The sequence below is a fragment of the Acanthopagrus latus genome, chromosome 13 (genome assembly GCF_904848185.1).
Source record: "Acanthopagrus latus isolate v.2019 chromosome 13, fAcaLat1.1, whole genome shotgun sequence".
Lineage (NCBI taxonomy): Eukaryota > Metazoa > Chordata > Actinopteri > Spariformes > Sparidae > Acanthopagrus > Acanthopagrus latus.
This window is the reverse complement of record NC_051051.1, coordinates 974,040-1,046,128: the sequence shown is the minus strand read 5'-3', so window position 1 is coordinate 1,046,128 and position 72,089 is coordinate 974,040. Positions and strand designations below refer to the sequence as shown.

The following is a 72,089-nucleotide window of genomic DNA, read 5'->3' as shown; positions in this document are numbered from 1 at the left end:
CATCAAAGTGTTTCTCTGCAGCTCTGTTGGCAAACCCCACGTTTTGAAATTTGGCTGAGTCAGCAATGCTTGATACTTAATTTGTTGAAGAGAGTTGTACTTGTGCTTCCAGCTTATTCTCAGCTCCCCTCAGCTTGGTTTGGCTGAGTAATGCCCAGATTTCTTCCTTCAGTCCTGCCTGCCTGCGTGGACGGCTCAGGACTCGGCCGAGAGGCTAAATGTTCGCTGGGTGACCTGCCAGGAGAACGGAGGTGTTTTAAGGACACTGCCATTATTTCCAGTCGCTGGATTCAGAGTCACACTTAGACCTTGTTATGAGTTTATAATTCATGTCTCAGTTTAGATCTCTTGTGTCATTATTTGTAAGCTTTTTTGGGGTGATCCATCACTGCCGCAGCAGGTTTGATCCTCTGCCACTTGGGGAATAGCTGTGAGTGAGAGATATGAACTGGGAGGTGATGATGTGCTGAGAATACAGAAGGGAAACGTTCCCAGCAACAGAGCAGTTGCTACGTCCTGCCCTCATTAACGCTGCCCTCGTCTCTCACCGCCTCAGGTCGCCTGCCTGGCTGTCGTATCACCTCTATGCTAATGCAGATTGAAGCTGTGGAGCCGGTCATGATTCACTACGCACCGAGGGTGAAATCAAATCCATAAAGTAAAGTTCATGCCCATACATTAGAAGGGCATCGGGATTTACTGCCCTGCACAAATATCTCTGTGTGTGGGTCAGACCTTTTAACGTGAGGCTAAAGGGCACTTTGTCAGAATATACTGCCAGCTTCATGTTTACTATGGCATTAGCATATACAGTAAGTACACACACACACACACACACATTAAGGCTTAACCCTAACCTTTAAACTCAGCACTTTCTGTTTTACTCTCCTCGCTCTGTGTGAGACGAGAGAGTGTTGGGAGATAAAAACACACATTTTATATCATAGCCCAGTTCAGCCGTGCTCCGGGTGTACATTTAATTCCGGCCAGCGAAGGAGCTGTGCATTAATTAGTGCAGAATCACTTTACTTTGATGTATTTCCCAGTATTAAAGGGATATTAGCAGCAGTTCTTCAGTGCTCTGCTCCTCCTCAGCAGACGTGTCAGGCTCACTGAGGGCCGAGAGTTTAACAATATTTTTCTTTGATTTAATATTTTATTTTATCACTAGAATTTTGACAATATGTAGTTATGATGATTTCATATTATGAGTCTCTTTTGGTCACAGATCATGTTAACGTCATCAGTCTGCAGCAGGACCACGAGGTCGCTGCTGGAGGAGACTGCAGTTTTACGTGTTGATGAAGTGGTGAAGTGATCGAGCAGCTTTTCAGTTTTGAAATATGTGAAAATAAAAGGAGCTCAGTCAGGAAGAATATCTTTACATTGTGCATTCAGTCATCATGTCAGTTATAACGACATCATGGTAAATGATGTGCAACACTGATGTTTTCTGTAATAATTTCAATTTCCAGGAAACTAAATAGTTATTAACAGTTTACCAGTGAAGCCACGTCTTCGTCTGTCCACAGGTCTCTTTACTTCCCACTTCCTGTTTCCTCTCTCTTTACATACTACACAAACTTTTATGAAAACAGCAACATGAACATATTTTTAACAGCCAACTTAGTGTTTTAAAATGATTAACCTATAAGAAGAATCGTCTGACCTCCATCATCTCTGTGCAGCTGAAATTAAATCTCCTGATTCCAGCGGTCGAGTGCAGAGCTGTTAAAGTCACTCTTGCCGTTTCATTACATCTGGATTTCCAAGTAAACTTTAAAAGCTGAAAATGTAAAATAAGTGGTTTCCCTCCCTGCTCCCTTATCTCGAGCGCCATGGCAACGATGTGACGTGTCACCACAGCTCCGTCTCATTACGGCGGCTCTCACAGGCCCAGTCAGGAATGAATTAGCTCAGCCGGGTGCTATTTTCAGACGAGACTGAGAAAAGCAAAGACGGGATGTTCGGCCCTCACTCCAGGCTCACGTTTGAGGTGAATCAAAATTATTAAGTGAGTCATGTATGCATCCTTCACCAGCGCAGTGATTGCTAATTAAATAATTTGCACCGTTCATACTTTGCTTGAAGATTAACAAATTAAAATCCTTTTCTCCCTGTTTCTGTGATTCAATTAAAGTCGGCCTACTTTCTAGAGAGCCTATCGCTGAAGTTTTTTTTTTTTTTTTGCCAACCAGCAACCATGGATGAAATTACTCGAGAGACGGCTTGCAGCTAATTTCACTGTAGAAGTTTGGGCCAATTTTATTCAGAAATATCAGGAAAAAGAAACTTGAAGCTGTGAGTGTCCTCCTCACTTCTGTCCTCACTCTGAAGCATCTGTAGCAGCAGTGAAGCAACAAGAGAAGCACAGTGTTGATGTTAACCAGCACGCAAAGATTTCATTCAGCCGATACTCTTACGGGACATTTTGGGTAACAGACACTGAATGTGGCCAGACTGCACAGAATACGTCTGAGCCCCTTTTCCTCTGTGATCTGTTGACACGGTGAACACAGTGTGTCTTCTTTTCCCCTCACGCATGTTTCATTTAGGCTTTTGTTTGATAATGAACAGCTTGATTACAGACACCCTGCATCGCTTTGTGTGAAACAACAGCACTCTCCGGCAGCTCGCACTCGCTCAGAATTATTTATGACATGACAAACGTATGATAGAGTTGGTTGTCTCTTAGCTAGTAACAGTCTTCATCAGGATGCATTGTGGGATGTCAAGGACAGCTGAGAAGCTGGAACCATGAGTATGAATGAGTGGCTGATAAATGAACGAGATGAACAGTTTGTCAGAATGGCAGCATGATTATCTTTCTGTTGATTAAAAAATGGGAAATTATCAGTTTACTGGTTTCAGCTGTGAAGATCTAATCTCACGGACTCGTGTTGGAGGCTAAAGTGGTTTAAGTGTCTCGTTACCTCGTGTCTCTTTCTGCTGCAGCACAGATTTCTCTTTATTCGGATGCTTGGTCGTTTTTATCTCGACTTTCTTCTTTGCTCTTTAAAACAGCCTCCTCATTTACATTCCTAAGTTGTTTTGTTGGAGGGAGAAATGTTGCTTCTACTAACAGGAACAGCAGATCTCTCCCATCCCGGCGAGGTCACGTCTCCTCTCTGTGATGGACTGATGCCCTTTGTTGGTTTCTTTCCTCGAAGCTACCAGAATGTAGAGCGGCTGATCAAAAGCAGAAAGGAGAATCAGCTGCTTTGTAAAAGCTGCAACACAAAACATTTAAAGCTTTTTCAGAGTTCTCTTGAGTGTTCTGTCAGAGCTCATTTCTCCAAAACTGTGTGTTGGTTTTGTTGACTTACTTTTCTTCTAAAAAGTAACCTTTTCTTTATCCCCCTCATTCAAACGCTCTTTAATCTCACTAGATGGATTGCAGGTGAATGCAGTTAAGCACAGTTTGACTAAACACCCATCTCAGTTTTTATCGATTGGTAAAAAAGGAGCTGTTTGGAACAAAAGCCCGCAATGAGAGTTTATTTTTATTCAGTCTGGGGAGGAACTGATACCTGCCATATGTGTTGCTGCAAAAATATTTAGGCTTTGTCCGCACGTTCCACAACTATCTTTTCTTCCTACGACTTACTCGGCATCGTTTCAAGAATATTTGCATCCAAACGGATCCACTGAAAACGTCTCAAAACGCTGTAATTCATCCTCCAGCCTATAGGTGGCGCTTGAAATTCACCAAGAACAAAGTAGAAGAGACGGAGCATGCGCGTTAAATTGTCCTCTGTAAACAAACAGACAGTAGACGGAGAATCCGAACACAAGAATAAGAAGATAAAAATGGCGAGTGCAAGGAAACCAGAAGCGTTAGTGTGGACCGATGATGAGCTCGGACTGCTGCAGGAAACACGAACACAAGCATGTAGTCCGCCATTGTTGTTGTTATACACTAAAGAGTGTTTGCGTGTGGACGGAAAGTTGGCCTGGCTGTCATCTCGTCTCATCTCCTGCTGACTGCTGACAGGCTGTCTGCACTCTTGCATGTCACACAGCTCATGATGACCATTTCATGAAATTGTGAGCAGTCCAATAGGAAACTGTGTTGCTGGATGTAAACTACCAAACTGTGTTAATGAGAAAAATGATTTTAGATACATCCTACTGGGATGTAAAGAAAACTTTGAGCGGCCAAACTGCTGCTGGTTAATTCACACCAGGGCTGGAAGTCAGACTCACTGTATGCTGGAGTTCATGGCTACTTCTGCCCTGGAGACTATATGGGATGAAAACCATCTATTCCTCTTGAGTGTCAATGTTTTGCTTTGTGAATTCATGAGCAGTTCATCGTGGCTGAATATCTAAAGTGACAAGAACCCAGCCAAACTCTGCCAGCGGCTCTTTTCACAGTCCCCGACTCCATCAAGTTGATAGCCTTAAAGTTATTTTAGTTTTTTTTTCAGATTTGATTTATTCCAAACAAGTAATGCGTCAAAGTTGCCCTTCTGGTAGATTGTCATTGGATTGAAAGGAAAAGCATGAATATGAAAACAAGGACACACTCCAGAGGAGCTCCGGGATAAATGGAGGAAGATCGCTTCGGGTCTGACGGGTGAAAATAACAAAAAGACTCTTTCTGACTTCTGTGTGTCCTTTAGAATGACTGTGTTGGCTGTAACAGCAGCTCCTTGACATTATCGGCTCGGCTTCATCAGAGCATGGTGTATTTTATTAAGGCTCTTAACTATACTTCAGGATCATTGACCAAGATCGTAAATCTCAAAGATAAAGTCATTGTGGTGGGTTTTGGTGCGATTATGGAGCCACAGTCTCTGAAGGGTGAACAGCAGTTCTGAATGAGGATCACTGACTTATAAGTCGCTCAGTGGCTGAATACAGATTCCAGACTCCGGGTCCATTTTGCAGTACTTTGCCAGGTTGATCATGATTTGTGGGGTCAAGCCTTCCAACCTTGTGAAATATAATCTAAATCAAAAATTTGAAACACAGAACATTGAGTGCGATGGTTATGTTGAGTCTTTTTAGTTTAGGCGGGATGTATCGTGGTGCCGGCGCCCGGGAAGTCTCCACTGTGACAACAACAACAACACGTCCTCATCAGGTGCAGCCGGCGGCCTCGGTGGAGCTGCAGTGTGATGCTGTGATAACGCTGGGCAGCTCCCAGGTGCCACTGTGAGAATTAGTGTAACCATTCCTTCACACGCAGCGACTCCCACAGGTTTCTGCTGCAAATACGAATCTGACCTCAGCAGCCTTTCCTCGTTAGAAGGGTAAAAGAAACTCCCAGAACTCGGATCCTTGAGAGACCAATCGTCTGACTCAAGAAATAAATAAAAAAAGGGCATGCCCGCTGCATTTGTATATCTAATGATGTGAATGCTTTGCAGACGTTTTCACGAGCACTGCCTGAACTGACTGCTGATCACACCACAAAAACGGCATCATGGGTAATCTACGCAGACAGACAATCGTGACCTGATTTTACGTTCATTGTTTAGCGGCAACTTCTGGTGAGAGTAGAATTTATGACCTGATGCAAATCAGGAAAGTTAATGAGGTTAATTCATTTGTCATTCTACAAGTTTGAATACATGTTTTATTAGGAGGATGTTCAGGAGTCTCACAGCCTGAGGACAGTAGCTGCTCCGTAATCTGGTGGGACGGCAGCAGGTTCTGACGGCAGCAGGTTCTGACGGCAGCAGGTTCTGACGGCAGCAGGTTCTGATGCCAGCAGGTTCTGATGGTAGCAGGTTCTGATGCCATCAGGTTTTGATGGCAGCAGGTTCTGATGGCAGCAGGTTCTGATGGCAGCAGGTTCTGATGCCATCAGGTTTTGATGGCAGCAGGTTCTGATGGCAGCAGGTTCTGATGGCAGCAGGTTCTGACGGCAGCAGGTTCTGATGCCATCAGGTTTTGACGGCAGCAGGTTCTGATGGCAGCAGGTTCTGACGGCAGCAGGTTCTGATGGTAGCATGTTCTGACGGCAGCAGGTTCTGATGCCAGCAGGTTCTGACGGCAGCAGGTTCTGACGGCAGCAGGTTCTGACGGCAGCAGGTTCTGATGCCAGCAGGTTCTGACGGCAGCTAATCCACCATTTCACAATGTAAACTACCTGGAACACCTGCTACTCTCTCCTGGCCTTGTTCCTCTTGGACTGATGAGGTGTTGTGAGTAGAGTTACCTTCCTCTACGAGGAGAGCGTTCACTCTGTAACACTTTCACACTTTATAGACGGTCTCGTCAAATATCTGCTGAGCTGATATCCTGTCAGCCGCACTGGACTTAATGTTTAGAGTTAATTACCAAATGCTACCATGTTAGCACTCCGCTAAGAACATCCCTGCGCCGAAGTACAGCCTGTAGACTCATAGTCTTGATTCATGATACAGAAAGTTAATTGCATTGGACCTTGAACATTGGATCATTCCAGCTACTCCTGGAGGGCAAAGACTTTTTAAATTCAAATGTTCAGATAAGTTCTGCAGAAAGTCTCAGTGTAGAAAGTTACTGAGTGTGTTTACAACGCAGAGCTGCACCACACGGATGGTAATTGGGTAGTTGGGGCTACGCTGCAGCCGGCATGATATTCATTACTCCCCATTTCTTTTCCTGTGTGACAGTTGTACTGTGTGTGTGTGTGTGTGTGTGTCTCATTAGGCAGTGTTCAGTGGTGCTGTTCAGGCAGGGGTCACTTCCTAATCCTCTAAGGGGTCATGCAGATGTACAAAGAGAACAGATGACACAGCACACAGGTCCATGTTGTCTGCAGAGGGAAGGTAATTAGGGTTACTATCAGTGTTTAACATTCAGACACTGTAACACCGTCCGCACTGAACAGTGATTCACATGGAGGGAGAAGGAGGAAGTCAGCTGAGAGAGAAGAGACGATCGTGAGTCCAGAGGAATGAAATTATTTCCAGCAGCTTTTCAGAGAAAAAGTCAACTTCTCCACTGATGACTTGTTAATGGCTAAATATATACACACATAAATATACATATTTACGTACTAGGTTCTCTGAGGTTTTATGGTTCTAGCCTTATTTGGTCTGTATGACCATTAGCTTATGACGTTAGCGTAATTAGCTGACGTTAAAAAAATCCCTTTATTATTATTCAGGCAACATAAGCAATCAATTGATTAATCAAATTTTTTTTAAAAAAAGAATGATGAATTAATTGCTAACGAATGGTTTTGGCAGGTTGACAGATGCTTCAGTTGTCAGCTGTAGACGGCTGTATTGATTGAAGAAGAGTACGATAATGTTACATCATCTTTTAGTTGCTTGTATCCGTATGTAAGATCAAAACATAATGAGTAGGGATTCCCTTAATAGTTTGACTTTGTGTGGAAGTTGATTCTGAGTCTGCAGCTCGTACTACTGACACTTTAAGATCAGGTCAGGACGAGCTCCTATCCCAAAACTCAAAAATCAACTTTCGTTCAAAGTGGACCTTTAAAGCCAGAATATAAAGACTGAACAGTTTGGAGGTCACTACCCCAGAAAGGTTTCAAAAAGAAGTTATTTCTATTTACATCTCATACCTGGATCACTTAAATTCTACCTATGGGAGTCTGGAGGCCTGTTGTCTCCTCCCCAGTCTGAATGAGCCAGGCTCCAGTATCACAGGGTTCAGTCACTGTAGGACTGGTAGTGAAAGCTAACTGAAGCTAGTTAAGTGGTTTGTTGAAGCGTCTTAAAGTTGTTATCACAGTTGCCTCACAGCACGACGGCCCGGAGAGAAGAGAAGGCTCGTCTCAGTTTCCTCTCAGTGTTCATGGGTAATTTAACGCCATCAATCCGCCATCATCCAGATTTATGGGTCTCTGCTCGTTGGTGTGTTGGTGTCTTTGACAGACTGATGATCTCATTTATTTATTTATCCAACAATCCTTTTTCTCTTTCCTTGTTTGTCACGACCGACCGCTAGTATGCCGTTGTTTTACAAATAACAGAGACTAATGTGTCCCAGACTCTCAATCTGCAAGTCCAATCAGGGAACTGAGCGCTTAAACTGCCTCCTCAGAAAACACAACACTGCCAAACCCATTGAATTGTAAAATTCAAATGTTCTTGCGATTTACAAGCGAGCACAAGTAGAATTGTAAATTAGTAATTCATTGGACTTGATCTGGGTTATTTAATACCCACTGCCAGCAGCAAGATTCATTTGGCATGACTAATTGGTAGTCTTACTCACTGTTACATGATGCACATAGCATTGCATCTTTATGATCGCGAGTCATTTGACATTCTCATCTTTTCTCACAATATCAGTCACAGTTATTAGGATTACAGCAGACAGAACACATTCTGTGGAAACTTCTGCCAGTGAAGCTGAAGGTTCAGGAAACAACAGCTTCTGTCTTTGAAACACAATCAAACTTTTACTGCACTTTTTTGGAACGCGTCTTGTTGCTGCGCACATTTCTTCTCTCTTAACTTTAACTATAATATCAGTTCGTCTTCGTGGTTACAGTGGTGTGCACGCAGACTGCTGCACACACATGATCACTGCCTGCTGAAGATGGTACGGTTTGGATTTAATCAGTCCCAATATCTGTACTGATACTTTAAAGGATGACACGTCTGTGTTTGTCAGCACGATTACACTGAAACTACTGGACAGATTTCCACAGAACTTGGATGTTGGATGGGTTTCAGCTGAGAATAGAGCCAAGAAACTTTTGTTACAGATCCTTTCTTCAACGCTGCACAATGCAGCTTTTGACATTTTCTTTAATTTCTCAGGGAATAATAATGCACAATCACTGAGATAATGAGTCGCATGTTTAGCTTGGTCAGTCTGGCAGGAAGTTGAAAATGCCAGATACGGTGCATTAGGATTCACTTACATCACATAAATGCCAGCTGCAGGACCGTCTGTCAGGGAGGTTTTCACTATTCTGAGACCATCCATCGCTAAAAATGGAAATACTGTTGTTGGAATTTGAACGTTGATTGTTCTCTGAGGAAATACAGACTGAATGAATCAAATCTCTTCATGCTTCATGGACAGAAGACCCAAGCAGGACCACACACCATCAGGTAAACATCACAGCTGCAGCTGCCGACCCCATTACAGGGTTGATTCAGTGAGTCATGTATTCCTCAGAACAATGATCCCTTAATGTTGACTCTCAGGTGAGGTCAAGTCGGTCGACTCCCATCTGACGATAAATCACAGAGACATCAGCAATTCAACACGATTGCTGATGTGTCAGTTCAGGGTCTGCGTCCTCTGAAGGACCCGGCCTTTGTTAACCTTGTCACCAGATGTTTTACCCTTACGTCATGATTTCTGCTGCTCAGGCCCGCGAACGTGATGTTGCCATTTTCTCTCTCTTTCCTCGTTTTTCGGGTTAGGTTAGGGTACCCAGGGTCCGCTCTCTGACCGTCTCCTCTACAAAATGTCAATGCAAAGTTTTCAGGAGTATTTTTAAGTTACAAGTTTGAGATGTTGTTTATTCATTTCTATTCTTAAATGTGACAAAATGAAAGGAAGAAAAGAAGAAGTGGGACACTGTGAGTGAGTTGTCGAGTTACTTCTTGATAAGTTGTGTTCCCCTCTGCTGCAGTGGACGACAGCATCTCCTGTTAAAATCGCATCACTCGGAGTGTTTGGCAGTGCTGATGGCTCCAGCCGGGAGTGTGGGAGCGTGCTAACTCTGCATGCAGCTCAGAAACCACCCTGAATACTGAATACCAATGACTTGTAGGTGACCGGGGTTCAGCGTAAAGTATACAGCAGTGCCTCGCTCAGAGGGCTGGATGGTAATTTCCATGCAGTAGTAACAGAAATGCTGATGTTTGTGATGCACTGCAGCACCGCAAAACCACCACAGAGCTACACTGAAACATCTGTCAGGGACTCCTGACGTGTTTTTATTCAAATCTAACAGCACAACTAAAGATTAGAACTGTTCATCAGACAGCAGGACACTCTGCAGGTTGTGATATTCAAAGTTATGGCCGCGATTTATTACCTGCAACACCGACGTCTCCTCTCCTGTCGGCAGCCGTCCTGCTCCAGCCTGGATGATCTGAACAGTCCAAATGGATGCAGCCAACATTTGAGGAAACAGTGACAAGTGCTCTTACAAAGTGATTGGTGCGCAGGGAATTCGTCACTGTTGATTAAGCTCAGAGCGTGAAAAATTAAACCGTGCCAGCGGTTACACAAGTCCACATCCATCAGAGGTAATTTAACTGTTTTCGATGGTTCTCCACCGCCGCCAGGAGCCGTATCTGCTTTCTGACTAAACAAACAACATGACAAATGACTGTCGCTGCAAAATCAACAGCCATTAATGCCGGAAAATTGGACGTATTTTGGAGAGCAATTTTTTTTTTTATGTCAAAATAAAGAGAATTCCTCCAGACAGCACTTGAAGCTGCTGGCGAGACGCGAGTCCTTTAATCGAGGCTCCTCGTCCGTGACAAGAATAAAAGATGAGGAAGATTTCCAGGTATTAGAGTCAAATTCTTTTTATATCACAGACTTTCCACCACTGATGTGTTTACTCACACGTCGGCAGAGACTTGGAGTTGATTTAAGGATTCCCAACAACATATCTGCAGCAAAATAACAAAGAAATCAATCTTAGTTAAATAGACATCTACACATTTGAGATATTTCCATTTTCTGTTACTTTATACTCCATTACATTTATCTGATAACTTTAGTTACACGTTACTCTGCAGATTACATGCTGCATCAGAGCCAAAGCAGCACATTTTTTAGTTGATTTATTTTATCAGTATTAAGAATTCTTATAATGAGACGAATTAACAATATTGGATAACTGGTTGACTCATAGTAAACAGTATATAAATACATGTAAATGTCTGTATAATTTGGTTTTACTTTTAAGTCTTGTACATTTGATATCAGATACTCATGTATGATTTTTTGGTACAGCTGATTTAAGGCAGAGCCACTGAAGCCACTGCTGATGAAGGAAGAGAAGACGAGGACGTTCAAGTAAATCAACCATAAATCTGCACACTGTCATCATCTCACCAAAAACTTTAAGAAATATACAAAAACAGAAAACAGAGCCATACGTTCAGATTCACAAAGTTTTGTCTGCATCATTAATAAATTAGGATTTAAACAGTTTTTAATGTTTAGAGATACAAATATTATTAATGAGGTTTGGGTGGAAATTCTCCATCTTCACTAGTTTTCCCAGATGTCTTCATCCTTTAGGGGGCAGTGTTGGTTCATACCTCGTGTTGGAGACTTTGTTGAAAGTGCTTACAACTACTTTATGGAGGAGGGGATGACTGAGCCGACGGAGATGAAGCAGGGAAGTGTGGGAGTTTAGGGAGAGAAGAAATGTTGGGAGAGAAGAAGGAAAGTGAGAGAAGGAGGACGAGTGCGGATGCAAACAGAAAAGGTGGGCGGAGAACAGGAGGAGCGCTCAGTGTTGAGCGGCTGCACGATTATCAGCATTATGGCCTGTCGGTGACGAGCACACGAGATGCAGTAATGAGAGTGATATCATGAAGTGTTTGGTCGGCAGGACTCCTCTCAGGACTCCTTGCCTCTCCGCCGATGTAAAATAAGCATCACGACACAAAACGAGCTTAAATTTCCTCCTTCTGTAATGGATGGGAAGCTGAAGTGACCATGAATTCCAAACGGGACAAGCAGAGCGGAAAGGCAGCGCGTTGAGTGAAGGATCATCTTTTGGTTTGGCACACAAAAATAGCTCTCTGTGTTTACGGAGGCTAAATATACAGCGAAGTGTGGCCGTCACACTTAACCCAACTGAAAGCATTTCCTTCACACGCTCTCCTCTTCCTCATCCCTCCGTTTTTACACTTCCTCCTCCTCTCTTCCTCCCCGTCACAGTCACTTCCTGTCTCTGCTGTCTCTCCAGGTAGATAAGGTCCTTGATCAAATGGCGGCATTCATGTCAGTGTCATGCTGTGGAGCTGAATCAAGCTACTTAGTGAAATTAAATCACTCCAAACAAACTGAATGTCATCCTTGAAATCATTTCTTCCCCCTGAAGTAGGTCAAGAGGGAAACATTAAAGACGATTCTGGGGCGAGCGCTCAGTGTCCTGTAGATGCCGAGTATTAAATCAGCACAGGAAGTTAACAGGACTTAAAAGTAGAAAGGATCAAAACAAGTAAATAAGTAGGCGAGCAAAGACGACGGCAACAAACTACAGTAAGTGTGTAAGTAAGTGAAGAACAGCCCACAGAGCTGCAGCTAATCTTCTGTTCTGTTCCCCGAGGCCGACGTGTCCAAGTACATCCTCTGGACAACATGTTCCTGTCTCGCAGGGCCGCACACCCAAAACCCTCTTTCTGCTGTCGAGTCCCGAGGAGGGAGACAGACTGGCTCTCAGTCTCACTTTGTCATAGTCTGACCTACTTTTCTGGGTAATCACATATGTATAATAACAGAGGATGGTGGAACATTTGCATATGGACAGGAGCATCATGGGAGTATCAGTCTCTGCAGGGCACAGACGGATACTGCACATCACATTTTCCCCTATTTTGAGATATATTTGATGATTCAATTGGTGGTGAAAGTGATTCTGGAGAAAGATGATTGACTGTCGAGTCACTCTCAGGTTGTCAGGTACAAACTCTTCGGGTCGGCCGGATACTGACGATCAGGACTGAAATGTAACAAAGTTGGACTTGAACCAAGAAGGAGGATAGATCTTAGAGTTCAGCCACCATGTTGCCAAGTTTTTGCTTATCGAGATGAAATAAATGTGGATTATCAGGATTTTGTACAGATACTTATTAATATTGAAGAGGATGGATCCTGATATTGCTGATCATGTTAGGCCTCGACACTTCGTAGTTTAATAAATATAACTGACCTAACTGAAAAACTGATGCTAATATTAAGCAACAGATTTAAATTTGAAGCCGTGTGTTCAGGGTTTAATTGTTCAGTGAAGTTCCAGCATTACTCCGCCGGCTCCGTCAGCACCAGTCTACTGCAGACGTCTGTGATTCACTCTTGCACAGTTTCAGTATGACGTATGTGTGAACAGGTCATATATATTATATGACTGCACATGGTTCTACATCCCATTAGCCCCACCTCATCACCATCGGGAATAACAACAATGTAGTAACACATTCAGCAGAACGTGTGTGTCAGGATGCAGGACGATCACAGGTTCACAGCTTCGGTCTGGAGATGGAGAAATATATGCAGATCATAACCTTTCTGGTTTGAAAGCTCGCAGGTTGTTCGAATGGAAGAACGAAGACATTTTGGCTCCATCTCGCTGCACTAACGACTTGTAATGTCTGCCGGTGCAACAATACAAACTAGGAACAACTGGAAGTAAATGAGGCCTGTACAACACACGGTGGTTTTAAATATCTCTCTTTATGCATCAGAACAGAAATGAACCAAAATCCCATTAATATATGCAGCACCTATGCTGCAGCCATTCAGCAAAACAAAAAAACAACCCAGTATAACGACACCCCACAGAGCCGGATGTGTCTTTTTACCAGAAAAGAAACTTTAAATAGGACCTCCTGAAAGTACCCTATGCTGCATTCAGGCGACTGTAATGAAGCCGATCACTTTTAATTTAGCTTTCCTGCGTCAGCTCTGTGATGGTATAATTGGGTTACATAATTAACACTAGCAGGAAAACAAACCACAGCACTTCTATCAGTGTCTTGCAGGAGGACGAGGAGCTGAGAGCTGTTGCTGGGGGTCTGATTAGGTTGGTTCTGCGACCGCAGGGGGAGAAAGTGTATCTGCCTGCTGACAGCGTCTCAGGCGAAACGCTGAGCCGGAACTAACAGGTGAAATGGTGAAAGGTAGAGAGGAAAAAATAGAGGAGAGGAAATGCAGAAGGCAGAAGAAAGAGGGGAGGAGAACTGAGGAAAGGAGAGAGGAGCAAGATGAGATAAATGAAGAGATGGAGAGGATTAGAAGAAGAGGAGACAAGATTAGAAGAGGGAGGAGAGGAGAGGAAGTGACTCCTTCCTAGGTGTAATTGGCATGAAATGTTACTTGCAAAAATAAATGTTTGAGCTTGAAAGGTCAGCATCAGACTGCAGGCAGTATTAATAAGCCTGCTCGTTTGAATCTCTCGCACAATCTTTTTCTTTTGCCGCATTTTTTTAACGGTTACATGCTGAATTTCCCAGGAAAAAACCAGGAGACGATATTCACTCTGTGTGTTTTCAAGTTTAATCTCAAACATTAGCAGAAAAAAAAACCCTCCACAGATCTAGAAACATTCTCTCTCTTTTTGTCACAAGAGCATGACACTCCAAATGAAACAACTGTGTAATCAGTGTACTCATTAGTGAGAAGACGAGCGCTGGTAGAGGAAGAAGAAGGGGTTGATGAAATAGAATGCAAGGTCTTCATTAAGCGCAGTGACAGCAACCTGCTCTGGATCTGCAGGGAGCCGGCGCTCTGGGACGGCCGCGTGCTCCGAGGCTACGGCACGCACGAGGAGGCAGAGGAGTTGAAGCTGACGAGTCGCCGACTCGCAGCAGCGTCGGACAAACTTTCAGCAGATTATCAGGGGAAGCAGAGAGAAAGGAGCAGCGAGAGGAAGACAGAGAGAGCAATCAGTCGTCACCCTGACTCTGCAGCAGGAAGCAGCCAATCAGAGTCCAATCAGAACCTCCGCTCTCCAGATAACAAAAATAAGCTACTGTAACACACGAGAACAGACTGCAGGGATCCATTTCATCATCGCTTCTTCAACAGAGGCTCTGCTGCCAGGGCACAAAAGTTAGTTCAAAAATCAGGATGTTTGAACTTTCATGGCAGTCGTGTTACTCCCAAACCAGAAGAAATTCACGTTTGCCTCTCAGGTAAAGATCCGAGTTCACAGCCCGGTTCTGTGGCTGCAGTGCTGTCGATGTATGAGCAGATAGCACATTCAAGTCAAACCTCTCCAGTACATAGCCACGTCCCACATAATGAGACTCCCATAACAATATCAACTGGATTGGCTTACACATCAACAACCTTCATTATTGTTCATAAGTTACTTACAGCCTATGACTGCCAGTGTAATCTATAAGTAGTCTATACTGCTGATAATTATCTGTTATATCTATACTGTGACTGTTTTCAGATATGGCCGTCGATGTATCGGTGAATATGTTAAGCTGGAGATCATTTTCAGTCTTTTTCTGAGTTATCAAAGCAGCTGGTTAGCATGCTAACTTCAGTCGATATCGCTGTCAAAACTGTGGTTTCTTTACATTCTCTTGCTAATTTGAGTTAATTTTCAAATGTTCAGATAAAATTTGTACATATTGCACCTTTGACTCTCTTGACTTTGGCATCAGCGGTGGACAGAACATCCTCACCGCTGCTCCTTGTAGGAGTCGACTGTAAAACATGAAGCATGATACGCTGATGGCACGTTTCTCTGTGAGTCAGCAGCAGCAGCAGCGTGGCAGATCACACCAGCCTTAGAAAATGGCCCCCTTTGTTATAATCACAGGTAGTTTGTGCTCAACTATTCGTGTCTACGTGTCCGTGTGTGTTGCTCATGAATCAGAGGACTGCAGCTGTTTGCGCGCTGTGGCAAATGGAGTCTATTAAATACCAGCGTCAGGTTTACACCTGTCAGGGAGGACTTTAGACTGATAATCTGCTTACAGACACCAGCGTGAAAAGAGAGGGTGGGCGCCGCGGAGACAGGAAGGAAGAACAATACTTCAGACCGATCAGAGAGGGAGAGAGGGAGAGACAGATTTAGATGCTGCCACAGAGATTGGAAGGAGAGGGAGAGCAGAAGACAGAAAGGACACCAGGGAGAGCCGGCATTGAAATCTCTCAAATGTATTTTTATTTTCAATTTTACTTCTGAGAGCCACCAAAACTAAATCAGGTGTTAAATTCCCTGCTTTTAATAGTCTCATCCTGGCAGCACAGGAATAATACAAACTCTGTGCGGCTGTGTTAGAGTTTGGTTCTCCATGCAGACCCACAACATTATAATGTGTTGTGTTGTGTGTTTGCATTGTGTATGAGTGCACAGCCTCCTCTCAGCCGCTGTCAGGCCTCATTATTGACAGACAAGGAGCAAGTGTTAGTTACCGATGTGCTGCCCGCTGTTGTCTCGGCCTGTATGTTGAGGAGCATGATGACGTGTGCCTCAGCTCAGCTGCTGTGAACACCATGACTGATTTACACCAACTTTTATGTAGCCATTAGCGCCGTGGTGTTGGAGCGTGTGCGTGACTGGAGTTGTGTGTGTTGCTCCTCCCTGCAGACTCAAAATGCTCACTTAGCATCATTCATCTTGACGAGAATCGCCGGTTGGATTCTGTCAGTTATGTCGTCAATCTATTTCCTTTTGACAGCGGACAGTTGTGCGTCTTTCCTTCGGTGATAAACTGGTTTCAATCAGGGAACGTATTGTGACAGAACCGCTGCTGCTGCTGCTGCTGCTGCCGAGCCTCTGGGCAGGAGAAGGTGAAATAAAAGGCAGTCCGTTTTAAATACAAGTGGAAAAAGATTCATCTTTCAGTTGGTCTTTAACAGCGTCTCCTCCACACACACATCCTCTCACTGAGCTGGCTAATGTTGAGTCTAGCTTTCTTCATTAGCATTAAAGTTGCTGTTCTCCTCCTTTGTGTCCGTTATGAGATTTCCTGTGTGAGCAAAACTACCGTTCAGATACATACAGACGGCCCTGAAGAGACCAGATCTCCAATGTTAATGTTAAATATATTGTATATAGAATAGAGGGTTAAAGCCCTTTATATAATTAATCTGAATTATGCACTCATACTGAACACACCTGCAGAACTCTGTCCACTGTCAGCTCGACCACAACAGAGAGACGACGCCACTGATCGGCTGTTTGAGATGACAGATGTTTACAGATGTTTCCATGTGTCACCTTGTGGCCATATTTATTATTCTCACGTCTTAAGTACTGTAACTACAATAGTGGATGGCTCAAACACGACTTGTGGTGAGTAATTAAGAGATCTGACCCTGCACACGTCTCTCCGTCACTCCTCGCTGCTGCAGCAGCTTCTAACACTCGTCCTTCATTTGATATTATCAGAAGTAAATCAGCAAACAAACTGTTAATCACGTCTCTTATCTTTCAAACGACAGCTTTCTGCACTGTTTGCTGAGGACACGGCGAACAGACCCGACGTGCTCGAGCCATGTTGGCAGGTCATGTTAGTGATTTCACTACAACACTGCTGAAAGTACTTTTCTTTGCTGGGTTACAAGTGGATTTAGTTTCCTTTGAACGCTTCAGGTCACAGATTGCTTTGTCATGACACCGTTTACATCACTGGACAGCACTAATGTTAAAATGACATTTCAGTTTCAAACAATATAATATTCAGACCTGATGATCTTGTATATCTGCAGTCTTTGTCACCTTGATATTACGTATTCAGACAAATTGATGCAGAAACACAGATGCTTTGTATGCAGAGACACAAAAACATGAACACAAATATGTACTTTACACATGTATTCATACAAACACATTTAACCCGAGTGTGTTTGTCTGCGTATACGTACAGTCATTACACATTGATCACTTTGTATTTCCATATCTCACGCAGATGCTTCTTTCAGTGCTACAATAATATAGAGACGTCTGCAGTCATGCCAGGGGAGGTTCAGTGTCCCAGAATATCGACAGTCGCCAGTTCCCCTTTCCCATCTCCTCCTGCTCCCCAAACAATGCCACACCCGCTGGGGAATATAATGATGAATACAATTACTGCAGCAGCAGCAGAATCCTGTTTGAGGGGATGATTTTCTTCATGGTTCAGTAGAAAGATGACTTGAGAGTTGCTACAGAGAGGGAAGTGTGAAGTCTTCCAAGTCAGTGTTAATGTGGGCACTTGGGTCTGAGAGCCAGTGGCACTACGTATAGTGTGGGCTCCCCGGAGAGAGCGGCGTTGACAGAAGTACCCAGAGCGCTGTGAAGAAGTACAGAGACTCTGGCATCAGAGCAATGTCTAAGACAAGATTAAGTGTCTTTGGCCACAGGAGATAAAAAGGCTAGTTTACAGCAGCTCGCTGAATTCTAACAGGACTTTTTGGGACTTAGAGAAAAATACAGATTTAGCAGAGATGATAAACATGTTGTTGAAGTCATAATTAGCGGCTTAAAACCACTGCAGCGTCTTGGCAAAGCGACGGCAGAGCTATTAGAGATCCTCTGAGTCAGACGCTTGTATTTATCGGATCAATATGATGTGTTGGCACGCAGAACACCAAGTTTCTCTCCAGTTTATGAGAAGTGTTTTTCAAAAGTTTGACATAAAAAAGTTTTTTCCACATTGATGAAAGCTCAGCATCCTGGAAACATTGACCCGAGTTACAGTTAAAACCAATGCAAAAAAAAAAGAGAGAAAAACTGAAAGGTGGAAACTTAATACCTGAAGCCAGTGTGTGTGTGTGTGTGTGTGTGTGTGTGTGTGTGTGTGTGTGTGTGTGTGTGTGTGTGTGTGTGTGTGTGTGTGTGTGTGTGTGTGTGTGTGTGTGTCCGTCCCCTGGTACGATGCTTCAAGGCTAAAACGTCAATTACTCGTGATGAAAAGAAGGCAGGAGGAGGGAGAACTCAAGACAAAATGCAGAGCTAAGGTGAAACGCAGTCAGGTGGAATCTGTCGTGGCGCTGCCCCGAGGCCGAGATCTGTACAAGATGTTTCTCCAATAACTTTCCCCATCAGCACAACCGGTGAAGGAGTTTGGCCTGGAGTGCTGTCCCCCTCCTCCTGTGGCGTGGGAGGACTGTGTGTGTGCGTGTGTGTGTGTGCGTGCGTGCGTGCATGCGTGCGTGTGTGTGTGTGTGCGTGCTTGTGTGTGTTTTGCTGTCACACAGAAACAGGATGTTTGGGCTCTGGGAGACACACGGGGTCACTGTGTTGGTGTTTGTCAGTGTGTGTTTGTGTGTTTGCAGTGTCAGGACAGTGTGTGTTTTGTGTGTTTGCCTGCAGATGTGTGTGTGTGTTTGTGGTGTTGTACTTGCAGTGTCTGCACTATAGGTTGTGAGTCCGGTCGGGGTTTTGGCCTCTTATTAATATTGTGTAACGGACACAGTTTGGTTCAGGAAAAGATTGGATCAGTAATAATCAGTCACTGTAACATAAGTTACGTCACTGTCAGTTCATCAGCACCGACTCGTTTGATCGGGTTCCAGGCGATCAATAAGCAGGCTTTTTTCTCCCCAAAGAATTGGTTTGATACGTTTTTGATAAGTAGTCTCCAGTCACGGTGTCACCATGAGAGCATACATGACCTATCTCGACTTGTATTTGTGCCTCCATCTCGGCAGGCTGCAAACTTTGTGTCAGGTGCTTCATCAGAAGCCTCCTCCTCACTCCTGTCCCGCTCTGCCAAGTGTGATAATTCCTCCACACTAGTGACTCTGGATATAATTATAGATAGACGTTGGCATACAGTATATAACCACCAATTTCTCCTGGGACGCTGCAGGGGAGGGCGGTGAAATGAGGCAGCTGTGTTTCACTCGTACAGACGCTGCTTCAGTCACCTTGATGTCTGATTATCTGGACAGAAGGCCCAGAGGATGTCGGCTGGAGGCCAGCTTGGTCACTGAGGTGCACAGAGATTATAACAGGCTGAGATCTAATGGGCAGGTCCGAATGCTGTTCTGGTCAAAGTGAGCGGATGAAAACTGTGAACTGAACTCTTTGGTCAACTTTCACCAAAGGGTTTTCACACATTAATGTTGATTCATTATTTTTAATATAATATTTTAATTATTTGCGCTGGTCAAACAAAAGTACATGAAGCTTTGATTCAGTGGGAGGAGGGTTAACCCTAACCCTATCTCCAAAACAAAACATGTTATTTTTGAGTCATTTGTGCAAAAACAACTGAAGTGTTAATTTTAACGAGCCTCAGAAAACATATTTTATCACATTAACTAAAGCCGTCATGTAAAACCAGTTAATTAATGATGTGACAGGTGTGTGTGTGTGTGTGTGTGTGTGTGTGTGTGTGTGTGTGTGTGTGTGTGTGTGTGTGTGTGTGTGTGGTGATCTTTGTGAGTTGAGAGAACCTTTGCTCTGTCAGCGAGGTGACGATTCTCCGTTTGAATCCTCAGAGTTGCAGCTTCTCTCCTCCACTCGCCTCCTTCATGCCTGGAGAACTCAGAGGAGATATTGGAGAGCTGCGGCTTATCGTGGCCATGAATTTTCACTTCAGTGAATATATCCATTATGATAGCTATTTTCAGTGCTGCAGATTGAACGTATGCACTGGTAGACACGTTTCTCAAGCCGTATTGCGCTTGGATAGTCTGTTCTGCTGGGCACGATGGCGAGCATTAGTCTCTTCCTGCGCGAGGGTGATGACCTACATAAGAATAGCAGATCCATGTTTGAGGGAGTTCACATGGAGATGAGAATGTTGTGAATTTTCAATGAGACAAGTCGTCTTTGGTATGCACATAACTTAATAACTGTCTTTGAGTAGAGCCTCTTCCTGTTTAAGTTTCTGTCGAGACACTTAAAATGACCAGAACGTACTGAGACCTTGATGGTCTCGGATCTTGAGGCTCAGTGTATTTTAGGGGATTCATCGGCAGGAATAGAATAACTGAAACTTATTCTGCAGCTTCACTGATAATCACTTCATGGTTTTATTTTTATTCTTTTTGTTTATTTGACGGGGACAGTGCAGCTTCTTATCTGTACAACAGTTAGTTATGAGCTAATTTACATCTGTAGTCATGTGCTGGAGACGGATCACATCTCTGTCAGGAAAACTAACACTTTATAAAAAACTGCTATTGCTGTTTGGGCAGAAATGTTACAGTTCACTGCTCTGAACTTATTGAATGTGAATATTGGAATTCTGGTTTTCTTTCACTTTTAAAGGTAAAAATCATTGTGTTGTTGGACAAAACGATGTCTGGACGCCACTCTGAGCTCCTGACATTTTTTCAGCGATGGTTGATCAAGAAAACAATTAATTGATAATTAAGATGATAGTGATTTGCAGCTGAATGGGTGAATTGTCTTGCACAGTTTCTTCCATCAGTTCAAATGTTTGTGATATGAAGTGGTTTTAAAAGGCCATCCATCACAAAGGCGCTGGTAACGCAGTGTGTTTGTGTCTGCGGTGCAATATGTGTGAGCCATATGGTGACACTTGTATTAGTCATTATTCACACTGACTTCATACGAGCCCTGCAGGACGGAGCTCGTCGTCCACTGTGGCGTTCCCATGCAAAATGTATGAATGGCTGACAACGTTCACGCAGCAGACTGGAGCGTGATTCATTCACTGCTGAGCAACACACACACACACACACTCACACACACACACGCGCGCACACACGCGCACACACACACATCGTGGATGTTTCCTTTCAGGGCTCGCGTCCGATTGTACTGATGGATTTACTTTTTCAACCAAAAAACACAAACTTAGTGTGGCTGGAGAACGCAGCGTGTTGTCGGGAGAAACGGTCGACAGTCAGCATCAGTCGTTGATGTCGACCATGTTTCAGCCATCTGTCGCTTGTTAGCCCCCGACTTCATAGAAGTGCAACATGCATTAATTCAACTCATTTTTCTATGAATCTTTGAGGGCACTGGTGCACAAAGAACACTAAATGCTTAGAAACTGTCCTCGTGTTCAATCCAAGTGGAAAAACAACAGTTGTTGTGGATGAGGATGTATTTAAGTTATAAAAGACCTCGGCATGACAGATGGAGCCATATTGTCCATACATACTAATACAGTCAGAGAGCAGCAACAATACATTGATTTTTTAAACACAGCGTTTAAAGCCCGAACACCTTCTACTAAATACAAATTAACCACAGACACTAGGATCAAAATTCACATCTAGAAGAGTCCAGTTGAAGCTGAAATCTATAGCTGCTCCCTCAGCTAATTACAGAGAGAACAAAGCCCGATGTTCTGCCATAATCCTTCGCCGTAATGACCGGATCTATTTAGCGATTTGGGTCTTCTCAGACAGCCTGGGCTCCCGAGCACAAAGAGTCCATTTTATCGATGGGCCCATTGTGGTGTTATCTGTTCCTTCAGAAGACGAGGGGGAGGGAGGCAGAGGTGGAGGGAGTCAAAGAGTCATGACGACTGGAGTTATATCTTATAATGAGGCTTTTTATCTGTATGTTGTGAAATTGTCCATCGCGCCACTCAATTTTCTACAAGAGTGAGTAACAAACTGAGCTGCGACATTATCAGAAAGAGCAGTTTGATGGAATGTGATGCACAAATATTCTGCAGTGGTTCATCTGTGGATAGTCTGAAGTACTGCTGACACGCAGACGGCTCTGAATGATGTTGTATCAGGGTGATGATGTCATAAAAAACATGTCAATGCAAATGATTTCATTATAAAATAATGGCGTTCAGGGAAATTTGCTGTGTTGGATTGATTTGTTTTAGAGAAGGCAGATAAACTCGACCACCGCACATGAAACTTATATCACGATAACTGTGATAACGTGTTTTGGCAGCCAGCGAACAAGTCAAGTATTTTATTACATCCCTAAAAATCTCATGTTGATTTGTAACATATGACCTGCCGTTATAACATTAGATGCATTTGTATTTATTACCTTTGTAGTGTTTGAAAGATAAGTTATATTAATTCATATAATTGAGTTAACTGTGTTTTTACCTTGTTTACATATTTCATCTAATATATTTGCAATATTTATGTTAATACTGTTAATTGTTTACATGTTTGAGGACCTACAGTGTGTTCGGTGTCTTCAGCTCTACATGCTGGATGTATATTTCTTGTATTTCTTGTTCTGTTTTCTTGTGTTCACAGTTCATCCACCTCAGATGTCTTACAGGCAGGTTTCTCTGTGGAGGACAGACTTCCTGTCTCAGTGCATTAAAAACATCCATCCTTTAATCATCCAGATGTACTGCGCAGTCGATTTAAATGACAGCCGTGAACAGGATTTAAGTTTTCAGTGAATAATACTGAGAGTCAGCCAGCCTCGACCTGCTGCTGCCTCCACTCGACACGAGGTCACGTTGTCTTTGTGGGAGTTAGAGATGTGACCATGTCACATTCTTCTACTTTTGCTTGTATAATAAACATTTTTGCTGGTAAATGTGGAGATCAGAGGCTCGATGTGAACGGTTAGCACTTGATTAATTTAAAATCATGTCTCAGCAGCAGTTAACTTCACTGCATGTGAGCATCCCTTGATTCTCGCTGAGTCTCTTCTGCCTGGAGATGATCTTTAGGGTCTCGAACGCTGAGGATTTTAAACAAACCATCCAGAACTAATCTTCCTCCAAACTTTATTTTACCACTGACTCTATACATGTCTGCTGAAATTCAGGGCATTTGACTCACAAAACGCAGCTGCTCATCTGAAAGAGCAATCCCCATGATGCTCCATTTATTATTCATCTGTGTGGGGGGGAGAAAAAAATAAGAGGATGAGAGGACAGAAAACGAGGTCTGAAACTTTAAAAAGATGAAGCAAAGTGCTGACTTGTGAACAAGTGAAAGAGAAGAGCAGCGGTTTGAATACAAACAGGTGGGAGGGAGACGCTGTACAGTACAGAGCGCTCTGTGAGCACTGAGCGAGAGCTGTGGTTCTCTGTTTAATTAGCTCGAGAGCCAAGCAAGTGGCTCAAATTAGGAAGAGACTACAGCAGAATAATAATGAAAAAATAGGCAAGTCAGAGTGGAGCGAGTGATGAATGAACGGTGGCAGTGATTACGCATCATACAGCTGGAGCTGCAGAGAGAACGACCCGACTCAGTGGAGAAGAGTCTGTGTGTCTTTTCATACCAGAACTTCTACTGAACATCAAGAAGCAGCATCTGTGTCCTGAATCTAATCTGACTCTTTCTACCCAAACCAAACCGTCATCATCACTCTGAAAGGCCCAGATATCCTCCTTTCCTTTGGTTTCCAGAGCATTTCTGGATTTGTCGAGCACAATGATCTGTGCTGCCTCTTAGAGAAAATGACTCTCATCCTGGTCTCATTTCATTTTGGTCCCAGAGAAATCAATTTGGCTCCCCTCTGATATCTGACAGCACCATTTCTTCCCCTCATCTCTGCCTAAACGTGTCGGGCAGACTTATTGTAGGACAGACTGACATCTGACTGACGTCTTTCTGAGCACTTGATGTATTTTTGTGACTCAAAATTAAGATCACATCAAGTAAAATCCCTGCTGCTTCCTGTGGGAAAGAGGACAACTGTGCTTACAGTTCTTAAGTTACAGATCACACAGACTGCAGCGTGTCAGCAGCTCGCGCTCCTCAGTACCGTGTTTAAAACAGATCTGCGCATAAAAACAGCAGAACATTCAGTTTTTAGTGAACGATTACACCATTAAAGAAAACATAGTGCTCTTTTCAGCAGCATGATTGTGATGTTTCATACACATCAGCAGTAACTCTGTCCTGTTGACATGCAGCTGTATGTCAGTAAGATGATATGAACTGTACATGCACACGTAGGAGAGAGTCTCACGTGTCTTGTTAAAGTTGCTCCCGACAACATTAAGATGATTCCGGCATCTATTTCTTCTTTAGGTTTTCTTGTGGGACACCAGCTGTCTCCTCACTGTGTCTGTACTCAGAGGTTCTCACTTCACACTTCATATTGTATTAAGCTGCAGATTGGACCAGGACTGGATTCCAGACTATCTACAGATCATCGGCCCGCCTCCTGAGATCAGATTGTCAGTGAGCACAGACAGTTCACACGATCAGAATATGAATGTGTGATCAGTGTTGTAGTGAACACACGTCATCATACAGACATACAGACTGCATGAACGTGTGTGAGCAGTAATAATTCATAATAATCCATCCATCTTTATCACGTACTTGTAACTTCTATATAAAAACAGTTTATTGGCTCGATAACGATGAGCCCACTTTACCCTTTTCTCATTTTTTGTTCAGCCTTTGAAAAATAAAAAATACCCCCCGAGAGCTTTTCTCTCTGTGTCTGTATATATCTTGTAAGAGGCTGGGGCTCATATCTCCCATTGTGCAGGTGGGTGGACTGATTGGATTTGTCTTTTATGGGGAGCTGTCGGTGGATTCAGCTTCTGATAGTGAAAAGAGGAATGGAGAGGAGGACGAGGACGGTGCTCCGGAGAGGAAGGGCGACAGGGACCTCTGGCTGAGCGAGGAGGGAGGAGGGAGGAGGGAGGAGGGAGGGAGGAGGGAGGCCGGGGTCGGCTGGGTGGGATAAGGACGCGACGACTGAGAGATAATGTCTGAAGTGAAGGAGGAAAACGTAATGAATCTTATAACATCACATCTGTGGGAAAGCAGAAGGTCAAGAGTCATGTTGCCTGAGATGGAGCTCATTACTGTGCTCAGCAATCACACCTCGCAATTTTCTCACCAAATTTCAAGGTCAAGACGTTTTCGGCAGAATGGGTCATTTCACATCACCTTTAGAAATGACACGTAAGCATTTAATGCTATGCCGCGGCTGTGGTTAGGTGTGGTTACCATCAGGCTGCTAAGATTGGATTTAATATTGAATATCAGTTTATTATGTTCACCGAGCTAAAATAGATGCAATCTAATAAAACAGCCTTGAAACATCGCCTGTTTTTGTGAAGGTTATGGATTTCAGTTTTTAGTGAAACTTCGTATTTAGTCCAAGTCATTAATATAAATTGGGTATGAAAAAAATAGACTTCTCACAATTCAACAGCAGGACAAACACACCCTCTAAATGACCACCAGTTGAATTAACGGCTCTCTGACCGTTATAAGGGTTATAAAGTTCTGTTGTAGAGTCACAGGAGGACTTCAGCCGGAGCTGCTGCGATAAACCTGCAGCTGAGGAGGAAAAATACTAAAGTACACTTTGTCCACAAAGGTGAATTCTTTCTTAAATGAGTCTTAGCATCACTATAGCACGTTCATGAAAAAATGTCTCAAACTCTCCTGTTATGTTTTTGTTCAGATCAGTGAATTCCACGACTTTTCTGTTCTGGACTAAAACTCAAAAAAGAAATATACACAAAAATAATGAAGTCTGTAATACGAGCTGAGACAGTTCATCCTCTGAGTCAGCAGAAACTATTTAGCTTAAATGATTTCTTGTCTGAGAAAGAATGCAGAACGTTCTCCGGCTTCATAAAGAAAACAATCAGCAGATAATAAACAGAAGGAACTCTTCCTCCTCAGCGCTCGGTGTTCCAGTAACATCAGAGCGAGCTTGGTGAACTTATATGTTGAAATACTGACTGTTAAAACAGGTGAAGGAGACTCAGCAGTGACTGGTTCTGGTCCATGATGGTCTTTGATCTGGACTGTAATTGGCAGGAAGCAGCACTGACACCTCAGTGATTCGTCTGCACCAACACTTCTCCTCCTTCAACTTAAGAAAATCCTTCAAGAAAAAAAAAAACTAAACTCCATTATAGGTTTTCCTGGAGCTGCGTGACCTTGACCACATCCGAGGAGTGGAGCGTTGTAGAGAATTCTAATTTGAGTAATCTGATCAAACTGCAGCGGTGGATTCCTCCTCTGGCCTTGAGTGATGTGGGAGAACAGAGCGCCGCCTCTTCTTCTGCCGGCCTGTCGGCTCGTCTGCTGTCCTGGTGGCCACAGTTTGACAGCAGATACACCAGCGAGTGTGCTCTTTACTGCTTCTTCAATTGCAATTCCCCAAAGTAATGGTGGTGTAATGGAGACAGTTTGGTGTGCCTGCTCTAAAATGCATGTATTCACTGTAAGCAGCGGGCAGTGAGTCACAGGGAGTACACTGAAACACTTTGACAAGACGCTTGCATTTTAATGCCGCCGCAGCATTATCCCTGAAAGCTTCTTCAGTCCATGATTATTATAACTTCCAAAGCAAAAAACTTTTCACCCCGTTTGTGGGAGACTCGAGTGAGGCAACACTATTCCTCTTGCCCTATTTCTCTTTGGATATTTATTCCCCATCTCCCTCCTTCTCTCTCTCTCTTCATCCCTCTCGTTCTCAGGCCTGCTCCGTCAGATCTCCTCTCTCTTTGCTTCAGGTCGAGAGGGCTCTCTGGGGTTTCAGCTGGCACACATTTGATGGAGATACAGCAGAAACGTTCCCCGACACTGTTAACAGCCATGACAGCCAGTGTTATCGTCACGCTGCCTCGCCCCTGAGATGTTCACCCCTGGGCTCCCTGAGAAAGCGATTAGGATTATTTAAATGTCAATTTATTTTCTTTGCCCATTATCGCGAATGTGCTCCCTGCTCCGCCAGCAGGGAGACGGCTTGTAAGAGGCCAATGTAATTTAGGTTGACAAATCAAGTCTTATTTCAGGGCTCTGTGGGAACGGAGGGCTGGGATTTTCTTTTCTTTTCCCCGCCTCTCTCTCAGTGGTCACATCTGCATCACCTCAACCTCTCACACTGCGCCAGCTCGGCATAATTAAAAGTACATATGAAAAAACAAAACAAAAAACGTACTGCAGAAGTTTCTTTCTCTCATCCAGCACAAGATTTGATTGTATTTTCAATAGAAATGTTGTCAATTAGAATTAAAGTTTGAAAATGATTCATAAAAAATGGTGGTCAAACAATATAATCACAGTTTCAGGGGACGCACAGCAACCTGAAAGTACTTCCTCCCGTAGGCTTCCATTGTGACAGAATGTCTCGTTTCTGTCAAACAACTGAAGGATCCTCTGAGGGCTCACTGAGCTCCACAGATGTGGCTCAGCTGTTAAAGACCAGCGGGGTCGACGTTGGCACTTCCTCAGGAAGTTAGCATAGCACGTATAGCATCAGTTACATCCGAACGACACCGGAGGCTTTTCTTCTCCTGACCAGCTTCAGGACAGTTTGATTTACCAGCTGACTTTGCTGGTGTCTCCTGCTGTTTATCCGACTGGTTCAGGACACACAGACGGTAACAGACGGATCGTCCAAATTACCAGAAAGTTCTCAGCTTCCAGATGTTCTGTGCAGCGAGACATTATGTGAAACCAACGATCAGACACTTCAGGTTAACAACTTACTGGCCTTTATTCTGTTTTTTTCTCTTATATGTTTTTTTCTAATGATCCACTACAAACTTGAGGTAACAGCACCCAGAGTCAGTGAATATGACATTAACTTAATTTCCTAACTTTACTAAACTCTAGATATCTTCTACTTCACTATAAATTCCAGTCTCCGTGTCCACCGGAGGCTTCAAGTTTCCAGTTGTATACTCGATTATAACTGACTGATGTTACAAAATGATTCGTGTACATACAGGCCCCAAACTTAGATTTGAACCGAGCAGACAGAAACATTCCCCCTCGGCAGATGAATGTGCAAACAGCCTTCTAGCGCACACATTACAAATACCAGAGTATAGACGTGGAGGAGTGAGGGAGATTGGAGCAGAGAGAAATGGAGCCCGAGTGAAAGATGGGCTGAATTGTCCGTGCAGTCAGCGTGGTGAAGTTTGGTGAGGAGGGAGTGTTTGCAGGTGCCTCTGGGTCTGGAGCGTCTCTGAGTGATGAAGGAACACTTTCTTTTAGACAGAGACGACGGTTTGCTCTCTGCCTCTGTGACTACACAGTATAAGAACAGAGTTATAGAGAGAGGGACACGGAGAACTTACAGACACGACTTCAACTGTTAAAAATAGAACCAGACTCGGAGATTTTCATCGTTCCATTAATCTTGACGGAAAATACAATTACGTGTAAACGCGGTGTAGAGTCATTGGATTAAGTCTTTCTGGTGTCGGTTTGGTGCCTGATGATGTATTTTACGGCCTGTGCAGGAGAACTTCACGGTTTGAATTTCTGGAAGTTTTCCACATTAAAGCAGATGAGTTGCTCTACATGACGCATGCTGGTCTCGTCCTCCTATAAGACCCGATCTCCTCTTTTAATACTGTTTCCTCTAATGTTTAAATCATTCCTAGTTGTGCGCCAGCCGCTGCAGGTGTGTGTTTTATACTCTGAAAGTTAAAATAACACTACTCAACATTTTCCTTCCTGTTTTTACTGCCGATTGCTTCTGTTCACCATCTGCTTCTGAGGCAACCACAGTTGCTTTATGGTGTCTGCTCACCTCCGCTGCAGGCTGGATGCCTTTTCATGGTACACAGCACAACAAGCTGACTGACGGGCCTCTGGGCTCCATGAGCTGTGTGAACCTCAGGTTATAAAAAGGTAGAACGAGCAGTAAAAAGTGCTCAAAGCCACGCAGGGATGGATGGACGCGATTAACATGCTGCCTGCATCCTAAGATTCAGATCCTTTATCTGCTGCAGTCCACTTAATACTTCAGATTGAAGAGAGAAATAAATAGGTTGCCATTACTGTGCTGCAATCTCACTTGTAAAAGGAAATCCAAGCCTGGTGTCACGTTGAACTGTGTTTGAACAGCTTTCCCCAAGAGATACATGCAGAACATTATCAGTCTTCAAATATATTCATTGAAATTCCTTTGGAGGAATATCTAATCTAAATATGTAAAAATGTAATTTGTAACTTTACACCTGCAAATCATTTAGACGGGGTTAGTGGGCCGTGCTGCGATCAGATGGTACAAGAAGAGAAGAGAAGAGAAGAGAAGAAGAGAAGAGAAGAGAAGAAGAGAGAAGAAGAGGAGAGAAGAAGAGGAGAGAAGAAGAGGAGAGAAGAGAAGAAGAGAGAAGAAGAGGAGAGGAGAGGAGGAGAGAAGAGAAGAAGAGGAGAGAAGAGAAGAAGAGAAGAGAAGAGGAGAGAAGAGAAGAAGAGAAGAGAAGAAGAGGAGAGAAGAGGAGGAGAGAAGAAGAAGAGAGAAGAAGAGGAGAGAAGAGGAGAAGAGAAGAGGAGAGAAGAGAAGAAGAGGAGAGAAGAGAAGAGGAGAGAAGAGAAGAAGAGGAGAGAAGAGAAGAGGAGAGAAGAAGAGAAGAGAAGAAGAGGAGAGAAGAATTGTTACTGTTATTTTTAATGAATGTCAGGCTCCTCGTTCTCTGTCTCAAACACCAGGAAGAGGAATGTTGCCGATTAATTAATAATAATTAAATGGATAATTAGCCTGCAGCAGTTTTGGTGAATTCACTATATAATAAATTCCAGGTTCTCAAATGTTTCTCTGTCTTCTCTGAGGAACAGGTCAGACTTTTGGGTTCTGAACTGCTGGTCAGACAAAACAGTGAGTTTGTAGCGATCTCACCGAGCTGTGAGGAATCCTGACATGTTTTTACTATTGATTATATAAAAGACGTGGACGCAGCCTCAGAGTCTGACTTACAACTGATCCATCACTGTCAGAGTTTTATACCTCCAGACAGAGATGTGTTTTCTGAACAAGAGCAACAAACTGCTCACATGTCAGTTGGAGCACATTAAAGACACACGCCTTCCATCTTCCCTTTCACAATAAAAGTCCCAGTAAACATGGTTGTAAAACAGAGATAAAATTAACAAAGATATTTGATTAACAGGACATTAAACTGCCTTTCAATCAGTCAGTGTTATATTATGAACATACAATTAATTTTCAATAAGAAAAGCTCACAAAATGTTTACATTTGTGTTAATTACAGTTCTGAGAGAGGAAATAAAATCACAGGACCAGAATTTAAGAATTGCCACCAGATCATCATGTTGATGTCTTGTTCAGCCTCCTTCTGCAGAATACTAACGAAAACAATTGACTGTTCATTTATTATAAGAAGCCCAAATAGTGTAATATCACACTGAGCAGGAACCATGATCAAGCTAGCAAGCTAATATTAGCGTTAGCCAGGACCGAGGGCCGTCAGGTTGTCTGTAGAAGTGGGCGTGTCCCCAGATCATCAGTCAGGTCCCTCTCGTCTAAATATGGTCACGTCTGCCTCCTACAAGACCAAGATGGCGACTGCCAGACAAGTGGAGGACTTTTATACAGTCTGCACGATTTCTTGATATATTTTAAAGACAAAGAAATGAATTCAGAAATTAATGAAAATAATCTTTCCATCCGAGCACAACGTAAAAAAAATGATTCACTTTTTCTCTGTGAGTGACGTTTAACCATTTTCAGTCATTTTATTTTTAAGACCCAGTAACACTCACATACCTTCGACTGTCAGAAGGATGATCGCTGACTGCGACCGATCGAACCATCTGCACCTCCACACACTCTCTGCTCGGACCGCCGTCACAGTAATGTTGGTGTTGCTACAGGCCACAACACATAAATCAGCGGGAGGATTTGTCTGCAGCCAAGTGCAAAGTGGCTCCAAAATGACGACCTAATGAGAGAGTCGCACCTCATCAAACTCATCAAACCTCCCACACCGAGAGACTGCCATTAGAGAGAAAGCTCCTCGTCTATTAGTCTCTAAATTTTGACCCGTCTCTGCTCTGCTGCCTAATTGGTCATGTATGATTGATGGGCTTCGCAGAAAAAGACCACCATCTCTTCGTCGCACCAAAGATATATCACAGAGTCTTTGTCTGTGGTGAGGAGTCAAATCTGGTGGAGCGATATTAAACCATAGAGGTCTAAAAGCTAATAATATGCACACCCTTAGGCCTGGCTTCGTTAAAAGAGATAAGGAGATTAATCTTTGTCCCAGATCAGTGCAGTTTCACAACAGAGCTCGCCGTATATTTGCTCGGCGCAGGACGGCAAAGCTGCTTTATGGAAGGGAAAAATGGCAGAATAAGAAAAGCACAATGAGGTCAGCCTGGGATGTCAGTCATCTCAGAGGTCTGTCTGAGAGACAACAAAACAGAAGTGGAGGGAGAGAGAGTCGGAGAGCGGAGAGATAAAAAGCGCAGCATCGGCAAGTTTTGCCGTCTTTGATGATGCTGAAAAGGAAATGTTCTGGATAGACGATCCACGCCTCTGGTGAAATTCTTTCATTGTGTTACGTTTTTAAACCAGACGCTCCTCCAATCTTCTTCCCCTTATTCTTTCTTCCTTTTCCGCTGCCCTATTCACAGTCTCCTCCTTCCCTCCACGCCTCATTCCACTTTCTTTCTTTCTTTCAGGCCCTCTCCCTCATTTGCCCCTTCTTCTCTCCGTTTCATTTAAAACCATGCAGGTCTCTCAGTTCTTTTCTCTTCTTCCTCTCCAGTCATTTGCAAATTCCCCTCCTCTGTTTTTATGCTTCCTTTATACCAACCATTCGCCCCCCCCACCCTGCAACCCTTTTTCTTGTTTTCTGCCCTTTTCTCCACACCAGCCGAAGTCGTCCACTGAGTGGATGGGTTGCTGTTTTTCATGCATGCAAATCACATTAAAATCTGTTCCAATATCTGACCGAGCACCTGGCCGGCGCTAAGCTGCAGAGACCAATCCGTTACCTTAGCTGGCCCTTCAGCTCGCTTCCTATTCAGAGGCTCAGTGTGACCGCGACTCCAAGCAATCCCACCGACAGCCAACTTCCTAAAGGTGTGTGAGACGAGGAGTGGGGGATGGTGAGCGTGTGTGTGGAGGAGAGGAAGCGGAGGATGCATGTACAGTGTGTGCAAACAAATGAGTTGTATAATCAATGTCCTCGAGCAGCGGTCAGGCTGGAGTCGGCCTGTATGGAGTGTCGGGTGAGCACGCTCGCCCTTGAAGAGCAAGACAATGACCTGATTGAGATGCAGTGACAGAAACTGGTTCGTTCACTGTGAAATTTCCAGAGCTGGAATGGAGAATAAGCAGATCTTGGATGGATTATGTCAAGATAATGGAATCATTCACATCGAAAATTGGAGAGGACAGTTCAGCCATAATCACGTCTTCTGTCTCACTTTCTCTCTCTCTCTCTCTCTCTGCCTCCCTTCACCTCACCCGCTGTGTGGCACGCACGCCAACACACACACACTCTTCTCTCTTTACTGTTCAGCTCTATTATTATTTTCCACGAATTCCCGATGTGGCAATGTGGAACGGAACCTGCATAGAAAGCAGCCTCCAATTAGGATAGCTCTTTTCATGTCGAGGCAGCGCGCCGCATACAAAAAGGCAGAGAAGGCATGAATAAGGAGGAGGTGAGCTGAGTCGGGACTCACTGACAGCATGCACAGTCCTGCATTTGCGCAGGATGCACAGAAAATTCACAGAGACACGCGAGCACGCACCTCTAAAAACTCAATCTCCTCCTAACTGCCCACAGCCTCCCGCGCCAATTTCTGTTCACCTCTGAGGCTATTGGAATAAGAAACCTCTATCATTTGCAATGGAAAAGGAATAAAACATTAAAGGCTTTGCCAGATATATCCATAGTGCCTGCGCTGGGGTGCAAATTAAAAAGTCCGTCTTGGAGAGGGCCTCCCACAAAGCAAATACTTAAAGCCTGAGGTGAGATGAAGTAATTTCTCTCTGTGGTTCAGTGAAATTGATGCATGTTCCTGTAAGGATTCAGGATTTTGATTGTTGGAGCTGATGCAGGTCGGTTTCCTGATGCTAACGTTGGTTGAAGCTTCTAAACGTTGCTGGAAGTTGCAGATCAAGCTGACTGGAGATGAGTTAGTGGAACCGCCCTCTCCTCCTCTCTGCTGGCTCGTCTGGTCTGCTGCTCTCTGTGTAAACTTTAATTCAGAACGCAGCTTCCCCCCACAAGAGGAAGTGGAACAGAAACCAGCAGGTACTAAGACTGATGTCTATCTGGCGGCGTCTTTTAGTATCACTGTTATTACCATCACATCTTCTTTGCCTGGCACTCGTCGTATGCTTAGTTTGTCTGAGTCAGACAAAACCATCCGTTAAACCCCCACAGGGCTTTTCTACATGGTCGCAGTGCACCAGCCAGCCAGGCAAAGCGAGGGGGATTTGGCTGCATTCACAGCCACGTGGGGAGGAGAAAGAAAAGCGAAAGGGAGCCAGCTGAGGAGACAATAATTCAGAACCTGCCAGAATCATTGTTAGAGGCCTCTTCCCTCCCTAATCCCCCTGGGTGGAGGTGCACTTAGTCACTAAAGCTTTCTGGCCATGTATCATGGATGGCACGGCCTTCCCCTGTAACAGAGGCAGATTTAGACGTCTGCACCGAAGCTTCCTCTGACACTTAAAATACGCCCGTTCTGCCTCCCTGTTTGTCATGTCTCAAACCATGAAGGTTAAAACGATGGCACGGGGCAGCTTTCTCTGTACGTCTGGTGTTCTGTCTGTTGTACTCTCTCAACTCAAAGACCAAAAGACCAAAACAGAGGCTCCTTTCTCAACATATTCTGATGCCACCCACCTTAAAAAATCACTCTGATGTCTGACTTTTGTTATACTGGTAGTTCATGAACTGTATTCTACAATGAAAATGTTCTTTATAATCGCCAAAATAAATGTCTGAAATATGTGTTTCTGCAATGAAACGACTTGCCTATTTGTGTAAATTCAACCTAATTCAGTGGCTCCATCAGTCATTTCAACCGGTGCCCCAGAATTATATCTTTACATTAAGAGACAAAACCACAGGAGTAACTGAGAGAGGAGCAGAAATAAATCAGGTGAGGTCATTATCAGAGCAGGGCAGATGGATCGGCCACCATTTAACCTGCTGCTGTATATTTCCCATCAGCCCGGTCTCCAGGACAACATGCTGACAGTTAACACAAACCAGTGACAGTTTCATGGGATGATGGTGGAGTCACAGTGAGAATGCTGCCAAGCCAGTGACCACAGTTCAGGACTGGATTTCAATATTTGTAAGTGTGAAACAACTTGATATTTTTAAGGAGAGCGTCGTCTGGAAATCTCCAGCCGTGTTTGTGGTGATGAAAACTGTTACTGCCAGCAGAAGCAAGATCGTCTCATTGAACACAACCAGACCTCAGATACATACGTACCATGTTTTCACATCATAACATTAAACTGAACCTGAAGACACATGAGGTTTCAACTTATTTGTGGTTTCCTACCGTGATGTTGCAGCTTTGGAAGGATCACTGGTGCCGTCCTGTCGACGTGGCGTCAGACCAGAAGCTCAGATCAGCGTCTGTGTGCCGTTCTACAGGAAACGGACAAACAAAGAGATTTACCATTAATTTGGAAGTCTTGTTGGCTGGAAGTGTGAAGTTTAAGGGACAGAAGCTTAACACTTAAACCTCCCCTCAGCAAATTGGAGGCAATTTAATTTGTGAATAATATTTCTGTTGAAGGACAAAGTCAGAACAACAACTTGGTGAATAAGACATACAGCTGTTGTGTGTGTGTGTGGACGTTGGCAGATTCAACATGACGGTTAAATTGAAAAATGTGGAGACTTTGGAAACAGTAGATGATAAAGACATTAGAGAAATATGTAGCTTTAGGATAAGAACGATCAGAATGGAGGCTCCTCTCTCAGATGAAGGTCCTGGCTCTGAAAATTACTTTTCCCAAACCATCGATTCTTTGAAAAATCTTTGCCGTCCCAGCGACGTGTGACCAGGACGACGATTCAGTGACACCGAGACGTTCTGAAGGTCATTTTCAAGCAGATTTCAGGAGAATGAGTTATTGATCGCATTGATCTTGTGTCATGCATGAACAATTGTAAGAAATTGAGCTCATTCACATTATTCAATCATTTATGGAAGACAATGAGCTGTTAACGAGTTATCGATATTGAATGGAATTGATATTGAACAGGACTCATGCATGAGGAATTAATTTGAGGGAACTGGTGTCAGGGTTGGTCTTCTGGCTCTCGGTGCTCCTGATAGAAAGCGAGTGGGATCAGAACCAAACCACTGAGCGGTGACATGCGAGTGAAGCCTGACGGTTGGATGTTGACTGCAGCTGGAGGTGTGACGGGGAGGATGTCGTGAGAACGGCAGACTTGATATGTAGGGCAGAGAGACGAGCAGGCAGAGGATCTCTCACTGAGATAACCTTTCAAACTGGGTCACAGCACGAAGAATATACAGAGGAAAATAAAGGGAGATAAATGTGGGTGGAGTCGGAGGCTCTGTGGAGAGAGTCTGCATGTGAGGATAAGAGGTGCGAAGCAAAGTGCTGGTGCGTCTCACTACATTTGACACGTCTCCCAGCCTCTGGCATCAGATAAGTCACTCCGCTCAGGAGAAGTATTCTGAAGTCTCTGGGTTTATGATAACTCCTGTTGGATCCGCTTAGGTAGACTTGAAAGATTAATGTGGACCATTAAAAAGAGATGATAGAAGTGGTAGAAGTTGACTAAGCCCATTCCATCGCTGCGGATCATTCCTAACAGTCCATCTCTCCGAAAGCTTTTGTCATTTTGTTTTTCTGTGTTTACCGCTCTGTGTTTCGTAACTTACTAAGAAACTTTTCAGTCTCACGGTCAGAAGTTTGAAGTCTGTGTGTGTTGCTCTCTTAGGGAGATGAAAACGTTACTGTGAATATATCCTTGAAAAGACGATGAGCAGTCTGAAATGTTTTAACAAACTGCACAAAGGTTAAAAATGCTGCTGTGCTGTGTGATTAATAAAACGTCTGCTTTCGTTTTGGATCATAATTTTTGTCTCGAGCACTTTAAAATGTCCTTTCTAGCAAATTAAGAAGGTCAACAACTATGACTTTGTACACAATTACCAATTCTAATGTTTCTTTTGATCAACTGTATAATAATTTAATCATGAAGAGGAAGTGAAACAATAACACCAAGATACATTCACACATTTTGATGTGTGTGAACTTTTCCTTTAAGTAGTTAATTCATAAAAATATAAAAATTGCGATCAGTTAATTCACAAAAGGGATTTTTCAATGAAATGATCGTTCTCACACTCGTCACTCTACACACAGTTGTTAAGGTTGAGTCGTCGTGTTGCAGCTAACAGGATAAAACAGTCACTTGTTTTTCTTAAACCTTCAGTTAATCACAGGACATCAGCATCCTCTGTTATCTGAATATATGCTTACACACATGCACAGACATGCAGACAATGAGTGTACACACCATGCACAATAAAACTAGCACACACACACACACACACACACACTCACAGGTCCACAGTGCAGAGGGGAGTTAGTTTCCTGCGTGTCAAGATAACAGTAACAGCTCTCTTTAAACTTCACCAGCCTCGCTGATGTGAAATAATGGCTAATCTCTGCGTAGCCCTGCAAGAAACACACTGAGGGAGGGCTGTCAGGAAGGCTGTGTGTGTGTGTGTGTGTGTGTGTGTGTGTGTGTGTGTGTGTGTGTGTGTGTGTGTGTGTGTGTGTGTAAATCACTGGTGGTATTAGAGAGCATCCCGCAGTGTTTCTGTCTGGCTAATAAAATAACTGGAGGCTTCTTCCGAGCCACCCACAGCGAGACGCCACCTCGCTCCTTAATCTGCGTCCCCCCCTCCAGTTCACCGTGACCCCGACTCTTCATCAAAACTCACCAACCCACGAGGAGTGATCTCAGTGATCGATTGTGAGGAGATATGTATGTGTGTTCGTGTGCATGTTGATGTGCATGTTTGGTTAATGCTGTTTCGTCCTCTAACTGCAGCCAGTTACCTGCCGGGAACATACCACGACATACAGATTGAAATCGTTCAGGTTTTTCTCTAAGTGATTTCCTTCTCTTAAACGGTATATGTGGAGATATTTTCAATTCAGAAATCTCAGATGTGGAGAAATAACAAGGTTTTATAAAAGAGCAAAGGAGCACAAAGGGGACGAAGTCACAGTTTCTTGGATTGTTGATCCGACCGTCGCCTGCAGTTATTGTTCTCTTCAGAACAAGAGCGACTCCAGAGCAGCCGCACTAACCGAGGGGAGCAAACATTTCTTGTATCAGATTGTTTGGATAAAGAATCATGCTAAGATTTATCCTCCTTCCCAACACGCCTCCAACAGCCGTCATCTGATGTCATGCTGTGCTCTCGCTGCGTGCGCTACATTGCACAGTGACGGATCACGATCATCTCGGTGACGAGCTGAATGTGTGCTGGTGAGCCCGTCTCTATACAATACGTCCCTGTGGTCTCTGCTGCTTGTTTCAACTTTTTCTTGGAATTTTTAAAACTGATCTGTGACCATGAATCAGTCGGTCCTCAGTGTGGCTGCTCCACAGTTAAAGCTAACGGTTGCTAACACTAGCTAGCATTAACCCTGCAAACACTAGTAAACATCAATAATGAAAAGTAAAGAATGACCTCCTGCACATGAGTTGGAGTGTCCGAGCGTGCAGAATGTCAGGACCCGAAACTGAAGCAGCTGAATGGAATTCAGCCGTCAGCTGTTTTATCTTTTAAAGAAAAGAATCTTGTTGCTTATTTCTGGACACACAAAAAGTGTGTTGCTATAAAGAGGTTGTTTTTCATTTGGACTCCGTTTTCTGAACCGACCAATCTCTCTGGCATCGCTTTAAATATTTTAGAATCTGATTTTCTTCCCGACAGCTTTTGTGTATTTTAAGCGGGTGTGAGAGGATGTGAGACTGGGAAACTGCTCCTGTTCTATTTGAAAACGCAGGATCTCAAATGTTAAATAAAGCCCAAAACTGTGAGAATATGGCGTCCCACCACCTCTCGATTTAGCAAAATTCAATCCAGCTATGAATAAATCCTGCAGACGTGATTTGGAGATACAAATGTAGCTCATGGGGACAAAAGCAGGTGCAGGAGATATATTGAGGAGACAAGAGGAGATGGTATCAGTGTTCCTCGTCCCTCTCTGCCGAGCAGAACAGCTTGTTCCACGCCTCTGTTATCTCGCACCATCCTTCATATCAGCTTTGGTCATTCTATAAACTGTAAATCATGTTACTCGCTAGATGAATCTGCAGATACAGAGATATCGCTGAAATGTTCTGGTCCAGGGACTGAACAGAATACTCCCTCAGCCCTGCCGGTCCCGTGGTACTGCTTCTGTTGTGTTCATTCTAGATATTTGAAATAAGCAGATATTCCCATAATGATGCTTCACTTGTTGCACAGTTACCACAAACACCCACAGGGTGTTTCAGTCGGTTCAGATGCTGGAACAGTTCTGTCTGCTGTCAGAGAGGCTGCAGGTTCTGACTGATGTGCAGGTCCACAAGGGCAGGACCCAAACACAGAAGCTTCAATAAAGCTGGCTATACCAAAAATACAAAGAAAAACCCAGAAGCTGGACAAAGTACAAACCACAAGCAAAGTACAAAAAAGGCAGGATACAAACCAGGAAGAACAAGGAAACAGGAATGAAACGCCAGAAACACACGAAGGGAAGAGAGAACAGGGAGACACAGAAACACCCGGGCAGAACAGACCCAAACAGAACAGAACAGAACAGACCCAAACAGTCCAGAACAGACCCGAACAGTCCAGAACAGAACAGAACAGACCAGACCAGAACAGAACAGACCAGACCAGACCAGACCAGAACAGAACAGACTAGACCAGACCCAAACAGTCCAGAACAGAACAGACCCAAACAGAACAGAACAGACCAGACCAGAACAGTCCAGAACAGAACAGACCAGAACAGAACAGACCAGAACAGACCCGAACAGAACAGGTTAGAACAGAACAGACCAGACCCGAACAGTCCAGACCAGACCAGACCAGAACAGAACAGGTTAGACCAGAACAGACTCGGGGAAACTGAACAGACTGACAGGGACAGAGTGGGAGACGAGGACCTGGACAGACAGGTCATGACACAAACTTCTAAATAAAACAAAAAGTTACAAAACCAGAAACTGGAACCACAACACAGTCCAACACAGACAAACGTGAGCCTGCAGCGGCTCAAATATGGAGGCAAAGAATCACACGTTCTTAAACACGTCTGCATCACAGACATCTTCACCGCGACAGCGTGGAGGATCTTTACAATCTGCAATCTGTCCTGATGTCACAGCGAAGTGAAGCGTCGTCAGTTTATCCTCTTAGAGATTTGTGTGGAACTTTCTCGGGTTCAGAATATGTTTTCTACGCTCACAGTGACTCTTGACCATCATGTTTGTTCTGCACGCGGTGACGTTCCCTCAGTGGTTTCCTGAGATGAGAACGGTGCGACAGACATGGACAACCTGAAACACACAGCCAGCTTTCACCGGCACGAAGGGATAAAACCAATCAGGCCACAGTTATCAGGGATAAGTACTCTGTCTTTATTGAAAGTCAGATAATCAGGGAGGATTTGCTGAGAACGATGTGGACATCAGGACGTGTTTTCTGCTGAAATACAGAACAAAAAGCCCAAAAAAAATACAAATAAACGACACCATGTGTTGTATGAGGGCACGGCAGGTGAGGTGCATCTCCACTAACACAGGACACCAGATCTGTTCCTAAATGATTTTCTGTGTTTAGTGTAGTATTTCAGCACAGAATACCCAAATGCATCTCTCATATTTATTTTATGCTCTGGGCAAACCGAGGTTCGTGAATATTTCAGCGTCCTATTACGCTCCAAAGTTGTGCTTGTCAGGTTCTCTGAGTCAGACAGTTTCAGGTTCAAACTTTCTCAGTCGGAGTTTCACGCCGCAATTTCCCGTTATTCCTCCGAGTCCCTGGAGACCCTCACGTCCCTGTTTTCCTCCCGATTCACACCATTTCATGTCTGGGCCTCGCAGGCAGCGCCGGCCCGAGTTTGACAAAGTGGAGAAGTGACTGGCAGCCACGGTTTCTCTCCTCAGACTCCTCGTCTTCACTCTCAGCTCTGCTTATTTCATCCTCACTCTCCTTTTCTTTCTCCTGCTCCCTCTGTATTTTCTCTTTTTCTAATTGTCCCACAGTACCTCGCTTCTCGTCTTCAACCTCTCGTCTGTCCTCACTTTAGTGCTCGTTCCCACTCAATCTTTCATGTTCTCTGTCCTCCTTCATCCATCTCTCGCTTTCCGACTGTCCTTCACGGACAATTTACCAAGAGTGGTATCCATTCACCTTTCAGCCCTCGAGCTTTCAACACCATCTCTAACACAAAACCCCAAAGACTGAGAGAGAGACAGAGACAGACAGAGACAGACAGAGAGACAGAGAGAGAGACAGAGAGAGAGAGAGAGACAGAGAGAGACAGAGAGAGAGAGACAGAGAGAGAGAGAGAGAGAGAGAGAGAGAGAGACAGAGAGAACTAGAAAGGGAGAATGAAAGACTTGGTAGGAAAAAAAAGCACTTGATCTCAAAAGCATTAAATCCTGTTTTTGCAGTGTGGCCTGAAGAGATGGAGGTGTGTACGATAACACGGAGGTTTGTGTGTGTGTGTGTGTGTGTGTGTGTGTGTGTGTGTGTGTGTGTGCTGACATGGTTTGAGTTGTAAGTCTGCTCCTGTCTGCTGCATCACTCTCTGAGACTCCAGCACCGATCCTTGGTCCAGACGGCACTGACACTCAGAAGCGGGCCTAATAGACAAGCTGGACTGAAAACAAGTTCTCTTGCAGTCATTTTGTGAACAGACGAGAAACTGCAGGGATCTTTCTGCTGGGAAACCTTGCAAGCTGCTGAACAGGTAATCCTCTCCAGGCAGGAGCACTTTTATGGGAAGGAAATTGATTGCAGAACAGTAAAATACGTCTTTCTGCTGCGAATACTTGACACGAGGCCCGAAACAAACAATTATTCTAATCGTCAGTAAATCTGTTCAATGTGTTTTAGACCAACAGTGTGTTTAGACTGAGAATAAGAATAAAAGAGCCTCATCCCAACACAGCTCTGTGTCTCTGTGTCACAGCTCCATGTGCTCCACACAACTAGTTAGCTGATGTCTTTGTAGATAACCAGACAGCTAGCTAACGTTATATGGTTATTGCTGTTATTTGTGCTTGTCATTTGTGCATTTTGATGTGAGAATACAGGGATGGCTGCAGTGATGTAGACAGAATCACCTGACATGTAAACACCACTGACAGCTCCTGAGGCACCTGAAACGGATTGCAGGGGTACAGAAAGTGAGATGAGGTTAATTAAATGTTTCCTGTACAACAATATAAAACAGGAAAATCCTCTAAAATCATCCAACATGTTTCAACAAGTTAAGTTCAATAAATAACTGAAAGAACGATCACGTGTTCATACGGCCTCGTCAACACTGTACTTCTCTGAATCAGAACTTCAGATGAAGTCTTGGAGGTTTGTTAAGTTCGTGTGCTTGACAGAAAAGAAAATGAGGAGTCAGTTTTCTGTTTGTAGCTCAGACCTGCATGACTACACGTCAGTTTCAGTTACATCTAAAACAAGCATGCAAATGTTCCCTGATCTACTTAATGCATCAGCATGCTAAGTCTGACAACTGCTTGGCAGAATAAGCGATCGCAGCTCACGACAACCTGAGGCGTCAAATAAAAATACACTTGAAAGCACCTGCGGCACAACATTATGCAGACCCATCACACTTAGTTGTTTTTTCTTACATTATGTCCTTGAGCCAACAAAACTCATCATATTAGCAGCCTGATATTTCTGTAAGACAGCAAGGAGCAATAAAGGGAAGCGTCATCTGTAACTTAGTTCGCAGTCAGAAGATCGGGGTCGCTAACTTTCCTCTCAGACTGTTAATCAGTCGCTTTCAGTCGTGCTATTTTGCAGATGCAGTTAAATTTAAACTGATGCTCGGAGGCTGCAGGGAGAGAGCTGTACAGTCAAATGAAACCACAGGAAGGAAAAGACGTAACTAGGTGAGACAAGATAAGTCGAGACAAGACGAAAGAGTGAGGGAGGAGACGGGACTGAACACGCGAGGCAAGAGGAGGAAAGTGATGCGTGAGGACGCGGCAGGACGAGGTGAGAGAGACCAGTAAACATCTTGTTTTTTATCAACAGTCATCGGCCAGTTTGAATCATTTAAAATGATCAGAGATTATCACACAGAACAATACTATAATCTGTAATACCAAAAGAAAAGAATCTGTTGTTCTGCTGTAAGCCTTGTTAATTACATTCACTCACTATCACACACTTCTGGGCTATAATGTCCTGAGGACTCATTGATGTGGGTGTGTGAAATATTCCTCCGTGTCCATGATGAGCAGAGCAGCAAGAGTTCAGTCATCATGTTGTATCATCGCAGCTTTACAGACTTATCAGGTTATTACCTGACGGCGTCCTCACCTGATCACTGACTCTCTTCTCTCCTCTCTTCACCCTACTGCTGCCGATATTTAGTACCAAAGGAAGTGGACTCTGTTTTGTTGGACCAGATCTTTACTCTCTTTCCTTTCTGGCAGAGCAAACAAATATGGACCTGCCGCCTGCACACACCGACATGCGTAGTGGCCAACAAGTGATTCTCAGGCGGCCGACATCTGTCGGCCAGTGATGTCCTTGTTTCTTTTGTTATAACCAGAATGGAATAAAGTCCTCTCCTCTCCAGATGGTCATGTATTAATTCTTCTTTACATGATATATTAATGTTGTAGAGAGGTGCAGTTGGAAAAATAACTCCTGGAATTGAAGGTTTCCAAAGCAAGTGGTTGCAGATTAGAACAGGAGAGCTGGTCCTCTCGTGGAGTCAAACTCAGGACTCTTATAGTTGGAAATCTTGAAACCATGGAGCTTTTCGGAGGGAAGCTTGATTCAACAACTGGATGAGAAGAGACACAAGAGAGGAACAAGCGTTCACTACCAGCCTCAGACAGCAGGCGAGGCGAGGAGAACTAGCTGTAGGCACGAGGAAGGTTTCAGTTTGGCGAATTCCAAAACTGGAATCAGCTTTTTCCAGGCCAGTGACTGTGGCACCATTCTTTTGAATGTGATTCGGCCAAGCTGGTGCTAAAAAGTGCTGGTCACGTGTTGGGTGCTCACAGCTGTGTGACGCTGTGTTTGTCCAGAGAAACAGGAGCTTGACACGGTGCAATGTTATGTTCCCACTTCCTCTCCTCACAGAGGTGGAGGCTGTGCAGATGTCTACAATCTATTACTATCTCTCTCCAGAGCTGCCTTCCCTTTTTTAAAGTTCCCTTGACCCTGTATCACACTGCTCAAAGAATCAGACCCCAGTGTCAAAGGTCTGAGATGACGTACCTCTCAAAGAAAGGCTGAAACTTTCAAGATCACTTTTTAGTTTTAGTCTATAAAACGTCTGCTGAGGATTGATCGATTGGACTCTGCAGGTGAAAACCCGACCAATCAGCCGGCTGCGGGGAGTGGCTTCACTTCTGTTGTGACTCCAAACTGCTGCAGAGTTTTAAACACAGAGCTGAGATAGTTGAGACCATTTTTTCAGTTGATTCAGGTGTTTATTTAAAACAATGCAGCTAATTGTCTTTGTGTTCTTTAGTGACTTCTTCTTTAAAATGAAACTTCTTTACAGCGTGTCCAGTCGAAGGTTGAAGATCTTTCAGGCCACGATATCATACGTAACGTAGCTGTGCATTATCAGTGTCTAATATAAGAATTATCACCTAATAGACCACTGTGATATCTTAATATGTCAATATTATATAGTTCACAGATTACTCTAGTTTGTCTTCTGTCATCTGTATCTGATCATTCAAATTTTGGATATTTCTGCTTTTCTGCCAGAAGATCCTAAACGAGCCGACCTTTTGTACCTTGAACATAGTTACTGATCCTTTGCTGCTCTGGCTGCAGTCACTTCGTCACCTCGTGATGGAGCTGCTGGGGTGCCAGCATGACAGCAGGAGCTGCCATATTGTGTTATAGATCCTGAAACATGGTGTGACTTTATACAAGTGTCCTTGCATGTCATGGGTTTGAGGTTATGGCGGGTGGAGCTCTTCATCTGTCCAGCTGAGCCGTCACCGTCTGTGGTGGATGCTCACGGACGACACTCATCTTCCTCCACCTCCTTTCTGTTCTTGTCCCTCCCTGATGAAGTGTCAACACTAATGACGTTCTTCTGGGTGGTGCTAATTCTCCTGACTTGGCGTGTCACTCCTCACTGCTCCTCTCAGAGAGGTTAGCTCAGGTTTACCACGACGGAAGATTTACCTCAACAGAGTGTGTGTGTGTGTGTGTGTGTGTGTGTGTGTGTGTGTGCGCGCACATGTGCCTGCGTGATTGTGTGTCGCATCCCCTAACCTCTTTTTCTGCTAATCAAGCAGGAAAGTTCTGCAGTGTTTGCTTGTCCGATGGCCCATGCATCAGAGCTGTCCTGCCCCGGTAAGTCCTCCCTGTGGACGGCCGGCTTATTTTAGAATGTAGGTCAAAATAAATATTCAACTATGATGTTGAGGCTGTTTTATCAGCGTTTTTAGGATGGGGTGAGTTAGCGTATCGTTGAGTAGACAGCTGATACAACAGCTTACAGAGTGTCACACTTTAATGTGTGAGCTACTCGTATAAAAAACAAATATGACTAAATGAAAATAAACCAAACATAATTTCAAAAGCTCACTGAGGCTCCCAGTTAAAGTCATATCACACAGTTCCTGATGAAATGGACCAAAATGCCAAAGTGAGGACTTTGTCCAGTGGAGGGTCGTGAAGCCGGGGAGAATAATCAGCTGACCCACTCAGACTCACACAGACTGCATGCCTCTGTTTCAGGGTTAAAACATTCAGCATTCTGGTTTAACAGATTTTGTGCAGAAAAACATCATTTTTACCTTAATTTAAAGGGTCATAGGTCTTTTTTTTAGCCTGTGCACCACACTTTTAATACAACCATGAAACATCTGGTACAACTTCTCAACAAACAGGTTTTCACACATATTGTTCTGCAGGAACTGATGAGAAAACAACTGCAGGTATAATAATGGTCCAAGTGGACCAAACATCTGCAGGAACACTTTTACTGTGAGAGCAGTTTACCAGAAACCTTTGACTGAGTGTTTGATTCTTTTCTTTCTTTCATTCTCTCTTTCAGACAGCTTGTTCCAGCCTTCCTCTAATGAAGGTGCTAACAACCTAAATGTCACTAATGCCTCTCTGCAACCCCAGACAAGCGATCTGAGCCATTATTGACTTGGCATACACACAGCAACCAGTGATGTAAGGAAAATGTAATTGAATATGAAATAGTCTGTGGAGAGATTGAGAGCGCCTCAGTTCTCTAACAGACATCCACACATGTGAGGGCAGCAGGCACACACACACACACACACACACACACACACACACACACACACACACACACACACACATGCATACACGCACACACACACACACACACCAACTCTCTGTGGTAATAGAGACAATGTATTTCTAATGGCACCATCCAGACTGAGGAGGTAATTGTGATGTATTAGCATGCCGCGGCTGAGATTAGATTACAGACGACAGGGTTTTGCAATGTGTGTGTGTGTGTGTGTGTGTGTGTGTGTGTGTGTGTGTGTGTGTGTGTGTCAGTTTCCTACCTCTTGCACTTCTGATTGGCCCCCAGTGAAATAAAAAAGTATTGACTCTTTGTGCTTTTATTCTAAACCATGATTAATTTTGCAGTCTCACGCTCAGTCACTCCTCAGTCAGGGAGTCTGGGGGCATTTGGCCTCAGTACAACTTGGACTGTGCTGTGAACTGCTGCAGCTCAGACAGAACCGGGCCTGCAGGTAGCAGTAACAGTGAGGACGGCTGGTTCAGGTCACTGTGAGAACGTTCTTGCAATTCCCGATTTGGGATTTTCTAAAAAAATATTGCAATAAGGCCATCAGTCAACTCTGAAGTGTTTTGTTGGCTTCTTCCACTGAACCTGACAGAAGTGAATAAGACAAATCAAGCATTAAAACTATGTTTGGTCATAATGAGTTGTTTTAAACATTGTAACTGCTGTCGATGGAAATAAGATGTTATCTTAAGGAAACATCATCTTAAAAAAAAGGAAGAATTGTGTCCTCATATCTGCTGACCTGCTAAATCACATAAAGTGTGCGAAGCTTTATGGCACAAAACACACAAAACACACACTTGTTGTTGACACTGGATCATACTATATGGAGATGATTCTTACATTTTGAAAGAAGCTGCTGTAAAATGAAGGATTCAGTGTTTTGAGTACCATGAAATGAAGTAAAGTCTAGAAGAGCCGGAAGATTAAATTATTTAGTTAGCCGACTCTGTCGGTGGAAGATTTGGGTATTTTTATCCCTGGGAAGTCCAGCAGTCATGTGCCACCGAGCAGCTTTCATCGGACTGAACGGACTGAATGCTGCATCCAGGTCCTCCATGAGGATTTCATGGCAGCTCCTGTCTTATAACTTGTTTCTTAAATGTGTAAGAAGAGCAGATTCGAGTCTCATTCCCAGCTTGTCAAATAATCACACGGTGGCTTTCAACTTATCACAAACCTTTTGAGTCTCAAACGATTTTTGAGACTCAAAAAACACTTTTTCTTACAAACTGTTGCACCGTGGGATTGTCAGTGTTTACACCTGGAGCACAGCTGCTTTGGACTGCAGCAGAGAAACTGAAGCTACAAAGTCGTTGGCAAGAACTTTGTGAAATAAAAGGCTGCAAGAGAGACGCCAAGCTGGCCGTCTGACTGTTGGACCAGTAATCTAGTGATATCAGCTGGTTTGTGTCCTCTGTTGTTGGACTGATGTTAGCAAAGTTGCTCACCTGCTAGTTTTTGATCATAACTTTTGAAATCATCACAAATGCACATACTTCTGTCCTTTTTATCAAAGTGGAGTATAATTCAATTCTAATCCAAAACTGCACATAATGTTGCTTTCATGTGTTTTTTTTTAATCTCAAATACTTCAGTTGTACAACAGGACTTTGTTGTTTGCAGATCCAGGGCATCTGGACCGTGACGGACCATCAATAAATTGATGCGATAAGCTCAGGAACACTGTAAGCATCACAGTCTCCCAAACACAATGTGATTGTGCAGCCGCTGTTGAAGACAATTTCAAGATAATTCCAATTCTTGGCTCCTGGGGGATCAGGGCAGCTGATGTGGCTGATCTTATGATATCAGTGCTGTCTGCCTGTCTTCAGCAACACATTATTACTCCTGTTCTTCCCACAACACAGCACAAGAGCTTGTCTTCTTCTGCCTATAAAGCCCAAAGCAAGGACAGGAGTTGACATTAGATTCTGAAAATAATTGCATCTCTGATCTCAGAGGTGAAAGCATTTTTTTGACACTATCTAATATTTGTCAGTGGATCGGCACAAAGTAGACAGGAGACGTGATCTCCTGCTCTCGTTTCTTCTCCCTCAGCCTCTCCCCCCTCCTGGGTCCAGTGAGAGGTATTTTCTCCTATTAGGTACCCATCTACCATTCATAATTGGGCTGCCATTAGAGCTGAGGGAAGCAGGTTGTGCTGGCAGTGGGGGAACAGCTTGCTAAAGTGGGTTATTATTGAATAAATGAATTTCATTTTCAGTGACATAAAGTGAAGGCAAACAGACAGCAACAGTGTGTGGGCTTTACAGATGCTCACACTCTGCGTACAATGCAAAATATGATAGATGAAACACAATACAGTGTACGGACAACATCATAACGCCTGTTGTTCGATTTTCAGCTCGCGTTACAAGCGGGTGCAGAGCATACACACACACACACACACACACACACACACACACACACACACACACACACACACACCAACCAAATGCGATGTCAGTAACTGATGGGCACAGTCAAACATTAGCTTAATGATTATTTATCTGTATGATGTTACAAGAAACTACAGACTGCTGAATTATCCAACACTGAACTAAAAAACGCCAGAACAGCAGTTCCTCTGTGTTTATCCCCGCGAGGCCTTTTCCCTTTCAACAGATACGTCTTCTGTGCTGGTGTGAGCCGCTGAACTGGCCACGATTCATCATTTAACCATGCAGCCAACACTGACTGAACGGTAACACGGACTCGCTCAGCCAGAACAATATATATACGCTGCCGGTGAGGCTGGAGCTGTAACATGGGACAGTAACGGCTCATTTGACCTCCACAACAGAAAGTTAGAGTGAAGGAGAAACTGCAGGCTGTTTTATTTACAGGCTGAAGTCCAGACTGAAACTGAAAATGTTCCGGTTTGGACACTTTATTGATATTGTTTGGTCTATAAATCATCACAGAACAATAAATAGAGAAAGTAGCCTTTGTTTCCACACCTACAGTCATTACAACAATCATTTAGTTATTTTCATCATCACAAGGGAAGCAGAAACATTTGTATTCATCATATTTACCTGTGATACTGTTTTTAGACAGAAACAGTGACGCAGCACAGTCGTTACTCAGACAACGCTTCAAATTCTGAGCACGATAATGAAGTCAGGAGGGGAGCGCTGCTGCCTCGTGGTGCTTAATTAGATTTATTTTTGTTTCTTTTTATAGCCTGAAAAACTTTCTCTGTTGTGATTATTAAATATTACTTTGCTGAGTACATCGTGCTGCGCAAATCATACCGAAGAATCACCTTGGATGGTGAAATCATTGATCATCACGTCTTCTGAGCTTAAGAGTCGTAGAAAGAGTGTAAAACTGCCACATCCAGCGTGCTGAAGACATCCTGCACCACGTTTAAACACACCGGCTGTCATCAGTCACCTCAGAGTGATTATTACATTATTAATATTGCTTGTGGGTCAGAAGAGGACTAAATTTACTGTCATCTGTGAGGGTGATGTGCTTTCATTATGGAGTATCAATCGTTTGGATGGAGGTCTCGACTGAGCGAGTGAATATGAATAATAACACACAGTAACAACGTGAATCGGACGTCTCGTCTCATTGTCTCATGATTGGCTGCTGCATCTCTACTAAACCTTCAGTGGCCATTTCAGACGACTGTAATTCTACATAAAACAAAGCAAACACTTGAATCAGACAAAGTGTCAAATGTGAAATGATTCCACTAAATTGAGAGTAAACTCAACAATAATCCTCTTCTGATGCAGACTCATCACCTCTCCACCACGTGTCTCTGCTCTGTAACGCTGCACTTAAAACTTAAGTCACTCTTGTCATATATAAATGATCAATCAGAGATAATGTGCCGCCTTCTGACAGTAAGCTTCGCCAGACGTCTGTAATTCATTCTGCCATAAGGAGACGCCCAGCAGGCTCTCTCAGCTTGATGGCTCCCTCCCTCTTTTCCTGCCCATCTGTTTTCACGGATAAATCCTCCCCTGCCGGGCTCCGTCACCGTGAGGAATTCATAAAGAGCTGACCCACACATATGGCCGCTTCATTTCGATGGCCTTCGTAACTGAGCCGAGCATGAATAAGTTGTGGGTGTTTCCTCGCTGTATCATGCTGCGGTGATTAGGTCAAATGAATGTGATGACTTTACTTGCTCTTGGCTTGGACGTGAGCGATGACTTGATGTCAGATATAAACATCGTCTTACAGATGTAGATGGTACCGCTGATGTTTCAGTGGTGGAGGAGTGTCCTGAGGGCAGAGCATCACATGCAACATCTGGATTCACTGTGTCCATTTGTGGAATAAAGTCATAGCAGAAGCACCAGGAGGTACGACTCAGTGGCATTTAGCAAAGGCCCTCTGTAGGACCGAGTCTGGTGTGAACATCCTGAGCTACAGTACAAACACGTCCTGATAAACATCTTAAAATGAGTGATTCATCATAATAATGTTTAAAGAAAAGAGGCTTTTACTCTGCACCTTTCTAAGTAGAAGTCTAATTAAAGAAAAGATTTGTCTACAGAAAAACGTGTAATGGGCTTTGAGCTGATGGTGAAACTGGAGCTCAACATTTCCATCTTTGAAATCTGGACCCTCCTTTCTTTTGTATACTATTCATGCCGGGTTCAGACTCTGAATGCTGCACCTTCTCTTGATTATACGTTCAGCAGTTTCACATTTTGTGTCCATCTCGCTTGTTTTTCTGAGTCTGGTTTAGACATGATGTTAAATCCACGTGCACTGGCCTGGAGGCAGCTCCTCTGAACCCGGCTGCTCTTTGTGTTTCCCTTCGAGGCGGGTTGTGTTGTGTGATTATTATTTTAGAAATACTCAAAAGCGTCAGAGGATGCTGACTCATCTCAATCCATTTTGAAAAGGTTGCGCTGCAGCTTTGTTGATGGCTGAGGGCTGTTACGCCTCTCAGTGACCTCCGATGTTCCTGCAGATCTGAGAATCTGGTAAAAAGAATCTGGTGAAGCTAAATCTCCCTGTGAGGCTGAAGCGGAACCATTGTAATTTATTTGCTTATCCACCTCCAAACCCAGACAGATGGTATCTGTAATCCTAAGGCTCACCTTTCTTTCTAATGGAACATACACTTTATATACTTTACTCACTTTTGTCTTTCACTGAAAACTTTTTTGGAAAAAGCCCCAAAGTTAAACATCCGTCTTGCACTTCTTGAGATTCGCTCAGCATTGCACCTTTATAAATCTCCCTGTTGAAACTCCTCAATCCGTCTTTTCAGTTCAAGCAGACACGTTTTTCCTCCTTTAGGTTTCCTGATAAGCCGCTAACCCTTTAGAGCGGACGCGGAGCATGATGGGTCGTCTCCCTATCAAAGCTATACGTTTGTGTCTCAAGGACAACCCTTTGAAGTTCTTTAAAAACTGAAAACCCTTCTCAGATGAAATCAGAGACAGAGGGTGCCGGCTTTCAGAGTCCCTGAAGAGGTTTTGCATGAGCACAACCCTCCAACGAAACTTTTAAGTATAGTCATTATTTTTTAATTCGGTCCTCCTTTTGCTGTTGCATCTGTCCAGAGACCGTGATGCCCCGTGCTTTCTCAACCTTGCATGGCCTCTACTCTGAGCGCTGTGAGCAAACATGATGCAAAACCTTACACTCGCTGCTGTAACGAGGACCGGCCGTAGCGGAATTAAGTTTAAAGTGTTTGAATGCAACAGCTGCTTAACAACAAATTGGTAACACTGATCCAAGTTTACTGAGAGATCCTGAGCAGCACATGCATCATGTGTTGTACAATTCTCTGCCTGACTGCAGCCATATTTCTCAATCCTGTCTTACTCACTGTAACTGCCATTACCCAGCAGATCAGAGTCGCTTCCATATGGACACGGATTACCTGGTGCTCTCATGCTGCTCTGCCATGCACCGGACCGGGCCAGGGCCTCTGCATGCAGCAGATAGCTGGACGTCAATTTATACCAGAAGAATTCTACTCACACCGAGAACGCTGTCACAGCAGAAAAGAGTCAGAATTGACCTTGCGGGTGTCACAACGGCTCAATCGCGCCGTCTTAGTCTCTTTCCTCTGCTTCCTCCTGCAGCCTGACAAGAAACAGGAAGAGAAGCTCCTCCTCTGCACCCCAAATCCTTCAGCGACATGTCAGCTGCTGCTTCTGTCAGTGTGTGTGTGTGTGTGTGTGTGTGTGTGTGTTGCATTGCAGGAAATTCTCTTAGTGATGAAGTGAACTACGTTAAGTGAGACTCAGACGTCACTGTCCAAACGTGCTTCTCTGTCTTCTGTAATCTGTCAGGTCTGTGTGGAACGAGCCAACCACGCTCAGGTTGTGGATGCAGCAGAGGCTGGTGGGCTGTGATTGATTGATCTGTCTGTAATATGGCAGCCATTATGTTTAGCCTGACAGCTCAGTATTAAAAGGTTACAATGGATACAGCTGCTACTGAAGCAGCAGGGTTCTGTTACTTATTTCATTTTGACCTTTCTCCTTCCTTCTCTCTCCTCTCCTGGAATTAAACTACATGTTGCAGATGTTGCAGCTTTTTCCAAGTTTTTGTTTTGCGAGAAGAATCGATGCGACTCGGCGTTCTCGCCTGTTGCCGCTGGCTTCGTCACGTCACATTGTGGAGAAAATTCATGAGTATTTGTACAACTGACACTAATGGAAGAACAGACAGGAGGGGTTGCAGGTCTCGCAGTGACAGCCTGCATGTTAAGTGAGGAAATGGGAGTGAGAAATGAAAAACAATCTGCACATTCTCCCCACTGCTTCCATCTGATAATGGCTCAAGCAGCTCGGCAGACCTGACGGTGACTAAGCTTGATTTACATAGGAGTCAGACAGCACTTACTGCAGTGTTGAATCTCGCAGCAATGGGAGGAATGTCTCGTGTTAACTCAGCTTCACCGGCCTCTCTGAGGGGAGGATGCGATGTGCATGCAGCCTGCTGTGGAGTGTATGTTTATGTGTGTGTATGTTGGGGGTGTGTGGGAGTGTGAGGAAATATATACGGCGAGGGCCTAATGGAGGAGAAAGCATTCCTGCCAAAGTATTTTAGATAATTAGAAGCACTCCGTAACGGCATATTTTTATGACAGAAAACTGGCAGGTTTATAAAGCCACGTTAGAACGCACGGAGCCCAAGTCTGGCTGAGAGTGGAACAAAAAGCCTGCTGCCAAACTATCTGAACCCAAAAAGCATAATTACATTTTTTTTTACAGTGTATGTGCATATGTTGCTCCTATCTAGAGGGCTTAAAACATCATTTCTGATCACTGTTATGAGACAGACGTCGCCAAGGACAGAGAATGAAGACAGATGTCCGTCTGTCAACAGGCCCAAACCGTTCAAACTAAACGACCACGTACGTTTAGTTTTCAAGCATCTTTTAACATTTGTCAAGAGCTGAGATCCTCTTGTAGTTCAGGAAATAAAATCTGATCACACACACACACACACACACACACACACACACACACACACTCTCTGCTCCTCTCAGCTGGCGCGCAGCCCGACCATAGCATAAACTCAATCTGTTGAAAAAACAATTAAGAGCTCTGTCTGCGGTCCTTCTAATTGTCGGCGGTGTTTTCGGGGATAGCCACCAGATTTGTTCTGTGATGAATCTGTGTTTTAGGGTAATGCTTTGTATTCTGTGATCACACGGCGTTGGGACGGTGCCACCTTGGCAGCGCTACATACATGGTTGATTAATCTTCCTCTTGTGCCTTGTGTTCCAGCTGTCACGGTGGTTAATGTGTTTTGGTTATCGTACCTACAGTAAGTCGCTGAATGTAGAATTGATGAGGCTGTCCAGAAGACGGAGACCAAGAGAGACGGGAAAATAGAGAAAACAAAAAATGAACCGCCTTTTAAACACAAGGCTTTGTTAGAGTAGGTTGCATTTATCTAGTGTGTCATCTTCGAAAGGGAAACCCATGACACTGCAGTAGGTAAGATCTTTATTCACTGCATTGAATATTATTGCAGCAAGAGTGAATCATTTAAATTATTGTGCATATGTGCGGTTCATCCTGCTCCGAGGCAGGTGCAGCAGCAGCTGTGTGCACCTCTGAAGTCTTGAGATGAAATGGAAAACATGGGAGAGTAGGAGGGAGTTTTGACAGAACAGGTGGAGGGAGAAGCTGGTGAGAGAGAAACACTAGGCCAGGTGACGGCAGGTGGAGGAGACAGAGATGAAAAGAAGAGACTTCTGCAGTTACACAAACACAGAAACCTCTCATGCAAAGCAGTTTGTACAGAGTCCTCTTTAATTAATCACACCACAATCGGCTAATAGCTGCAGTGGACATGAAGCTCTTACACCTGCACCTGCTTCCACAATGACTGAGATTCATAAAACAGAGTAAAGTAAACTCAATCATATATATCTTAATATATCTCACTTGGTTTTAGTCATGAATCTGCATTATCTTTCATGCATCTGGTCCCACAGTTAGTCTGTAATATTACAAAACACACTGGACCACAAGTCTAAAAGACAGAAAAAATTTTATGTGTTTTAATCACTAATGTTCAGTTTGCTCTGATTGGTCCACTTCTACACGCCTGAACCAGCACTGCTAACATCAACCGAGCGTCTGTGCTACATCAGTTCTCACCAGCCAAACTAGCTGCTGGGCACAAGTTGTTCAAATGTCTGGAGACGATGATGAAGCGTGATGTCAGAAACTCACAGAATTAAAGGCGGGACTGCTGACGAGGCGTTTCAGGAGCAGCCTTTCCTGTGGGAGCTTCAGTAGAAGTTGACTTTCTAACTTTCAACATCTTACCTCTACTGATGTAAAACACCAGGGAAAGAAAAAAAAACAGAAAAAAGCACAACAGGTTTCCTTTAACTGTGTTAAATGATAATAAAATAAGTTTAACTGAATAGTATTTCTGGTGCAGACCAGAAAAGGTAGCTTAGTAGTTTAATGGACTAGTGGACTATAGTGACACACACCCCTGGTGTTAACTCCCAGAATGCATCATTTATTCATCATAATCAAGCCTGCTACAACACCAACATGGAGAGATGTGGAGGGTGTCTGAGCACTCAGCTCCGCTCTTCACAAGGTCGACTGGAGAGTAAAGTGACAGTCAGGGATGGAGAGTGATGATGTTCTTTGAGAGAGTCACTGTGACACCAGAAAACCTCTGTAGCAGTAGCATCTTCAGTCATAATTGGCATTAAGTATCTACTTGATATTAGTCAGTTATTAAGCTAAAAGCAATCACATCTCTTGGAGCACCAACAGAAAACTGCAGTAATGTTCAGACACAGTCTGTCAGTGTGGGCACAGTGAGCAGCTCTTCAGTCACACAAGAAACAAAAAGAAGAGTTTTCTTTCTTTCCTTTTTGTCCATTGGCTCAATCTCTCCCATTTTACTACAAAACTGTCCCCTGGTCCAAATAAAAGGCACATCTGTCCACGGAGAATCTCTTTAATAGTGTCATTAAGCCTTACAGTTCCCTCGCCTCTCTAAATGGGTGCTAGCTGGCTGCTTCTGGCTGGCACCGGCAACAGCGGGGACTCTCGAAATAATTGGGATGCCATTAAATCGCCCTCACCAGTTGCTGTTAATAAAGCTCTGTTCAACAAAATACCCCAAAGACATCGTCTATTGGATAATTTATACCTCTGCTCTCACATAAACAAGTTACCTTTAAATAAGTAATGGGGCCCTAATTAGCTTCAGAGTGTCAGTCCTTTCAGCAGCGGCGCCTGGTCTGAGGCTGGTGAAACACAATAAGGAGAAACAGAATGAGTGAGCGCTGGGCTGAGAGAAGACATCACAGTCAGTGAGCAGAAAGTCATATCATCCATTTGATTCATCAGGAGACTGTGGAAGGTCTGAACTTCATTTTAATGTAGTAAAAGAGAATTTCTCCATGCTCAGCTCTGGTTGTGAGGACAGAATGTGTGTCTGTACAAGCTGCTGAGCCAAACAACCCTCCGAACACATCGGGGACGAAGGGAGAGGAAGTGACCAGATGGATCAAGCTTCAATTATCAGAGTTCATCTCATCTAACATCTGCACCTCTAAGAAAGCATCAGTTTCTCTATTAGTGATATAATTACTGCTCATCTTCATCACCGGAGTTTCTTTGTTTCCATTTCATTAGACCTCCTGACACACTGAGCTCTTCAATCACATCCGAGTGGAAAATGGACAAATGCCAAATTGAGGATGGATTGATGCCAGGAGGAGTTCTCACACCAGGACTGATGAGACTGTAGCGTCTCTCACTCTGCTGCAGAATCATTAGGAAGTCTCGTCTCGTCTCTGAACTCACACTTTTCCTGACTGTTTCTGGACGGTTCAGGTCATTACTGTATTTCCTGCTTGCACCTCTCGTCCTTCAAGGTTCTATTCGTAAGAACATTTGTTTTTTGAGTTTCATTCCACAATTCAACCAACAGACAAGCCAACAATCGACAAGCCAACCGACCAGTTAACCAAGCTAACCAGTGTGTTCTCTATATCCTGACAAATGCACCGTTTAATGTTGTTTTTCACAGCTTGATATATGTCAGTATGTGATGTTTGTAAGAGTGAAGGTGTGAGTGCTGCTTCACTGCTTTCTGCAAGGTCAGAACATCCACAGCAACAATTCTTGTTATTATCCAACCTGTTGATCAGGATTTTATATAAATCTACTCATAGTTTACAACAAGAGTCAGAAAATTGAAAAAAGTATCAATATTTTTCACAGATTATTTCTTTAAATTGTTAGTTTTGTCTTGAAAATGTAACAGAAGCTACTATCAGCACATTTTTCTTTGATAAACGACTTTAACACAATAGGCTCTGTCACAGTTAATGAGGACATTAATTGAGGCTTCATTAAAGGTAACCTCTTGTTCTCCCTCGTCTCTACAGCTAAAACACACCTCCAGTAGTCATATATTATGTTCCATACTCCACCGCAAGTAGGTCATCACGCACGAAGATGTCAGTGCACCTGTTAATCCATTAATTCTGTTTTTTTAGAGGCTTCATAATTATGCAGAATCTGCATTTCATGGCGCATAAATCATACACACACCGTCCTTATTGTTGTTGTGTCCACCGGCGTCTCATATACAGAATAACAGCAGCTCAGCCCAGGACATTTTTCTTCACACACACCCAACCTCATTCCAGCACAGACACATTTACATTAACACCTCCCTCATGCATGCGTTAGCTCAGCCCCCTCAACAAGCACACAGAGACACACACACACTGGAGACTCATTAATTCAATGACACGTGAGGAAACCCCCTCCGGGACAACACAACACATGGACATGTCGCATAATCCCTCTGACACACATGGCCGGAGGTTTTACCAGCCAACAAGGTAACGTACCTCTGAGAGAACGAGGGGCCTGGAAATGAGCGAGAGAAGAGAAGAGATGCGTGAGAACATGAGATACAAAATAAAGCAACAAGGATGAGAGAATGAGGGACGAGTTTTGCTGAGGGGAGAAAGTGATAAATGAATGAGAATGAGGGAACGAGAGGGTAAGAAAAAATAAAGAGCCGCTATGAAGGAATCCAATATCTTGAATATAAAGACAGGGTTCTCTTTAGACACACACAGCAAGATTTCTTTATTCCTTTACAAGAAAGGTAAACAGTGCAAAGTGTATGGATCCCCTCCTGAGAGGCAGAACACCGCAGAGGTACAGCTTTGTGTCACACCATAATATCACAGTGCTGGTGGATTGTGCATGGAGCTTCTTTCTGTTGGAGCATATCAACACTGGCTGCCTGGGATTTCAGCAGCGAGGATAAAGGGCACTGGCCTGGAAATGGCCAGTGACATTTACAGAGGAGAGGTGGCTGTGCATGTGAAGATCTGGCAGTGAAAGAAGTCAAAGTTTTTGGGACTCGAGCGACGTCGCTGCCACATTCTGAGACAGAACATCAGTATCGCTGCCCAGGAGCAAGGCACCACTTAGATACGTTCACAGGTGCTACAGTGGCTCTTCATTGCTCCTAATGTGATGAATGTAAAGATTGAGTTTCTCTATTTGGATTAACAATCTGTAACTTGATGTAGACAAAAACTATGGAATAAAGTGTTTGTCATTAACTCTTTGAGGAAACTGTTTTGTGTCACACACCAAACAAACAAAACAAAAGGCATCAACAAGAACCGTCCCCTTTAAATCTAACACGTCTCAGCTGATACCAGTCAACAGCACTGTGTCTAAATCCCCTCGCTCACCTCCTGCAACGTTAAAGACGTTAAAAAAATTAATGATCCATCGTCCATCCAAGTTTGTGAAAATCTGTCCTGTAATTTTTGTTTAATCCTGCTGACAAACCGACAGACAGACAGACAAGGACGAAGATGACAAATAACGAATTATACTAAATCATATTAATAATATCTAATATAGATAATATTAAAGTAAAAAACTGACTGAAACTTCTTAAAGTGAGAGTGTGCACCAACATTTATTATTATTGATTTATTGTGGTGGGTTAGTAAGTCTGATATCTAATAGTCTAATATCAAAAGTGTGACACTTTGCTGCAAGTGATACTTGAACAGCTCAGACGCAGTTACACAGTTTACAATATGTCACATCACCCTGATTTATAACGATATTTAAAGAAACTACCACTAATGTTTCACACACAGTTTTCCTGAACATGTGATATCTGAATATAATCTGCCACACATTACCTTCTGTATGTACATGTCCCAGGCACACACAGTGCACATCAGTATACCACAGATAATATACAGAATGCTGATATGAGATGTGCATCACAGGTGCGTCCTCATGAATACATTCAGTGGGACTCACCGAGCACTCGTTCTGTTTGTAGGTGTAAAACATCCGGCGAGCTAAAAACCTGCAGCTGATGTACGAACTCAGCCGACACACACGCACATACGCACGCACACACCTATGATTGACAGGTAAGTGTTGCTGCTGTACACATTTCTCTCAGGTTTGACAGTGAACTCAGGTGTATGCAGTGTTGAAGGTATGTAAATACACACAGAAGTTTATAATGTGCAGTTGCCAGATTTGACTTTAACACAAATGCTGAAACCTTTGCTACAGTCTGGTCTCTGGCAGACTGACCCCTCCACCCAGCCTTAGCTCAGCCTTTCATCCAGCTGACGTTACATGAGATGCTGGAGAATACGAGCTGTGGAAGAACCGATCCATTCACAGCTTCTCACCCCGACACAGGGACAAAGGAAAGCCAGTAAGAGCTTTCCAGCTACATGAAACATGACAGGTGCACTTTCTTGCTCGAGTGTCTCTGAGCAATTACATTTCAAGCCGAGCACGTCTCCTCCACCAGTTGTTTAAAAGTCAGAATAAAGGTCGAGTTCTCTGAAATGTATATCAGGTTTATTTAACATCACTCAGCCCTCCAGACTCCCTGAAAATCCATCTCATCTTGAACAGGTGGCTCTTCTGACTTCCGACAGTCTGTCGGTGTGTTTGCTCCGTACTTTGGCACGCCCTTAATTGCTTCTTAAGCTCTGTCGAAATCCTTGCCCCAAGGTTCGATCGTCATCAGTCATTGTAATTGGTCCGAAAGAAAACAAAGAAATCTCTCCTAGAGATTTTCCCCAACAATATTGACTTGACAAACAGCTTCGGTTAGATGCTGCGCTTGGATTTGGACAACAAATGTGTTCAGAGAGGCAAGTTTCATTCAACTCTTCCATTAAAAGCTATTTCAGATGTTGCAGTGCACCTTGATAAGTGGAGCAGCACAATGAGAGAGTTTTCTTGATAACTCCTCTGGGAGAAAGACGTTTTTCACCCTCATGAATCTGCCCGGCAACACCAGGAAAATATAGCAATCCTTTCCAAAGCATCAGCTTCACTGGTCCACCAGCACAAACCTGTTGGGTCTGACGTCTGCTCTCCTCACCAGAGAGAAGCCAAATAACATTTAAAGTGGAATGCTTCGTTATGTGAGCTTTTTAAAGGCCAGGGAAATGGCTGCAGAAGCAGCGGGGCAGGTGTGACAGAGAAAGCAGAGCAGGATGGCTGAACATCTGCTTAAGTGCTCTCCAGCTCACGTAAAGCGATGAGAGGCGAAGCCAGGGAGGAAGTCGCTGGCTTGTAAAATGTCGCTGCAGCGGAGCGTGATAAAACAAACCTTTGACACAGGTTTTACACGTGGAGCGAGCCTCCTAACACGTTTTCCTCAATGTTCAATACACATCTCTGACTTGCATATTTGTCTCACAGATATGAACAAAGATGAACTTCTTCCTGGTTCTCCAGCAGAAAAAAAAGATGACATACATAAAAAAGATAAAAACCACAAAACAGATGGAGTTTGAAGTGACGGAGCTATTAATAATTACTTCCACCACATACTTCTCTATCACAGTCATTCTTCTGATAGCAGGCAGCTGACTACAGAACAACACAGATATCTACACGGTGAGGAAAAGTCAGGGAAGTAAAACCTGAAAGTAAACTGAAAACAGAGGGATTATGTGTCAGATGAGACTCAAAGGGACAAACTAAACTAAATAAAGCATCACACCCTGTGTAATCACACAGCTGCTGATTATATTAAGTTATATAATATAAATTAAATAAAGTGTTTTCCGGACATGATAAGATGATGCAACTATTTCAGCCGAGTTCTTCTGTATGTGCAGATGGAGAACTGGATATATGAACATAATTGTCAGTGAAGTTTTGTAGCTTCCTGCTGCAGGAAATTGAAGAGGATGAACGCAGAAGAGATCGTTTTCATCTTTTCCATCTGCTTCAGTAACAGAAGCTAAAAGTTTTAGGTCCCCATGTCTTCTAATACGAGCCATAAAAAAGTCCAGCACGTCTCTGTTGGAATCGAACTTTTATCACACAGACTGCGATACATACGATACGATTGTTCTACTGTTGATTATTTTCTTCAACTCTCTGTTCTTGTCTCACAAAGACAGACTGATGAAAACAAAGTTGAAGGTGAGAGGCGAGTGAAGAGGTCAGTCATTATTTGTGACATCTTCCTTTCTCACCACAGCCTCATTAATTTAATCACAGACGCCTCCATGCAGTCAAATAATATGATTGTTTGCTGTCAGGTGACGGCACGAGGCTGAGGGGGAAATGAAATACTGCCAACTTTCAATCAAACATAATGGCTCGTAACTGTGAGGCTCAAACGCTGCACTGCCGGGATTTACAGCCGACATGGATTTAAGGAATGAGAGAGATTTATTCAGAGTTTATTGGACATAAATAAAGCGGGCTGCATCTAAACTGTGACACTTTCCCATTATGACCTCCATCAGTGTTGACTTTGTGGTTGAAGAGGAGAATTTGTGGGTGACACGGGCGCACGCTCGTCTTGCATTGACCCCAAACTATGTCAGTGAGTGACTGCAGGAGCTGCATGTTTATCATGAAGGCGGAGCAGCATTCTTACAGCTTCATGCAGAGAGATTCGTTCGAGTCGACAGCGATGCCAGCGAGCACTGAGAGGCCGTGATTTACTCTGTACAAGCTGTTCTGCCCGGTCCTGCTGGAGGTGATATCATCCGATCCCCGGAGGATTTAAATGAAACTTTGGCCTCCTCTCTGTTGATTTAAGGCCAGAACGACATCCCGTTATTAGATGCGTAATTCTGGGAACAGAATAATAACGCGGTTTCATTTTCGGCTATTTATGTCTTAGTACATCAAGGCCACTGTTACGTTTTCACAAGATGACAAAGACTGTCAGACCACCACGCTGCTAACATGACAGAGCACACTGAGTTATATGAATTTTACGTATTTGTTGTTTGTGCTGATCGAGTGATGAGGCGATGATGAGTGACATCATCTCCATCAAAACATAAGCAGGCAGCTGTGTGGGGCTGGAGGCCTTTGTCTCTACCTGGAATATATAAATGATACATAAACGATTGAGAACTATAAATGTAATTCTTGACGGAGCGTTTCTAGACACAGAGATCTCACAGACCAGCTGCATGTGTTATAAATCCTCTGAAATGATGCTGCTCAACCAGTTTCCTCCATGCACTGAGTCAGTGACACACAGAGAGGTGAGGAATAAGAGTCAGAGAAAAAGCAATTCTGTGTTCCGTGCTCGAAATATAAACAGCTTCTAATCAAGAGTGGACTCTCTACAGGTCTGTTTTTCTCATGGGCAGTTCAACATCAGTTCATCTCATATCCAAGATCACTGTGATTATTAAAAGTGCAACATGAAGTGTCACCACGAGACAAAGCACAGAGCCTCCTTGAAGCAAACTCACCCGCAGCTTATATGATACTGAATCATAACAAGTCAGACATTATGATGTTTTTTTAACTGAATCTCTCTGAATTTTAATTTTTTACTCACTGCTGTTAAAAATAAAAGAAATCCTTTAAAAAAAAAAAAAAAAAAAGGTGAAACACTTGAAGCATGAAACTCTCCTCGAGCTTCGATGCACATCAGTCACTCAGTCACAGCCACAGGCCTCTGACTCAGCACAAACCTGAGGAACGATGTGCAGACAGAGAGGAAACCGACTCATCAAACATACATAAATACCACATCTGAAAGCAAACAGCACAGAAATGCCAGGCTGCACCTCGAGTCACAGACGAGTCACCGGCACGTCTGGCGTGACCTGACAGAAACATGTGCTGGTTCATTATGTTTTGCTGAATTTTGCGTGAATCAGCGGTGTGCTACTTCTGTCATATCAGAGATTGTGACTGATTTATCTCAGCTCTGATCGCCCACACAGTCACAGGTTAAACCATAAGAGCAGCGCAGCAAGCAGCCATCCAGATGAAACTTAACAATTCCCTCACTTCTGTCTCCTCTCGTCAGGAATAGAAAGAGTTTGTCGGTATGTGATCAGCTGAAGGTGCCTACAGTGCAGATCTGAGTGATCATCAGAGAGACGTCAGGGAGAATAAGTTAAGGGGCTCATAAATGTTTCACCTGAGGAGGTGTTAGCAGTCCTGATGAGCGTCTGATTTTATTTTAATTCTTAAAAAATATATTTATGTTTTATTTCATTGTCCTCACGCTGCGGTGCACTATGAGTCCAGACACCATGCTTTTAACCTCTGTACTAATTACTGAGGTATCAGCAGGTGGAGGTGTGGTGAAGTGTAATAGGGAGGGAACAGAGTTGGAGAGCTTCACAGTGAGAGATCCACACCAGGATAATTCATCTTGTGGCAGCACTGGCAGATTGATTAGCCGAAATAGATTGCAGGTGATATGGAACCTAGTTGTTGCAATGAACCATAATGTCTGCATTATTTCATTTAGTTCCGCTTAATGTACCAGGGCTGCGGCACCTTCACGTTACCCGGCGTGGAAAATTAATTGAAGGCTCTCTCAGACTCATACATCATGCTTTGAATGTGTTATTCTGGGGTGGAAGTCACATTCTTTAACTTCAGAGGCAGAAGGAAGCTGCAGCCTGACCCTCAGCTCGCGCTGAAGCATTACTCCTCATTTTATGAAGGTTGAGCTTCACCTTTGCGTAATTTTATTCTCTTGTAAAGTCCTTTTCAAAAGGGCCATAAAGTGCCTTTGTAGGTTTTAGCTCTGTAGCTTCAGATGAAGTGTACTTCTCAGTGAAACGCTCCTCAGTTTTAATCATTTGGATGTATTCTCTTCCTGCCAGAGCCACACAGTCCCCATCCGTCTTCATGTCATATTAAAATCAATTAGCCAGCTTGTGAAACTTGAGCAACACCCTGAGCTGTGTAATCAGTTACAGTAGAAATCAAGTCAGTGTTAAGTGTTATCATTACATCATCATTACAGGAAACTGCAGATTAAGTGCAGATTGATTTGAATAGCATGTGACCTTACAACAGTAATGTAGCCTGTGAAGCAACACAGATTGATGTTAACAGTGTTTTTATTACATAACTCAATTCTACGAACATGAATGTCATACGTCACAGGAACTAACAGAAACCACTTGCTGCCCAGAAGACTAGAAAACATTACTTTTATTTTCTAAAAACAGACACACGGAGGAAACTAAAACTGAGGATGAACCAGAACCACTGTGAACTCATCAGGAACCCGTCAGGAACACGTCAGGAACACACGAGGACCGGCAGACGTGATGGTTTCTGGACCTGAACACATGACCAAATGTTTCAGCACAAACACCAAACTGTGACGAAACATCTGAAGCGACACAAACCTTCAGGCTGGAACATAAAGAAACGTTCAGCTTGAACTCTTCGGTGGTTTTCTGGATTGTGTCGCCTGTCTTCTAGGGTTTCTGGAGAACACTTTTCAGTTGCTCCTCACTTCAGCTTCTCATGCGAGGAGGGGGGGCATCTATTAAACATATGCTGGGATTTCTTTTGTGTATGTGTGATTAATATTAATTTTTTCTGGGCTTCTACAGATGGCTTTCAGTTTAATATAGAGTATGACAGAGTGCACCAGCGTTCAGAAATCAGCACTCGATTTAATTAGCTGAGATGAATGCAGTGAAATGAAAAAATCACACACACACCACACACACACACACACACACACACACAGTAGATATGGTCTAATTTTCCGTGTGACTGATCCTCAGGAGATCTCATCAGCTGCCTTCTGTATTCATCTGAAGCTTCTTCTCTGGCTGAAATGTTGTTTCACACTGTATCTGCATAGACACACACTGATGCACACACCATCATTTCTGCCTGATCTCCCACAACATCCCCCCGAGTTTATCCAGCTTGATGATCCCATGTTTTACAGCCTCTACACTAAGCAAGGCCATTATGATCTTACAGCATATTTAGCCTCCTCTATTCAGATCAATACTGGGTTTGCGTGGCCATGGCCCAGTGGCTCCGTTATGAGGCTATCCCTCAGATCGAGATGATGCAGTGTATTTCACAGGGACATGCGACTTTCAGCCTCACTTCCTTTAGATGAGCCCGTTTATACTATCGCACCTCTGACATCTTCTCCATCTAGACTTTTCGACCAGGTCTGGTTGCATCTTGCACAGCTTTACGAGTCATTTGACTCAGAGCAGCACTGAAATTGACTGAAGCTTTGGAGAGTCTCACAATATATCCAGCCTGCATCCCAAATGAACCCCTCAGTTGAGGACCCGGTGGTCAAACCTCGTCTGAGGACATATCGAGCAGATTATTGATTTTTAACACTTCACTTCATCTTCATCAAATAGCACTGAGACTTGAATTCTCCAGAACAGACAGCTTTGGCCATCCCTCCCCCTTCTCTCCCTCTGCCTGCTCCTTCCTGACCTCCCTCTGCTCCCTCCTCCCACTCCTCCTCCACACCCTCTCCTCCTCCAGCCGACCCTCTCATTGTGGCTGATACCCAGGGGATGGTATCGACATGAACAATGGTGTTTTCGTTTTTTGTCCTGCGGTTGACAGAAATGCACACTGTGTCCCACATACTGTGGCGCGTAGAGGTCGACAGACACACAAACTGCACCAGTGTGACGATAACAGAAACTGAAGTGCGTCTTAGTTCAGAATCACAGTAAACAGAAACATGTTCAGTCCTCAGTAGAACTCATTCTTCAATCTCTATTCTTCATTCTGTTGTTTTGCTCGTCTGGAGGAAAAGTTTATTTACGCCAATCTAAATCTGGAGTGCAGACATCTGAAGGACGGCAGCACATGAAACACAACAACAAAACTTCCTCTGTCACGTCTCGTCTGGCAGAAGACGTATTGTATTTTTGCGTTGGCTGTAGGTGATTTACGAGTGGAATTACTCCGAGTAGCACTGAGAGTCTCCAGAACATGAATTGTTCAGGGAAAAACAACAAAAACAAAACAATAAGATCAAAAAAGCTTGCAGTGCTGCAGGAGCACGGGCAGCAGCTCCCTCTGACTCATCACAAACTAATTCTCCTTTTGTTATGTTGATTTTTAATTTTTATTCATTAAGTAATGTTTGACCTTCTCTGTCACTTTATCAGTAGTGTTACCTGCATTTTAAAAAGGAGATACAAAGGCCAGTCTGTCTGTTTAGAGCTTAATACGTTTTTTAAAGTATTCATGAGTCAGCCCACCCGGGGCTTCAGGCTGGTTTTCCTACAAAAGTTTTTCATTTAAGTTTAAATTTAAAGTGTCTGGAGTTAAGATTGATGTGCTTGTGTTGTTGAATCAGAGCTGGTCTGCAAACAAACTTCTGGGCACAACACAAAATATATATTTGTGTTTGTATGTGTAAAAAGTGTGTATACATTTTAAATACTTTGACACAACGAGCTCTGATCATGACGCGTGTCGTCTACTGTCAGCTGTCTTTTTCCAGAATCGCCTTCACAACTTTCAGACACATTTCATACATTAACTTACAATTTAAAATACGCAGGCGCAACATGGAATCTGTGGCTGCACAATTCAAACCACAGTTGCTCCATGCCAGTGTTTGACCAACCTGATCTCCTCTTTTACTACATCACCCAGTATTGTCCTTTGCTCCTATTCAAATTAGAATTACAGCCACTATAAGTCGCCACATAACACTAAATGTATATTGGTCGTGATAAGATGACAACCTACAGTATGAACGGCCATTTTTTGGGCCAGTAAAGCTCCAACAGGTTTAGCTAGAAAACAAAATCAAAACGTGCAGTGATCTTCGATTGTTTGGGGAAATGATCACATCCCAGCCGTTTTAACACCCTGACGTGGTCTCTGTGAGTCTACTACACCAAAGGGCATTATCAGCAGCAGAATAAGTGCACGCCCTGGTCCATAGCATCTTAATGTGGCATGCTTCACTGCCACATTCATTCCATACTCTCAGGCAGCGTTGCCCGCAAGGCCACAATCATTTCCCTCAGCACTGGAGGACACGACGTGACTCTTATTTTGCAATCTGTGCTTAAAGAAGCATGAAACATCTCATCAACAGAGAACGGCTGGCAGTGGCTCGGATGGTGTGTCATTTCCCTTCCTCACATCTATAGACTGCTACAAAACCTTGAGAAGATGTGATGTTTTGTTTTTTTCCACCCTGGTGATTTTTTTTTTTGTTTTTTTGCGGGCAACATACGGTTAAGAGCCGTGAAAAATCTGAACGCCTGAGTGTCACAGAGGGATTTTGTTCCTGTCCCCTTTGTGATAGTTATAAATAAAGGTCTGTGTTACTGCACCATCTCCCCCCAGATCTAATGAAGATGGGTGAACGGCCGCTTTTCCCATAAATCCTATATTGCATGTCAATGAAATCCATTTATGATTATTTCTCCCTCCCTCTCCCGCAACATGGAGCAGAGCTGATGGGATGATCATGGAGCATGTAGCGCATCAAATGTGTTTCTGAGCTGCTTTACCCTTTGCCTTTCTAGGGCACATTCTCACTGTCACTTCCTCCTAATGTAGGTTTATTGTATAATATGCAGCGCTTATACAAAGTGTAGTTTACACACAGTCAGACATCACAGTCTCCTCAAGCATTTCATTCTAATGATGACGAACTGCAGTGAGGAGGTCGGAGATGCTACAGGAGACACATCACAGCTCGGTCTTGGTAAAAATCTCATGTATTGTAATTGGTTAACGACTTCTTTGTGTCCAGCCCGTTTACCCAACACAGCCTGACAAGAGGAGACAGATACTGGGAACAAAGACCAAAGACCACACTGAAAATCCTTCATATGGTCACATAAACCCTGGAGCAGCACGATCAGACGGTCGACACGTCAACCTTTGTTCCCGGAGAGATACAAAAGAAACTCCATCAATAAAATAACAGAAAAGAAACGACAGACAAACAGTTCTAGCCGGGACACGTGTGAGGACGGTCCATACCGAGAGGTTTTAAGCCCAACAAGTGATTCAACCATCTAAACAGAGCGTGGAGGTCATAGCACGCTTCAACAAACAGCGTTTAAAGAGTAAATGACTTGTGTGTGAACACACCTTGATGAATAAATAATGCAGGGCGATGCTTTGCTCTGTTTGCCCTCACTGATCGACTGAACTTCAACACAACCCTCCGGAGAACGACAGGTGGAGCTGAACATGGAGGGAGATGTTTGTTTTTGAGCTGCTTATTTCATAGAGTTTCTTCTATAAGCTGACGCAGGCTGTGGAGGCGGGATGTAGAAGCAAGCAGCAACATGAGGGACAAGATGGGTCTCAGTGACAGACGTGTTGTCAGGCGCCTGGAACACAACCGAGAGTCAGAAGTGTGTAAAGATGAAGAGAAACTTGTGTTTGGATGCTCTCCAGGTGATCTCTGGGCTGCCGGAGGAGGAGAGGAGACGGAGGGATGGAGTGAGAGAAACAGCCTCATGTTAAAGTTTGTGACGAAGCGTTTCCTTCTTAATCCAACAAGTTTTGCTAAGTTTTTTTTTTTTAAAAAGGTGGAAAAAACAAAATTGTGCGTGAAATCCTTGAACATAAACAGTGAAAGAGCAGCACACGTAAAGTGTTTTTTTTAGCAGACGCATACAAACTAACTGAAGACAGACACCTAAGATTGTGGGTTCTGTGTCCTCTCCAAGCAGATGGCTCATTAGAGGTATAAATGTAACGTCTGCCAATCTGAAAATTATCCTAAAATGCATAAAAATGAAATGGCGGTGATCCACAAATGATATCTAGCAATTAGAAATGTTGTGGAGGCCCACAGAGAGTGAAGCCGGTGTCAGAATTCAAGTGGAAACAGACAACTTTTCCTCCCCTGACAATGCACAAGTAAAGTTCGGCTTCTGCTTTTTCTTCACAGCCCAGCAGCAACCAACAACACAGGACAAAGTGCATTTGCTTCCAAATTAACAATTAAACCCATGTGGAAATAGAGAAGAAGTACACGCCATCTGAAATTGTCATGTATGGATTTCATCCGGAGTAAATCTGAGTATTGCTTCATGACAACAGCAGGTTTGGTGTCGGGGCCAAAGGGAAAGTATGAGAAGAGAATAGGAGGGCGAGTGAGAGTCTGCTGGTTCCTTCAGACTATAATGGAGACATGAAGCCATAAACTGAGCCTCGACCGCTGGGAGACAGTAATGAATGTGAGTCTTATAGGGAACTGAAATCAGCGCTTGTGGTGTCATCACAATATGATATCACAAATAACTTCACGATGGTAAGCAAAAGCAAAACCAGTTACCTTTTGTCACTCCAAGCTCGGATCCAAGGAGGCAAAAGCCAGAAACACCAGGAGCTGAACCTGAAGCACAGCTGCCACTGAGGAGAGCAACAGCGAGGCCGAGAGACGGACAGCTGATAGATACTGCAGGCTGACGAGCAGACGAGAGGCAGGTGAGCAGAGTGACGAGCACACTGCAGCAAGGTGTGCACACTGAGCTGAGAGGCCACGCCCACACACACACACACGCACGCACACACGCACGCACGCACACGCCCACACACACACACACGCACGCACACACACACGCACGCACACGCACACACACACACACACACACACACACACACACACACACACACACACACACACACACACGCACACACGCACACACACACACTATCTATCTTGTCTGACTGCTGATGAAGAAATCCCCACAGAAAATGAATGAACACGCTTCAGTTAGTTCCTCCCTGGTGACGATGATATTGAGACCAGTTACAACGAGAACAGGAATCTTCCCCAAACAAAACCGAGGGACAAAATACGAGTTTCTGAAGTTCGTTCTTCAGTCTGGGAGGCATTTCTTCATTAGAAGTTGTACGACGAGCATCTCCTGCAGACTTCAGTACAGCTGACATCACAGTCTGACACCACAGCAAAACTCAGTGACGTGTTCAGTCTATCATCTGCCTGTTATTAGTAACTGAACGTGATTTGGCTTTCACACTTTTCTCATCTATTGAAAAGACGTTTGAAAGATACACAAAAGAAAACCAGAAGCTTTGATGTGAGAAAATCCCACTTTGCTTTTATTTGAGCCGTGAGAACAAAATTTACTTTTCTATTAGGTTTCAAACTGAAGACAAACAAGCTGTCAGTGTGACAGCATCACAAACGTTTGACTCGATGAATGAGTACACGGTAGATAACTAAGATCTCCTGCCGTCCCCGTCTTCATCCAGAGGGCCTCATTCAGGTGACAGAGGAAGGGAGATTAATGGAGTGGAGGGGTGGAGGGACGAGGGGACAGACCAGGCAGGGATATTACTCTCCCTTGTCTTTTGGATCACTGCCGCTACAGTCGAGGGCGCCTTGTGCACTTTTCAACTGTGCCTCCTTATTTATTATTAAAGCAGCCAGATGAATCTTTCATGCACAGGAAATTAAAGAACACAGTGAGAGGTGTGGTGGACGAGGGCGGCGACAAAAGAAAGAAACGAGGAATGAATGAGAGGGGAGAGGTAATTGAGGAAGCTAAAGGAGACAGAGATGAGGTGAGGGAAGCAGACTGGAGGGTGACAGAGGCCTTGTACTGTATGTGTGAACAGAGAGAGGTGCAGGGGGAAAAGGGGGATAAGGTGCAGATGAAAGGAAGCACCCTGCTGCCGTGGCCTGGTTTACACCCCCAGCAAACAGTGGGGAAACCTTCCTGCTGTGCTCTGCTTGTTCCACACAGTCAGGATCAATAGCCATGAATCATACTGCACATTGTGACACATTTGGACTGAAACTGGGGGTGTGGGTTGTGATCGGGGCCTTTTGGAATAATCTACTTTCATATCCGTGTATTCAAAGCGGCAGAGCCAAAGTCCAGGACGCGTTCTGTAGACGTATCCGTGCCCCAACACAACCGATTCTAATAAATGGATCGCTGTCAAGCTTCAGCACAGCTTGATGACCTGCAGATCATTTAACTCAGGTGTGTTGTTGCAGGGAAACACCTAAAACATGACTGAGGGGAGCCCTCAGAACAGGGTTGGAAAAAACAGCCTTAATTCACTGAATGAACTTCATGTATTGAAGAGCTTGAGACCATAAATGCATCAGGAAACTGCTCAGTGAGGTAATACATCAAACAAGAAACAGTCCCGGCTCTCCAAACCTGTCTGTGTTTTATCTCTCTGTCCCTCTGACTTCTCCAGGTCCTGCCACTCTCATCTGCGCTGCAGTCATCTCATCCTCCTCACCTGGCCATGTACCTGCCCCTCCTTTTGTTCCTCATCACAACACTATACCTGCCCATTATCTCCAGCCAGGTATCTCTGAAGTTTCTCTGTCGACATGTTCATTTGCTTTCAGGCCACATTTCCCTGAAATCCACCAGTGAACTTATTTGTGTGTTGTTTGGGTCGTTCTCTGTCGGGTCTGCTGCCTCACACTCAGCTGACAGTTGTTATGTATGGAAGACATAATGACTATGATCATCAACATATGAATTTAACTTAAAAACAGTCATCATCTGCTGCTGACTGTATATCTGAGCTGCTATAATCATGTTTGAAGCTCAGCCTCAGATGACATCCCTTTACATGCAACCATCTGAAAAATCAGTGAGTCTCTTTGGAAGCGAGCGCCTCTTTGTCCCTTTTAACTGAACACAAACACACAAAATCCATCTTTAAGGTTTCCTCCTGCTGCTAATACTAAAAACTGCAGTTACTGTTATTACCACTCCTCCTCCCAGCCAGCACAACACAGCTCCCTCCAAATGTCTTTGGCATCACAGAAAAAAAGCCATTTCTTTTCTAGTATCCCTTCATTTCCTGTAATTGCTGTTTACAACACTGGAAAAAATATGGACAATATGTAGAGATGAGCGGTCACATTACCACAGTTAATTTGTCCACGTCTTTCTTTTGTTCGCTCAGTTTGCCCAGGATGGCATCGTGTCAACGCTAACAAGGCACAGCGTGCTTAATACATCACTTTTTAGGTAGTTTTGTCCAGAACATCAAATCATATTCATCTTTATTTCAAGACAGATGCTCATAAATCTGTGAGCATCTACAGGGAAAAGAAGAGCCATAAGTAATTGTGCTATTTGAGGACAGAGGGCAGAGGTGTGCAGACAGTTGGAGCGAGTCATACAAGAAATATCAGAGGATGGAGAGAGAGAGAGACTGCAGAGATGAAGGCACAGCGAGCAGCAGGTGAAGCCTGTGGTTTCCTCCCCGAGGCATCAGACAGGAACAAACCTAAACTGTGAAGAAAGCTCCTATATAGGACCTTCAGTTTCACCCAGCCATAAGATAATAGATCGATACTGGGCTGTGTCTTTCTTTCTCCTCTTCATCATGAAATATGATCACAGGCTGTCGCAGCATGCGGCGGCCCACACAGCACATCTGAGAGCACGGGGATCTCTGTGGAGAGAGCCCAGCTCCCACAGCCACGAGCCCATACATCACACATCCCATAAAGCAACACTGTCCCCCAGTATTACTCCCTCAGA

The 72,089-nt window shown here is 43.8% G+C and overlaps 1 long non-coding RNA gene across 1 annotated transcript; it reads right to left on the bottom strand.

Moving 5' to 3' along the window:
* Nucleotides 1-30,325: 30,325 nt before the first annotated feature.
* LOC119031680 lies at nucleotides 30,326-68,986 on the bottom strand. The gene is made up of 4 exons (XR_005078670.1): nucleotides 68,876-68,986; nucleotides 34,777-34,865; nucleotides 31,004-31,178; nucleotides 30,326-30,802 (listed from the first exon to the last, which is right to left on the bottom strand). It is a non-coding gene; the product is annotated as an uncharacterized LOC119031680 (long non-coding RNA).
* Between the last annotated feature and the right edge of the window lie 3,103 nt (nucleotides 68,987-72,089).